Source organism: Macrotis lagotis, chromosome 1 (genome assembly GCF_037893015.1).
Source record: "Macrotis lagotis isolate mMagLag1 chromosome 1, bilby.v1.9.chrom.fasta, whole genome shotgun sequence".
Lineage (NCBI taxonomy): Eukaryota > Metazoa > Chordata > Mammalia > Peramelemorphia > Peramelidae > Macrotis > Macrotis lagotis.
In genome coordinates, this window is record NC_133658.1 from 246827581 (window position 1) to 246899047 (window position 71467).

Below are 71467 nucleotides of genomic sequence, written 5' to 3' on the forward strand. Positions count from 1 at the left end.
AATCTTTGAAGAAGTTTTTGCAGAATTTTTGTGTCTCGACTGCACTGTGAAATTACCCACCTGCCAAGGTGGCCAGGCTTGGGTAAGCAGATGATTTTTAGGGCACCTTTTCTAGCCCCTTCCTTGCATCAGGAGGTGAGCAGTGCAATCCTTAAAAAGGCTGCTCATTCACCAGGGGCTGGTGAATCCCTCTGCTCTTTTCAATGGAGAAATGACCCTATGGCCCTGGGCTACTTGTGTTCAGTGTAGTGACTAAAGCTTCCAGTGTATCCACCTGCTGCTTCATCACTTGCCTGTCCTCACAGGGCTTTGAAGAATGATTATGAATGATGTCTTTTGGTAGAGCTACACAAAGTCAACCACCTCACTCTCTCTTCTAGTCATCAAGATCCAGCATAACAAGACAGACTCTAGATGGCAGTGGATGACCTTGGCATCAACAATGTCTAATCAAGCTCTAAGTGTTCTATAGCATCTGCTTCAGCTGGCTTTATAGACATTGGAATGGATTGTTCTCCTCTGCCCATTCCACCAGTAGAAGACTTCACATGCTTGGGGTAGACACCCCCCCAACTACTCACTGATGAGTTTGATTCCCTCAGTTACTCTCAACCTGGTTTAGCCTGACTACCTAAATGGTTTACTAGGGTGTAGCTGCTATGCATGCTATAACATCTTAGAGCCACAGATGAGAGTTAAGTGGCTCAGGTAGACATCAAAGATGGAAAACAGTCCTGAAGAGGGCTCTGGCAGCCCTCACACAAAGGTACAAGTCTTCCTTGAACACACCCTACATCTATGATTTTATTGATATTGGGAATACCCTTTACCAATACAGGTTGAAGTCTCTCTGCAACTTAAGGTCTTAGAGAGTTTTTTAGAGTGCAGAATTAAAAGAATTTTAGGATCATAGTATAAGTTAGATATGGGATTTGAACCTTAGTATTTGCAGATTATTTTATTTGTCATCTTATTTGAACCTCAACAATTTTGGTTTCTCATTATTCCTTTTCATAAACAAAAAGACTAAGGTACAGAGAAGGGTGGTGATTTGGCTGAGTGACCATCAGGGCTAAAATTTAATTTTCCTGACTCACAGTCAGTGACCATAACCAATCAATGCATCTGCCTCTGATTCTTCATGCCTCTACTTCATTAGACACCCTCACTTCCCAATCAAAGCTACCCAGATGACCTCCAGTAATGCCTTCCATCCATCAGATTTCAGGAAGTTCAGAGATGTCAGTTTACAGCAGATAATCTGATTCTTACTCTAGAGGCATTTGACTAATCTACCCAGCTCTTCCAGGCTATCTGGGCCAAAGGCTTGCCAGTTACCCCCAAGGGTAGAGGTTAAGCTGTTCTTGCCAAAAAAATTTTGCTTGGGGGGAGGAGGTGGGGAACATTTCCTCCTCTTAGTCATATGATAGGCATGCACAATCCCCCCACCACCACCACCAACCTTGCCCCAGGTTATATTCCCCTACCTCTCCTGCCTTAGGCTGAGAGTATAAAACTAACCCCAGGGTTCAAATCCACTAATCAAACATTATCCACCAGTGGCACCATGAAATTCACCCTTGTTACCCTCTGCTTTACCCTCAGCCTGGCTGGCATGACCAGTTCAGAAAAACTTTTGGGTAAGTAGCACTCCCCTTCCTAAAAGAGCAAAGCATGGCAGCAGCTGGGGCTATTAAGATCCTACTCTTACATATAAAGCTGATATTATTTAAGAGGAAATTAGTATAGAACAGTTCCATATGAACTCCTAAGAGCCAGGAGAATTGGGTTCTAGTCTGACTTAATGGATTCATGAGTTCATAGATTTGGGACTGGGAGGGACCTTAGAATTCATCTGAACCAACATTTGGTCATGTTCTTTCTAAATTTCCATTTTTTCCTTTATAAAGTAAGGAAATTTGGCCAAATGAACACTTAGATATTTTCTAACTTAGATATTCTATTTTCTAAGATCTCTCCCAGATGTAATGAATTATCAGATTATCAGGAAGCTTGTTGGGGCCATTTGCAGAAATCAAACCAGGATCCAGTAACTATGGTCTTTGGGAATTATATGAGGATTGATGAGTTTATTTTGCCTGTCTAAAACCATATCCCCTACTTTCTGTCCCCATAGTTAGAATGCTGAGAAGGGGATTGGAGATGATAGAATTGAAGATTCAGAGCAGGAAGGGACCTTAGAGGTCACCTAGTCCAAAGCCATCTTACAAATGATAAAATTTAGACCAGCCCAGACTTTGTGCTCTTCAAAAGTCACCATGACACCATAGAATCACAGAATGTTAAGATCTCTCCCAACTCTTTAAATTTTTAATCATAGAGTTGGCAAGGTCCTTAAGATAGAAAACATTTACTAGGCAGGAGAAGATCTTAAGTCATAAAGTACAGAATGTCAATCAGTCGATAGAAATGTCAACTCTGGAAGGTATCAGAAGCATCATGGAAACAGAAGACCACATTGGGAGTTAGAGACCTCAGTTTCTTCTCTCTCTTCCTGACTTTGGGCTCCATAACTATACCTCTCTAAATTTCTATTCCTTCATGAAGAGAGTTATATTAGATAGTTTTTACAGCCTTTTCCAGCTTTAAAATTATGATCCTTCTACACAGGATATCAGAGTTGGAAGGATCTTAAAACATAGAACAAAGAATATCTAGGATGGGTTTCAAAACAGAATGTCAGATCTGGTAGGGACCTTGTTGGTGATCTGATTCAAGCCCCTTATTCTAGAAATAAAGAAACTAAGCAGAAGACAAGGGGAATTACTTAGAGAAGGTCACATTAGGAGTTAGTATAAGAGTTAGTACTCAAATTCAAGGATCTTGACTCTCAAAATAGTTGTTTCCTATAGTTGTTAACTATAAACTACATATCAAATCAATAGTTATTGAGCATCTTTTTGAGTCATGAAGTCTTTCGTGGTAGCTGAGAACATAGTCCCTTTTTGGGTGGGCAAAAGAAAAGAAGGTGGTGAAGAAGTGATGAGGAGCTGTAATAGACTAAGATGCTCCATAGGGATGACAGTGACCAGGAAGAGTACAGGACAGGAATACAACAGGTGGAAGTGAGAGGAAGATAGTGACAAAAGTTATAGATAATATAATTTTGCCCAGTCTGATCCTTATTTAAGGAGAGGAAATCTTTTTGTGCAGAGAACAGTCCAGGGATAGATACCAAGCAGGAGTCTTTCCTCTCACCAAGAATCCCTAATAAGGTTTCCTTAGATCCTTGAGAAATCAATCACTGGCCAAGTCAGAGCTAGGAGGGTCCTTTGGATATAGAATGTGATATCCAGAGATCCTACAAATAATAAACCTATTCTCAATTTAAGAGAACTTTGAGATTGTCTAATCCAACCCCCTCATTTTATAGAGGAAAGAAACTGAGACTTAGAATCATAAATTGCCTTTTTTTTGCTCCCAAATCTATATGTACTGCATATTTGTGTGTATAAGTCCATTGGTAGAGGAGATCCCTAATGGGGAAAGAAGGGACCTCCTCATGAGGAAAGTCCCACTCCTAAAGCTGGTTGTCATTTATTCTGCAACTGAATTCTAAAGAATTGCCTGGGATATTTACACTTCTCTCTCTCTCTCTCTCTCTCTCTCTCTCTCTCTCTCTTAAATATATATATATATATATATATGTATGTATATGTCTATCTGTCCATCATCTATCATCTACCTGTTCATCTATTCTTCCATTTATCCATCCATCTATATTACATAAGTATGTTTATTAATGTAGAATATATGTGTGTGCTATGTCTGTATTTGTGTCTATGTATGAAGACTTTATATATAGGTAGGTGGAAACCATTATTTTGATTTATGAAAATGTCTCAAATGAATACAATTGTCTATTTGTTTTCTCAATCTCTGGTTTTATTGGTTAAGGGAACTTTCATTTCAGAGACTCTATCAATGCAATTCAACAACTGTTCTGTAACACATCATAGAGAGCTGCCTGGGAAATTGATGGGGTAATACTTTGTCCAAGATCACTGAGTCGGAAGCAGCACCTGAATTCATATCTCATATCTTCCTGATTAGAAGACTGACTGACAAGTCCACACAGCTTCTTAAACTTAAGTAAATGATTAAGCTGAGAATAGAAATTTAAAAAATTTTCTTATTCACGAATTGTTAGTGGACATTGGCATTTGTTTTAAAAGCATTATAAAGTTAGCATGACACAGTGACTTGAATCTGAACTCAGAGTTTGGAGTATGAGTTCAAGTCCCAATATGACACATACTGGCTTTAGAGGTAAGACTCTTAACTGCTTAGTATCCCGAAATAACTCTCTGAGACTATAAGTTTTGGAGAAATTTGTTGTTGAATCATTTCATTCAAATATGACTTTTCCTGACCCCATTGGAGGTTTTCTTGACAAAGATACTGAAGAAATTTGCCTTTTCTTTTTCTGACTCATTTTATAAATGGGGAAACTGAGGCAAAAAAGGTTAAGACTGTGTCATGGTATCATCCCTGGCCAAGAAACAATGCAAGAGCAGCCCTGGCTTGTTTATAACTGGTTCTGCTTAGCCCAAATTTGAGCGGTTCTTTGAAAACCAAGCCACAGAACAGTCTTTGAGGGATGGGATGCAAAGTGGGTGGGGGGGGTGTCGATTGCTGAACTCATGGCTATTGGTAGAAAGCAGCCCCTTATAGGTAGGAAGTGCAACCTTCTTGCTTCTCTCACCGATCAATGCTCTCAGGCCGGTATTGTCTGACAGCTTGTGTATTCGGATGGTGAGATAGATCCGCCTCCAACACCTTGTTTTGCAGAGACAAACGGTGAGCAATTATGGGCAAAGCACTGACTTACTTGGGCAGCCCAGCCTCCAGGTGTGATCAAGGACGTATTCCGTGGCGGTGGCCCCCGAGTTTCGAAGGAGACTAAGCTCTCTAAGGGGCGGAGAGGGAGTTAAGTACAGGACTGCGAAAAGGCAGAGGTTAGAGAGATGAAAGGCCCCGGAAAAAAAGCCCTTTTGGCCGCAGTTTAGAATGCATTAGTAATGTGGCAGAACTGGAAATTCAGGTTGTGAAATCTTTGGTTGAAGGGCTTTCAAAGTAGTTTAAAAAAAAAAAAGGAACCGAGTCCTGCCTTCCAGAAAATTGTATTCTAAAGGGGAAGCTTGATTATGTGGGGAAAGGAACAGTCTTTTGCTTCCTTTTGTATTTCTAGAGTGCTTATTGAATTGAAAATGAAGGGGTGGGTTGTCTTGGGGAAAAGGAAATAAATCTCTTGGAATGCTCTGCAAAAAAAAAAAAAAAAAAAGGTTAAGAGACTTGCCCAGAGTCACATAGCTAGTAAGGGTCTTGAGAATGGATTTGAACTCAGGTTTCCCTAACATTAGGCCTGAAGCTCCAAACACTGTGCCACCTAGATACCCCTTCAGAGAAGGTGCTGACCTGTATTGGTAGAGGAAGTTTCTTTCTGAGAACTCCAAAAAAATTGATGAAATACAAGCTCATTCCTATCCTTATCCTACTGGCATTAGACAATTATTTAAATGAACCTTAATCAACTTTTGTTTTTTTGTTTTTTGTAAGGCAATGGGATAAGTGCCTTGCCCAAGGAAGGTCACACAGCTAGGCAACCCTTAATCATCTATTGATGTACATTATAACACCTGTTCACACACCTATAGACAGAATTAAAAAGAATGCTTAAAATCATCCAATCCAATAATGAGACAAATCATGAATCCCATCTGCAATGTCTTCAACAGATGGTCATTTAAGCCTCCACTTGGTAATCTCCAGTGAACAGGGACTTATCTACCAATGGACATTAGTTGATTGTTTATAGACTCAATCTATCACCTTCCTTCCCCACCTCCACAGACCGAATCCCAGTGAACTCCCTGGAGAACCTATCTGAACTGCTGCCATCTTTATGCCTGCTCCCACCTGAGAGTGGCAATTGCCATCTTAAGATTCTTCGCTACTTTTACAACACAACCTCTCGCACCTGCCAGTCTTTCAAGTACAGTGGTTGTAATGGCAATGGGAACAATTTTGACTCACTAAAATGCTGCTTGAAGACCTGTAGTCTTCCTCGTAAGTGACCCTCACCTATCTTCCTCGATGTCAACCTGGCATAGGAATAAAAATAGAAAAGATAATGTTGTTGTTAAGGGTGATGGTATGAGGGCTGATGGTGATAATAATGATAGTGAAGGTGAGTTTATGATAATTATGATAATGGTGGTCATAGTGATAAGCATGATGACAGGGACTATAATGGTGAAGGTGGTGGTAAATAGAAGCAACTGTGATAGTAGATGATTGAAGGAGTTAAAAATGGGTGTTTAGCTATTGGCTAATAGGGCCAGTGGGATGACTGACTGTGACTTCCATTACAGAGATCAGAAATGATAACTGAAGCTGGTGTTGACCATTCTGGGAGCAGTGAGACTGCCACATCACTTCCTTGACCAGTCCTACTGCCATCCAGACCCTTATGATCCTGCCCTGCATCTCTCCCTCTATGATTCCCTTTTCTGATACAATAAAGCATTAATAGCACTTTGGAGTCTGTCTTCATCCTTCATTCCTATTTCAAAGTTCCTGAATGATGATGAGCTGCTGGAAGTACCTCCAGAAAATCTGTCCCTTCTTTAGCTCCGTAACTCAGGCTTTATGCTATTTAGTCTGGAAAAGATTTGTGTGAGGGGAATGTGATAGAAGTCTTCAGGTATATGAGATACTGTCATGTAGAAAAGAGATTAGCCATTCTATTTGGACCAAGTTGGCAAGATCAACTTTGGTTACAAAAGCTAATTTATCCTTGATGTCAGGAAAGAGTTCTTGACAAATAAAGTTGGTCACAGCAGAATGGGCAACCTCCTAGTCTCTACTACCAACTCCAAGGTGAAAATAAAATAAAGAGAAACCCTGTCTGTTCTTCCTGGCTGATATCCACCTGGAAGACACAAACCAGAAGCACTGGATAGTAGTTACAAAAGTAACTTAGACTTTTCCTCTTCCTCCAACTCCAAGGACAGACCCAACTTGCCCAGTGCCTCCAGAGGAATGCAACTGGGTAAATATGATAGTGGAAGACAGAGAATCAGGAATCCTATGGCTAGCCAAGGGTAGGACTGTCCCAAGGGGATCCAAGGAAGAAAGCTATTAGAATCCTATATAATTTTCTTTTTCAGATTCTAGAAAGTTAGAGTGAAAAGAGACTTTAGAGGTTCTCTAATCCAACTTCCCCATTTTACAGCCAGGAACCTAAGATCCAGGGAATTCATCATCATCATCATCATACATTTATGTTAAATTTGTATTAAATATATTAAACAATAATCTCTATATTTATATAGTACTTTTAAAACACTTTTATATAAGCAACAGATCACATAGAATTGAGTGTAGGAAGACACCTGAGTAATCATCCAGCCCAACCTATTTACCTGAGTAATCATCTAGCCCAACCTATTTACCAAAGGAATCTCCAACAGAAGTGGTCCTTCAGTTAAGGCTTGAAGATCTCCAAGAAGGTTGCCCATTCTGCTTTGACCAATTCTTTATTTGTCAGAAACTCTTTGCTGACATCAAGGCCTTTGTAACCAAAGTTGATCTTGCCAACTTGGTCCAAATAGAATAGTTAAACTCTTTTCTATATGACAGTATCTCATATACCTGAAGACTCTATCACATCTTCCTCACACAAGTCTTTTACAGACTGTAAAGCATAGACTAAAGGCTCCTCACCAGCCCGGTTGCCTTTTCCTGAATAATCTTTTGCTTATCAATGTCCTACTTAAACTGTGGTTCTTAGAATCAAACATGTAATGCAAGTGAAGCCTCATGCAGGCAGACATATACAGTGGGACCATCACTTTCCTAATCTCTCCTAATGTGATCCAAGTTCTCATCAGCTTTCTTGGTTACCTCTTCTTGTTGTGGTACTTAAACTTTTTGCCTAGATCTTTTTCAGAATAGGTATCATCTATCCATTCCCCCTGCATCTCACACCTCTGAAACTGATTATTTTGTAACCAAGCATAAAACTTTACATTTATGTCAACTGGAGTTCATCAATGACTATTACCCAGTGTATTCATTTATTCCTTCCAACTCTCAGTTGAAGATTTGATGAGCCCACCATCTACAACTTAATGCATTATTTTATGTCATTTGAGCCTTGCCAATTTGAATAGAGAATTAAAGGAATAATTATTTTGCTTTAAGAGAAGCAATTTAGTGATAGAGAAAAGGAACTGTGGAGTTTAAAGGAAGACCAAAGACTATATCTTCAATTTTTAAAAAGTTGTCATATACATTACATAATTTTACTATTCCAATATTTTCTTTCTTCCTTATGGATATGGTTTTTCTCTCAACACATTCAATTTTGATCTATGCATAACATGGAAACAAACATAAAAACTATATCAGATTGCCTTCTATTGGGGGAAGGGGAGGGAAGGGATGGAGGGGAGGAATTTTAAAATTCAAAACCTTGCAAAAAAAGATTGGTAGAAGCTACTATTGTATATAATTGAAAAACAAATAAAATATTTATATAATTTTTTAAAAAGAGAAAAGCAATTCAAAAGGAAAAATGATTTTCTAGAATATTATTCTAAGGGCTCTTAAATTAGAGAATTCAGAGTTGGAACAAATCTCATAACACAGAATTGAGAACTAGAAGGGACCCTAGAACAGAGGATTTGAAACTAAAGAATTCTCAGAGATAATTAATCTAACCTCTTCACTTGACCAGCACATGAATTGGATTTGAATGAGAGGATGCTATGCTAAGTCACCAGCCTCACTTTCTCCTCCAGAGCTATCTGGGTCCAGTGGCCAGGTATGAATCTGGAGAACTGGAGATGGCCCTGGAGGCAATAAGGGTTAAGTGATTTGCCCAAGGTCACAGAGCTATTAAGAGTCAAGTGTGGGGTGGCTAGGTGGCATAGTGGATAATGCACCAGCCTTGGAGTCCGGAGTACCTGGGTTCAAATCCAGTCCCAAACACTTAATAATTACCTAGCTGTGTGACCTTGGGCAAGCCACTTAACCCCATTTGCCTTGCAAAAAAAACTAAAAAAGAAAAAAAAAGTCAAGTGTCAGATCTGAGCCAAATCCCCATCCTTCTGACTCTAAGGTTTATCCCCCAGGCCACCAAGCTTTCCCCTTCTTCACTTTAGAGATAAAGTGATAGAGGCCCTGAGAGAAGTGACTAATCTAATGCTTAACAATTTGGTCTGATATCCTAATTTCCAAAGTTCCTTTAGTCTTGGCTCCTAAGAGTTGGATGAACCTAGATAACTAGGTAACTTTCATCTTTAATGGGAAGTTATCTGTCCCAAAGTCCCTCCTCCACCCCAGTTTGGGTCTGCATTCTACTATGAAGGACACATAAATATGAAAAGATAAATAATAATAGAAAATTCAAACAGTTTGAATCCCAGGCTTGTTGTGAGAAGAAAATGAGAAAATCATCATATAATACAGTACAGAGTAAGCATCATATAATTGTTGACTGTTGCAGCAGGCTTAAGTGGCATGGTGTTATGGTAGTAGTAATAATAGCAGCAGCAGCAGCAGTAGCAGTAGCAGTAGCTATAGCAGTTAGTAGTAGTAAATTACAGAACTACTGTCCTCTGATTTCAAAAGCAATACTCTTTTTGTTTGTTTGTTTTTGCAAGTCAATGGGGTTAAGTGATTTGCCCTAGGTCATACAGCTAGGCAATTATCAAGTGTCTGAAGTCAAATTTCAACTCAGGCCCTCCTGACTCCAGGGCTGGTGCTCTATCCACTGTACCACCTAGCTATTCTAAAACCAATACTCTTTCTATGGAACCTTACTACTCTAGCAGTTTGGAATCTTGGTCTATTGGATAAACTGAATCTTAACAGCCTCTTAGAAACCCCCTCCCCAAAGGTTAACTCAGAAGTTGAGGATAGAAGAGACCATTTTTACAGATGAGAAAATAGAGGTCTAAATGGGGAGGGGGGCGTGACTTGATCTAGATCATTCAGTTGGTGCAGTTCATCCTTTGTTCTCACTGAGGACCAATGATGTCAGGAGAGTGTGATGTTTTAACTTGCAAGTGATTTGAATTGAAGTGAGTCAGCTGTGCAAAGTCATCAGTCTCCTTCTTTCTTCCAAAGTCATTAGAGTTCAGTTGCAAGACATTGGTCAGGATGACTAATGATGACCCTGGATGCAATAGAAAACCTTGACCTTTAGAAGCTAAAGTTTATCCCAAGTCTCAGTTTGTCTGATGCAGTGCTCATTCAGTGATAAAAGTACAAGATGGTCTGGTTTGCCTTCATAAAAGAATCAGTCTGGGAGAGGATGGCCCTTAGAGTTTCTGGCCAGAGTAAAATCAATTGCTAATTATACTCACTCATAGCCATCAGAACCCAAACAATGAGCAAGTGAGACTTGGGCTGGGACATATTACTGGACAATCAGTGAGAGTCAGAGTGGTTCATGTTTAAAGACATAATCAAATAGCTTCATTTGAATCTTATTGGGCTCTCTCAAACCCTGGTTTTCAAGATCGATATTTCAAGAAATAAATGAAGACAAAATGGTTAATTGTCCTAGTTTGGGAGGGGGAATGAAAGAATAAATAAGTAGGGAAGAAAAAAACTACCCTCCAAACCCCAACATATCTTGCAAAGTATCAGTAATCAAAAAAAATTTTTTGGATATAATCACAAGTTAAAATATGACTCCCCATGTGGATAGAGGAAGGGGAAAGGAAAAAAGGAAAGAATGAAGGAAGGGAAGGAAAGGAGAGGGGAGAGAGAGAGGAGAAGGGAGGGGAGGGGAGGGGAAGAGAAAAAGGAAACAAAAAAGGAAAATAGGAAAAAGGGGAAAGGAAAGGGGAAAGGGAAAGAGGAAAGGAAAGGGGAAAGGAAAAGGAAGGAAGGAAGGAGCATTGTCCAACTGGAACTGATCTTTTGGGTCCACAGTGGAGCAGCTACTACTACTCACAGATTGTTGTTCATTCTTCATTCTCAGAAAGGCCCAATGGCATTGGAAGGGTGATGTCCTGTCTTGCAAGTGAATTGAAGTGAGACAGGACTGTGCAAAATCACCAACCTCATTCCTCCAAAGTCATCAAATCACATAGTGAGACTTAGGTAGAGTTACAGTTCAAATCTAATGCTCTTTTCTCTGCATTACAATGTCCGATAATTAGAAGCAATCTAAATTCATTGCTCAATGAGGAGTAGACCAGAGGTATTTAGAGGACAAAGAGAAATCCCTGAGGACTATGTTCAATCAATCAATAAACATTTATATCAAGTACTTACTATTTGCTAGGCACTGTGCTAAGTACTGAAGATACAAAAAGATGTAAAAGTCAGTCCCTATCCTCAAGGAATTTAAAATCTATGATGGTCAAAGAAGGTTTCCTAGAGAAGGGAACAACCTAAGTTTAAATGGAAATATGATACATAGGAAAGAGCACTGGATTCAGAGTCAGAAAATCTGGGTATATCATAGATCTGTCCCATGGATCTATGTGACCTTGAAGAGGTTATTTCACTTCTCTGGACCTTTGAAATTAGAGAGCAGCTTGGTGGCTCAAGGGTAGCTAGATAACGATACTATAATACACAAAGTGTTGGATCTAAAGTCACGAAGGTTCATCTTCCTGAGTTGAAATGTGACCTCAGACACTTACTAGTGTGACTTGGGGAAATCACTTAACCCTGTTAATCTCAGTTTTTTTTTTTTATCTCTAAAATAAAATGGAGAAGAAATGGCAAATCACTCCATTATCTTTGTCAAAAAAAAAATCCCAGTGGAGTCCCAAGGAGTCAGACATGAGTTAAAATGACTGAACAAAAAAATAAAATTAAAGGGACAACGATAACAAAAGTTCTATGAGACTAGGAATTTACTTCACCTCTCTGATACTCATTCAGTTCCCTCCTCTGAAGATTAGGGGTAATAATCCTTGAACAATCTACCTCCCTGAGTTGCTGGGAAAGAAGCACTTTGCAGACAGAAATCAATTAAGAAATGAGAACTATTTTGTTGAAGTTCTAAACTGTATTTCTGGTGATAACAGCTGATTTCTTTTGACAGTAGTCAGCCTTTATGTCTCAGTCACCTTTACCAATAGGTGAGAAGTCAAGATACCTGTGGGTATCTCCCCACTTTGTTAATTATAAATTCAAAGACATTGATTAGGATGCTGGAAAACTTATTCTGCCCTCAGTATGCTTAAAGTCTAAAAAGAGATAACAATTCATCAGATAAAATTGTAATAAGGATGATAGTCTCTGAGGAGCAACTGGGCAACTTGTTATTAAGCAACCTTCAGACTGGCCACCAAGGAAGTTAAAGATTTCCTCTATCCTTTGTTTTTGGATAAATATTCCCCTCTCTCTCAGTTCTTGGACAGATGGCATGCATCTATAGATCAAAGATAAATCACAGAGAATAAAACTTCATGTCATTTTATTTTATTTTATTTTAACTATTTTATTTTATTTAACTATATATTTATTTATTTAATTAATTAACTATATTTAACTATATTTTTTATTTTATTTTAGTTTACAATTTTAGGGTTCACTTCTCTAAGTTCATCTAAATCCTATGACCTACTATTGTTGATCTGGACCCTGAAGAATGAAGAATGAGAAGAAAAAAGAAAAAGAAAGAAAGAAAGAAGGAAGGAAGGAAGGAAGGAGGAGGAGGAGGAAAGAAAAAAGGAAGGAAGGAAGGAGAGAGAGAGAAAGAGAGAGAGAGAGAGAGAGAGGAATAAGGAACAGAAGAACGAGAAAAAGAAACTGCTAGGTGGTGGGCTGGGCAGAACACTGGTCCCAGAATTCGGAGGACCTTAATTCAAATCCAGATACTTGATACTTACTAGTTATGTGACCCTGGGTAAATCGCTTAACCCCAATCACCTCACTAAAAAAAGAAGCATAAATTGTTTAGCACTGGAAAGACAAAAAGGGAGCAATCTCTTCCTCCAAGAAATTTGTATTTTATTTGAGAAACAGTATGTTATAGCACCACCTTTGTGGCCCCTCCTCCAAGTCAAAAAGACTCTAGTTGGTCTCCAGAGGGCAATGGTTACTACTCCTCCCCTAGGTTCTAATTTCAGAATCCTTGGGGCTTGGTGTTTCTAGCACTTTCTTTTTTTAAGGGTTTTTTTTTTTCCAAGGCAAATGGGGTTAAGTGGCTTGCCCCAAGGCCACACAGCTAGGTAATTATTAAATGCCTGAGACTGATTTCAACCCAGGTACTCCTGACTCTAGGGTCTGTGCTTTATCCACTGCGCCACCTAGCCGCCCTGTTTCTAGCACTTTCACTTAATTTCACATCCCTGGTTTGCTTCTCATTAGCATTAGGGAAGAAAGTAGGGGAGGGAATACTAGATATATAGCTCCTGCAATGTGACTAGGCATTATGTTAAGCACTTTACAATTATAAATATTGTGATTACTATAGTATTCATTTACAGTTTATCATGGTGGAGTGGATAGAGCACTGACTTTGGAGTCAGGAAGACTAGAATTCAAATCCAGCCTCAGACACTTGGTACTCACTAGCTGTGTGACCTTGGGCAAGTCACTTAACTCTGGTTGCCTCACATCCAGAGCCATCTCCAGTCATCCTGATTCCTATCTGGCCACTGGATCCAGATGGTTCCATGGGAGAAAATGAGGCTGGTGAACCTCCCTCACTCAAATCCAATTCACATGCTTGTCATGGTATCACCTCCCTGATGTCATGGTCTTCTTCAAGAATGAAGGATAAATATCATCATCATCATTTATCAATTGAGAAATGATTTGTATTCTTACAGATTTAACTCTAAAAATTTGAGAAATGAGACCTTTGTCAGAGAAGCAAGTCCCTTCTTTTCTCTGAGATTTTTTTTTCTCAAATTGTAAAATTGAAGAGCTTAATCTCCATTTTACACTTAAGGAATCTGACTCAAGCAAATGTCAAGTGACTTACCTAGGGTGTTATAACATTAGATCAGATGGTCTTGAGACCACCATGACCGTCTGTAGCTTATAACAAGTCTGTGACTTATAGAATCTATGTATATAAAGCACTGTTATAAGATTAGGCCTGATGGTCTTTTATAAAAATATTTTATTTATTTTTCCAACTACATGCAATGGTAGTTTTCAACAATCATTTTTTGCAAGGTTTTGAGTTTCACATTTTTCTCCCTCCCTTTTCCCCTTGACAGAAAGCAATCTAATATTGGTTATTAATGTACAATCAATGTTAAATATGAATTCATAGTAATCATGAAAGAAGAATCAAATCAAGATGGGTAAAGGAAACATTAGAGAGGCCCAAAAAAATACATAAAACAACTTTTTAAATTGAAGATAGTAGGGGCAGCTAGGTGGCATAGTGGATAAAGCACCGGCCTTGGAGTCACGAGTACCTGGGTTCAAATCTGGTCTCAGACATTTAATAATTACCTAGCTGTGTGGCCTTGGGCAAGCCACTTAACACCATTTGCCTTGAAAAAAAAACCTAAAAAAAATTGAAGATAGTAAGCTTTGTTCTGTATTTAAACTCCATAGTTTCTTCGCTGGATATGGATGGTATTTTCCATCACAAGTCTTTTAGAATTGTCTTTGATTTAGAATTGTACTGCTAAAATGGACCAGTCTATCATAGTTGACCATCACCCAGCATTGCTGTTAGTATATACATTGTTCTTCTAGTTATGCTCATTTTTTTCAGCATCAATTCATGCAATTTTTCTTAGGTTATTCTGAGGTCCCCTCCCTCATGATTTCTTATAGAACAATAGTGTTATATCACATTCATATAACATAATTTTTTCAGTCATTCCTCAATTGATAGGCATCCCCTCTATTTCCAATTCTTTGCCACCACAAAGAGTTGCTTTAAATATTTTGTATATATACATATATATGTATATATATACATATATATATATGTTGGTTTAAATAGGTTTTCCTTTTTTCCTTAGCTCTTTAAAATACATACCAAAATGGTATTGCTGGATCCAAAGGAATGCACAATTTCATCACCATTTGCATATAGTTCCAAATTTCTCTCCAGAATGGTTGCATCATTCCAGAATAATTTGTCCCAATTTTTCCACATTCCCTCCTTTTCAATTGTATTAACCAATCTGATGTATACATATCTCTAATCAAAAGTGATTTACAAGCATTTTTTCATATGCCTATAGAAAGCTTTGATATATTTATCTAAAAGTTGCCTGTTCGTATCCTCTGGATATTTAACAATTGGGGAATGACTCTTTTTTTTTTAGATTTAACTCAATTCTCCATATATTTGAGAAATGAAGTCTTTATCAAAGGAAACAAGTAATTTCTTTTCTTTTCTCTAAGATTGTTTCCCTGTCTGTAAAATTAAAGGGCTATAATGTATAGTTTTACATTCTAAGGTCTCTTTTGACTTTGGAAGTCTATGCCCTAAGTCCCCTTCCAAGCTCTTCCATTCTAATATTCTTTTACCAAATTTCATTCATTCTCCTAGTAGCACCTTCCCCAAGCCTTAAAAATATGGGTAGCATTTATGGTCAAGAGTGCAAAAGGACTTTAATGAGTTAGAAAAAATTGTAAATAAATTCATATGGAGAAATAAGTCAAGAATTTCCAGGAGCTTAATGAAAAAAAGTGCAAAAGAAGGTGGCTTAGCCCTAACTGATCTAAAATTAAATTATAAAGCATCAGTCATCAAAACTGTTTGGTATTGGCTAAGAAATAGAGTGGTGGACCAGTGGAATAGACTAGGTGCAAAAGCAGGAGATGATTATAGTAATCTGCTGTTTGATAAATCCAAAGAATCCAGCTATTGGGATAAAAACTCCCTCTTTGATAAAAACTGCTGGGATAATCGGAAGTTAGTATGGAAGAAACTTAGATTAGACCAACACCTCACACCCTGTACCAAGATAAGATCCAAATAGTTACAGTACTTAGACATAAAAAACAATACTATAAGCAAATTAGAAGATCAAGGGCTAGTTTACCTGTCAGATCTATGGAAAGGGGAGCAGTTTATGACTAAGGAAGAGTTGGAGAACATCACCAAAAATCAACTAGATGATTTTGATTACATTAAATTAAAAAGCTTTTGCACAGATAAAACCACTGTAACCAAGATCAAAAGAAATGTAGTAAATTGGGAAACAATCTTTACAACTAATGATTCTGACAAAGGACTCGTTTCTAAAATATACAAAGAACTGAGTCATATTTTTAAAACAAAAAGCCATTCCTCAGTTGAAAAATGGTCAAAGGATATGCAAAGGCAATTTACAGATGAGGAGATCAAAGCAATCCATAGCCATATGAAAAATTGCTCTAAATCATTAATTATTAGAGAAATGCAAATTAAAGCTTTTTAGAGGTACCACCTCACACCTCTCAGATTGGCCAATATGACCAGAAAGGATAATGATCACTGTTGGAAGGGTTGTGGGAAATCTGGGACACTATTACACTGTTGGTGGAGCTGTGGACTCATCCAACCTTTCTGGAGAGCTATTTGGAACTACGCCCAAAAATGTGCATACCCTTTGACCCAGCAATACCACTACTGGGTCTATACCCTGAAGAGATGATGAAAAAGGGTAAAAATATCACTTGTACAAAAATATTTATAGCAGCCCTGTTTGTGGTGGCAAAGAATTGGAAATCAAGTAAATGTCCTTCAATTGGAGAATGGCTTAGCAAACTGTGGTATATGTATGTCATGGAACACTATTGTTCTATTAGAAATCATGAGGGATGGGAATTCAGGGAAACCTTGGAGGGTTTTGCATGAACTGATGCTGAGTGAGACGAGCAGAACCAGAAAAACATTGTATACTCTAACAGTAACATGGGGGTGATAATCAACCTTGATGGACTCGCTCATTCCATCAGTACAAGAATCGGTAACAATTTTGGGATGTCTGCAAAGGAGAGTACCATCTGTATCCAGATAAAGAGCCATGGAGTTTGAACAAAGTTCAAGGACTATTCCCTTTAATTTAGGAAAAAAACAGATATCTTATTGTCTGATCTTGTTACCTCTTAGACTTCTTGTCTCTTCCTTAAGGATATCATTTCTCTCTCATCACACTCAATTTGGATCAATGTACAACATGGAAACAAAGTAAAGACTGACAGATTGCTTTGCGTGGGGGGGGGGAAGTAAGATGGGGGAAAATTGTAAAACTCAAATATCTTTAATAAAAAATTAATTTAAAATTTAATTAAATAAATATTTAATCTCTGTGGGATCATGGACAAATCACTTAACTTTTGGGATCCTTTTTCCTCATCTGTAAATTAAAATAATAGCACCTACTTCAAAGGATTATTATGAGAAACACTATCCTGCTCTTGTTCTTTAATATTTAATTCTGTGCAGAGTTGCACAGGAAGATAAAATAAGTGCTTTTTCTAGTTGCATAAAAGATTTAAGATAAAAAAAAAAAGTGCAAAAGGAACACAAGTGACTACTGAATCACCCATGAAAAAGACTTTAGCCCCAGGGAGAGTTTTTAGATAGTCCGAAAGCCAAAGGTAGCTGATGTAGGGGATCTTCAGAGTTTCCTGGACATGGAACCCACACACATTCACAGCAGTGACAAAAAACTGGAGGCAAGGAACTAGAATGCTCCGAGTCCTGGTCCTGGCCCAATCATACACTTTCTCTCTCTTTTTTAATTAATTAATTAATTTATTTATTTATTTTCATCCATTTGTACTTGCATATTTCCAAGTTACAAAATTTCCCTCCACCCTCTCTTCCCACCCCCTCCGCTCAGCAGGGAACAGTCAAGTTAGCATTTTACATACATGTTTTGTTAAACATATTTACAAATTAGGAATTTTTGGCATGAGGATTAGGACTAAGGGAAAGAGATACATAGGAGATAATTTTTATAAAGTGTTCATCAGATTTGGAAGGGTATTTTTTTGTGTGTGTTTCATTTTTTTTTGTTTTTATTCCTCTGGTTGGGGATAATATAGTCCATAACCAGTCAAATACAGTCATCCTAGCTCTCTGGACTGTCAAGAGGAGTTGCTTCCATCAAGATTGTTCATTTCATAATGTTGTCAGTGTGTTGTCTTGACTCTATTACTTTTGCTCAGCATCAGATCCCATAAGTCATTCCATGCATCTCTAGAGTCCAACCATTTATGGTTTCTTATAGAAAAAAATATTCCATAGTATTCATGTACCATAACTTGTTTAGCCATTCCCCAATTGATGGGCATCCCCTACAAAAAGAGCTGCTATGAATATTTTGGAACATGTAGGACTTTTTCCATTTTTTATAATTTCTTCTGGATATAGACCTAGAATTGGAATTGCTGGATCAAAAGGTATGAACAGTTATATTGCTCTTTGGGCATAGTTCCATATTGCTCTCCAGAAAGGTTGGATCCATTCACAACTCCATCAGCAATGCATCAATATCCCAATCTTCCCACAATATCTCCAACATTGGGACAGCTAGGTGGCGTAGTGGATAAAGCACCAGCCCTGGAAGTCAGGAGTACCTGGGTTCAAATCCGGTCTCAGACACTTAATAATTACCTAGCTGTGTGGCCTTGGGCAAGCCACTTCTCATCTTGACCTATCTGATAGGTGTGAGGTGAGACCTCATTGTTGTTTTAATTTGCATTTCTCTAATCAATAGTAATTTTGGAGCATTTTTCCTATGATTATATATAGCCTTAATTTCTTCATTTGAAAACCATCTGTTCATAAACTGATAAACCATTTATCAATTGAGGAATGATTTGTGATCTTATAAATTTGCAGTTCTCTCTATATTTTAGAAATGAGACCTTTAGCAGAACTCCTGGTTGTAAAGATTGTTTTCCAGCTTTCTGCTTTTCTTCTAATTTTGGCAGCATTGATTTTATTAGAGCAAAACCTTTTTAATATAGTCAAAATCATTCATTTTGCAGTTTATAATGTACTCTAATTCTTGTCTGGTCATAAATTTATCCCTTTTCCATAGATCAGATAGATAGAGCATTTTTTGGTCTGTAAATTTATCTATAGTATAGCTCTTTATGTCTAAATCCTGTACCCATTTTGACCTTATTTTGAAATAGGGTGTGAGATGTGAATCTATGCCTAGTTTTTGCCATATTATTTTCCAGTTCTCCCAACAATTTTTGTCAAATAGTGAGTTCTTATCCCAGAAGTTGATGTCTTTGGGTTTGTCAAATAGTAAACTGCTGTAGTCATTTACTGTGACTTCTTTAGAACCTATCCTAATCCACTGATCCATTATATTTCTTAACCAGTACCAGGTAGTTTTGATGACTGCTGCTTTATATAGTATAGTTTTAGATCTGCTAAAGCTAGGGTAGCTTCCTTTACATTTTTTTTCATTTTCATTTTCTTACCCTTTTGTTGATCCAGATGAATTTTGTTACTATTTTTTCTAGTTTAATAAAGTAGTTTTTTGGTAGTTTGATTGGTATGACACTGAATAGGTGATTTAATTTGGGTAGAATTGTCATTTTTATTATATTAGCTCTATCTATCCATGAGCATTTGACATTTTCCAATTTTTTAGATCTGACTAGGAGAGCTATTTAATTGTGTTCATACAATTTCTGGATTTGTCTTGGGAGGTAAGATTCCCAAGTATTTAATGTTGTCTACAGTTACTTTAAATGGAATTTCTCTTTCTATCTCTTGTTTTTGGGTTTTGTTGTTCATATATAGAAATGCTGATGATTTATGCAGGTTTATTTTATATCCTGCTACTCTGCTAAATTTGTTAATTGTTTCAAGGAGTTTTTAAGATGATTTTCTTGGGTGTTCTAGGCATACCATCATATAATCTGCAAAGAGTGAAAGTTTTGCCTCCTCATTGCCAATTCTCATTCCTTCAATTTCTTTTTCTTCTTATTGCTACTGCTAGCATTTCCAATACTATATTGAATAGTAATGGTGATAATAGGCATCCTTGTTTCACCCCTGAATCTACTGCAAATGCTCTGAGTTTATTCCCATTAAATATAATATTTGTTGATGGTTTTAGATAGATACTATTTATTAAGGAAAACTCCATTTATCCTAGACTTTCTAGTGTTTTTAATAGGAATGGATGTTGTATTTTATCAAAGGCTTTTTCAGCATCTATTGAGATAATCATGATTTCTGTTGGTTTTACTATTGATATATTTAACTATGTTGAGTGTTTTCCTAATGTTGAACTATCCCTACCTAGCTAATATAAATCCAACCTGATCATGGTGTATTATCCTGGTAATAACTTGCTGTAGTTTCATTGCTAAAATTTCATTTAATATTTTTGCATCAATATTCATTAGGGAGATTGGTCTATAATTTTTTTTGTCTGTTCTGGCTCTTCCTGGTTTAGGTATAAGCACCATGTTGGTGTAATAAAGGAGTTTGGCAGAACTCCTTCCTCTCCTATTTTTTTAAATAATTTATGTAGAATAGGAATCAATTGTTCCTTAAATGTTTGGTAGAATTCATTTGTAAATCCATCTGAACCTGGAGACTTTTTCTTAGGGAGTTTCAAGCATACACTTTCTCTTCCTGCTCATAAGAAGGCTCCAGCAGAGGGGTGGTATGAGTGAAGAAGGTATAGGGGAAATGGTTCCCTCCCCCCCAGTATAAATTATGCTCAACTCTGTCCAAAGTACCATGAAGCTTATCAGTCTCCTCTTATTCGTCATGCTTGATGACCTCCACTTGGTTCTAACAGGTCAATAGGGAAATGTGACAAGGGCAGGCTGGAAATAGCTTAAGTAACAATCCCCTTTTTGAAGTCCAAACAGCTAAGATCCCTTTTTGTGTGTTTCCCCTTATACTATTACCTGATGGCACAGTTGCTTGTCTAACCTTGGAGAGTGGGGAGGGCATGGACTAGAAAAATAAGAATAAGATAATTAATTAGTGATAAAGATGGAATAAGATAATAAAATGCTAGGATTCCTGGGGTTTGAAATGTTTGAACTAGAAGGCACTATAGAACAAAAACTTCAGAACTGGAAATGACATTGGAAGTCATCTATCAAAATTCTCATTTCACAGATTATTAAAAAATCTGGCAAAAGTGCAAGTCATTTTCCATGATTCACTTAGGAAGTCATTATTGGAGTTTATACTAGAGACTGGATCTCCTGATTCTAGCCCAGTATTCTTCACTCTACACAAAGCTGCCACCCCTATGCAGGAGTCCCCCATCTGAAGAGCTGTTTTCTTCACTCCAAGTGTAGAAAAGCTCCTCAACTCAAAAGGGACCAATGTGAGCCTAAAATCTGAACATTTTAGTACCCTGATGCTACTACCAAATTGTTGGCCCAAGTTAACATCTCTTCCTGAGTCATAGTCCTCATTGGTAAAATGGGAATAACATTTATATATCCCTTTGAAATAGTTGTTAATGCAGCACCAGCAGTAACTCCTCTCTCACAAATGGGACCCCCAGAATAGTTACCAATTTTCAGGGTTCTAAGTGTCTTCATCTAGTTTTTTAAATAGCTCATCCCCACCAATGTGCTTACCTTTTTCTCTAGTCAGCAAAGGATTTGACAAACAAAAGAATTTAATGAAATAACAGAGGAAAAGACTGAGATTTATCCAACACTGCACATTTTAATAGGAAGCAAGCCCGAATTTAATTCTCAGGTTCCACGGATGATTATTCAACATTTGTCCTACTTTCCCTCCAAAGACTAGTCCTGTTCCAGGTTTTGGTCAAGTTGCTGAGGATAGGGGAAGCTAAGTGGTGCAGTGAATAGAGCACTGGCCCTGGAGTCAGGAGGACCTGAGTTCAAACTTGGCCTGAGACACTTAATGATTGCCTAGCTGTGTGACTAGTAAGTGATTGTAAGTCACTTAACCCTATTGCCTTAAATAAATATAATTTTTTAAAACGTTCTTGTGGATATCTTTACACAGGTTCAATTAATCTCCTAAATGGGGATTCAATAAATAATCCTTTACTGTGTCCCTATGTACCTACTGTGGAAGATGAATGATAAAATGACTGAGGAAACAAAACATATCAGTATCAATCTATTGCCCAACAAACCATGACTAGACTTCTTGAGCTTAGGTCTGAACCCTAAATACAGGGGGAGTCAGACTTTTGTATATTAAAAACAATTAATCAAATAAAATCAATTAATTAAAAGGAAATGTTAAAACATTAGGTCATCTGATTTTTAGTTTGATGAAGATTAAAGACTTTCCAAGTTGGGAGGAGAATGAACAGGTACAATACCTTAAAATCAGAAAGCCTTCCCATTGTCTGTAGTCAATTAAAGGAACATAGAAACAATAACCAATCAGTACAGTACAGGGCTAGTTTTTGAATAAGTCAAATGAGTAACTTGAGATATTAGAAAACTTGCATCAATCTTTGGATCAAACCAAGCTTCTGGTCAGCTTAACCTAGGTTCTTAGTTAATGGTCTTTACAGCAGCAGGTGGGGGTTGTCCAGTTTCCCAGCCAAGCAGAACTAGGTTCAAATACAATAAGGTTTTTTCCCAATTCCCACAATTATAAAGTTTTTTCACAAGAAAGAATTTGGACTAGGCCCATAATTGAATAGAAAGGGAACTGAGTTAGTTTCAGAACTGAGACATAAGATGGATTGATTCCATGTGGTTCACACAATTCTCACACTTGCTATCCTAATGCCTCAATTTTCTCACTACTCTATGGTTGTACTTGCTAAGCCTGAGGAGTACAAATGGGTATAAATGGACAAGTCTATTGGAAAACAGGAGCAAAGTATGGCCAGTTCCCAGAGTGGAGGAACTAATCCTGGATTGAGAATTGAACAACCCTAGGAATCATTTCTCTGCCACCAATTTGTTGTCCTCTTCTAGCTCTACAATTGTTTAAAATGTGGATACATCCTTCTTCCCTGGAGCCCTCAAAAAAGTCCAAAGGGGGATTCATTCTCATGCAATGGGGAGGAAACTTGGAGAAAGCTTTTCAGGCTGAGAGCCCAAGGAGTCCCACCCCCAATATAAACAACCTTCTCCAAGCCACATCCCCACAAAGCACTTTTGTTTCTGTTATTGTGGAAGGCTCAACCTCCCAATCCCTCTTACCATCCAGGAGTCTATCTATCTTCAGATATATCTAGCCCCCATATCCAAGCTGCTGCCGAGGCCTATTGATTTCACCTTTGAATCATCTTCCATATACTTCCATTTCTCTCCTTTGACCCTATCACTACTCTGCTGCAAGATCTCATCACCTCAATTCTAGATGATTACAATAACCTTCCTGGTGGGTCAGCCTGCCTCCCAAGTCTCCAAACTCCAGTCCACCCTCCATTTGGCTTCCAAATTGATTATCCTAAAACATAGCTCTGACATTATCATCCCCATAGTTATACCCTGGAATTATTGGCTATTACTCCAGGATCAAAACAAAACAAAATCCTGCTTGTCAAAGTCTCTCATAACCAAGACCTTTGATCCCCCCCCCACTCCATCTTATTCACTCATCTTTCCAGTGTAGTTATGCATTGCAACCTTCCAGGTACTATTGGAGTATCTTCTCCATAAACAAGATCTTCCATTCCTCAGCTTGACATTTTTCTTCTGTTCCCTATGCCAGGAATGCTCCTCCTCAACTTTCCTGGCTTCCTTAGTTTCTTCTTTTAAGTCCCAACTTCAAGTCTCCCTCAACAAGAAATCTTTCCAAATTTCTGTAATTTTTATTTCCTATTTATCTTGCATCCAGCTCTACATACATATTATTTACTTATTGTCTCCCCATTTAATTGAGTTCAGTGAGGGTAGGCAGGCACTGCTTTTGCCCTTCTTTGTATCTCTAGCTCTTAATACAGGGCCTGCCCCAAAGGTATTGAATAAATGCTTGTTGCCTGACACCTAAGCTAAGTGAGGATCTTCTTCCCTCTTCAATTCCACCCTTCTCCTCAGGTGCCCTGGACTGTTGCCAACTAGTCCCTCTAACAGGTCCCTGCAAAGTTAAGCTGTTGTGTTACCATGACTACGGATCGGGCCACTGTGAAACTTATCTATGGTGGCAGGAAAGGCAACAGAAACAAAGCTTGAGATGTCCTGCTTGAAGAACTGAAAAAAACATTGCAAGTGCAGATGGTGCAGAGAAGAATGATGAATGTTGGTGCTGGTGATGAACAGGATAGCAGAAACAGAAGACACTTGTAGGAAACAGCCTTGCAAATGCTTTATCTATAATTCCAGCTCCATCACTAGCCAATAGGGACTTAAGATATCTTAGATATAATGCAAGTATCACCATCATGCAGAAACAAATAGGATTTATTTTCTACTTCATTAGGAGTAGGGTTATCTCACATCTATCAGATTGGCTAAAATGACAAAAAAGGGAAAATGATCAGTATTGGAGAGATTGTGGAGAGATTAAGACATTAATGCCCTGTTGGTGGAATTTGTGAACTTATTCAACCATGCTGAAGAACAATGCCCAAAGAACAATAAAACTGATAATACCTTTTGATGCAACAATACCAATACTAGGCTTATACCCAGAAAAAAGCATAAAAAATGGGAAAAGTTCCACGTTTAAAATATTCATAGCAGTTCTTTTAGAAGTGGCAAAGAATTGGAAATTGAGGGGCTGCCCATCAATTGGGGAACAGCTGAAGAAGTTATGATATATGAATGCTACAGTTTTATTGTTCTGTAAGAAACCATGAATGGTCAGACTCTAAAGAAGGAAAGAATTACAGGAAATGATGCTAAGGGTGCAGCTGGGTAGCACGGTAGATAAAGCACTGGCCTGAAGTTAGAAGGATCTGAGTTCAAATCCAGACTCAAACACTTAATAATTACCTAGCTGTGTGACTTTGGGCAAGTCACTTAACCCCACTGACTTGCAAAAACCAAAAAGAAAAAAAGAAATTGATGCTGAATGAAGGGAACAGAATGAATGAAGGGAACATTGTACGCATTAACAATAACATTGAGAGGCAGTTAACTAGAGCCACTAGATGTGGCTCCTCTCAGCAGTTAGGACAACCCTGGGAGACCTGCTATGGACAATGCTATTCACATCAAAAAAATAAGACAACACACTAGAGAAACTGAATGAACACTATGTTCATTTTTTTTTTTAAGAATTTCTCATGTTTTTCCTTCCAATTCCATGATTTTCTTTCTTTTCCCTTAGTCCTAATTTCTCATAGAGAAAATAATATGTAAACATATTAAACATAAATGTATATGTACAATTGTTCACCAGACTATTTGCCCCTGAGGGGAGGGGGGTTGAGAAGGGAGAGTAGAAGGAAATTATATAATTTACAAATATGCATGTGGATGAATGTTGAAAAATAATGAAATATATATATATATAATATATAAAATAAAAATAATGAAACAGCAATTAGGAAAAAATAAAGTATCAGAATACAGAAAAAAAATTGGGTTGAGATGTACCAGCTAAAGGACTGATTAACTAGGGAAATTTAGCAGTCCCCTCTTCCCATTCTAGCAGTGTCAGGACACTCAGGAGATTCCAAGGTTACCTTCAATCTTGGGCCACTAAGGGCAAGACGAGCAACTAATGATCATTCCATTGCAAAGACCAAGGTAAAAATATAAAAAACAGGGAGCAGCCACTAGATTAGACTAGAACAGTAGGAGATTTGAGTCACAGTTCTGACTCTCCCAAGCCTCCAGGGAGGGTCCCACCAATAATAAAGCATTTCAAGCCATTTCAGTAGTAAAGGTGAACTTATTCACTTGCAATCTCTTCCTCCAGGGAGTCTGGTTGCCCTCTGAAGACAGTAAAACTGTCTCCCTCTGCAGGAGAGTTCAGAAACAGGTAGCATGCCACAGGGGGAAAAATTCTAGTCTTTGCTTTATCATTAACATGTTCTAGGCCCTTGGACCAAGTCCTTAATCAGTCTGCTGAACTTCTCCTCTGTAAAATGAGTGACTAGAGGCTTTCAAGTATTTCTTAAAGCCTTAAAATTATATGATCCATGATTGCTAATTCTTTATTCAAATCTAAGTGAAGAAAATGACACTGACTCTGTGGCCTTTTCAGTTACTGCCAATTCAGCAGGGGGCTCCAACTACAGTTTAAGCAAAACCCCTGCCCCTCCCCCCAAAATCTGGAACTTTAAAGCTGGAAGGGACCTTAGGGATCACCTAGTCCAACCCCCTTCCCCTCCTGGAACTGAGACCTAGATAGAGAAAATGATGTGTCCAAAGACATGTGGGCAAACAGGGTCCCTCTTAAGGCTCCCTGAGCCCCAGAAACAAGACCACGCTGGGCTAGGGTGGCAGCCACACTTTATTCTATTTATCAGCTGCTCAGCAGCAAACAGGCCCCACCCCCTTAGGATGTTATTAGGAAAGCCCAGTCCTGCTCCTCCCAAATCCTGGGGATTTGGGCCTTTGTCTAACTCTGAATCTGAGCAGGTTAGGCAAGTGATGGAGAGTCAGAGGCCACCAGATCAAGAACGAGCTGGAGCAGTCTCTGATCTATGGAAGAGGGCAACATCCTGTCTCAGCAAGAAGGGCAGGAGGGTCACACAGGGGGAACGCCTCTGATTCGTCGGATAATATTGGCCAACCACCTGACAAGCCTACTCCGTTTGGGCTCCTCCAGGTGGAAGGTCCGGGTAAGGAGGTTGTAAAAGGAGCCGTAGCAGACGGCCACAACGGTGCAGGTGAGGCAGATGACGTTGTACGGCATGCTGAAGTCTGGCGTAGGCAGGTTCACCAGTAGTGGCTCAGTGTAGAGTCGCACAAAATAACTGGAACTGTCAGAGATGGGAAACCTGCCAAGGAGAAAGACCAAGATATGGGTATCTCTAGAGAGCTCAGAACTTATGGCCTCAGTCCCTTCTTCAGCTCAATCTAGGAAGCTTTCAGACAGCTTTGCTCACAACACCCCCACCTCCCCAACCACAATGGGCCACTATCCTCCTACTGGAAGCCAAAGCAGAGCTGGGAATCCAGGTCTCCTGATTCTTGCAGGCAGGGGCTCTCTTCTTTCCTTCATCCTACACACCTACTATCACTCAAAGCCATTAGCCAGAAGAATTGACTTTGGTCAATGATGAACTACTTGAGAAAAACATGACTTTAAAGAGCCCCAAATGTTTTTCTACTGAGCTGACCACATCAACAACAAACTCCTGGCTTCCAAGGAGTGAGCAGAGAGGTCCACGGGAGGCACTACCCTTAGGGACGCCCTGCAGACATGACATGGTGCCATACTAAGTACTCTGGCCTGAGTCTCCAGGTCTAAGGTGCAAGATCAGCTTTTCCATGACCCTGAATTGGCCATTTCCCTTTTCTAGGCCTTAAGTTTCCTCAGCTGTTTAAAAAAAAAAAAGGAGCTTAGACAACATGGTCATTCGGGTTCCAACAAGCTCCCAAATGCCATGCTCTTAAGTCCCTTACAGCAACAACATTCAATGTATTTCAATTCAATCTACTTTATTTTCTCAAGGCAATCAGGATTAAGTGACTTGCCCAAGGTCACACAGCTACTAAGTGTTACGTGTCTGAAGTTAAATTTGAACTCAGGTCCTCTTGATTCCAGGGTCAGTGATCTACCCAATATACCACCTTGCTACAGTACACTTGTATTAATAAACACCTGGGATGGATGCTGGACATTCTTCCAATCTAGGTTCTCTTCCAGCTCTGCTATTCTCTGAGTTTTTGATAATAAATTGAGAAAATTTATAATAATTTCCACTGTACTGTAGGTATATAGCTTATCTGATCCAATGAGATTAGACTAGACAACATCTACGGTCCTTTCTACCTCTGATTCTATGATCCAATGTCCCTTAAAACTTCCCTATCAGGGAAGAAGTTCAAGTAGAATCTTTGCCATTTTAGAGATGAGTTAAGGGTGGTTTAGGTCTTGCAGGCTAAGAAAGTCACACACTTGCCTAGGTTGTGACTTGCCCCTGGACAGTGGCCTGTAGATGGCAGGGCCACACCTGAACCAGGGCTTTTGACTCTAAATTCAAAAAATGCTGTTCTGGTCTCATTTTGGCAGTTCTGCTTTGGATCTGCTGTGGTTGGGGTTCAGTATCCTACCCAAGTCCCTTCCCAACAGCACCCCAAATCACCCCAATCAAAAACTGATCTTATCCCATAGTTGAAATATAGGAAGTTATTCAAGGTATACATCTGTAAAGGATGCTGGGTAAAGGGAAAAAGAGCCCTTTCCCCAAAAGAGATCTCAAATATAGGCCCAGGTTGTTTGGACACCATGTTCTCTAAAAGCAGAAGAAGACTAAGGGAGGGGCTTAGGAGTGGGCTACTCCCCACCCCCAGCCAGGTGATAAAATTTTGATACTCACATTGAGCTGAAGAGTGGGCTTTCTTCCCAGTTTGGTGGTTTAGCTCCTACCAGGTTGGGCACCAGGGCACTCAGGACAGATGGGCTGCACACAAACAACCAAAATGTGTTTCTGACCTATTATTATCTTTTGGGGTAAGCGTCAAAGAAGCTGGTTCTGGGAAAAGGACAAAAGGCAAGGTCAGAAAACAGGAGGCTTCCCAACATACCTGACATAGAAACCATGATTTGGGTCGGGTGTGTATTCAGTCCACTTGAGCAAAGCACGTTCAAACTGGATGGAGACCTTAGTAACAGAATTGGCTGGCAGCTGAATAAGCATCTCCAAGAGGTGGGGGCGCAACCGGTCCTGTGCAGGCTGGTAATGAATATAACCTGGAGCAAAAGAGATTCATCAACTTCCCTCACCTAGTCCTGGGGGCTCACCCCGCCCCCTTGAAGCAGTGTCATCCTCAACTTGACTCAGGGCCATGTTCTTAGGGAGTAGGGTTGGGGATGAAGGCAGGCTGAGTAGATAGAACAATGTTTTCAGAGATGAGAAAGGTCTAAGACAGTCTATGGAGTTAAAACTTTCCAGGAATGGAAAGGGCTACTACCTAACATCATAAGTTCTTCACCTCTGGAAGCATTCCAGCAAAAGCTGGATTCTTCTCAGGGACACCATAAAGAGTCTCGCCTGGGAGGGAGGTTAAACTAACTGAAGGCCCTCAAAGATTTGAGGCTTCATAGAAGGGTCAAAAAAAAGAGAGGGTTGCCAGGAGCCCCAAGGATGGCAGCCAGGGTTAGCCAGGGTCCTCACTTGGTTTGTTTTCCTTGCCCTTGGTGGTGATGGCCAGGGTGTGAACGTAGAGCCGTAAGTACCAGGGCACAGTCTCCAGCAGCAGAACAGGAAAGGCTCGGTATGGGTGGGTGTTGTGCAGCACTGTGCTCAGCTCCCCCTTCTGCAGCCCATAGCCACTCACATACCGCTGGGCATGCAGAAATGGCACTAGCTGAGACCCTGGGAGAAGGATGAGGAAGCAAAGGAGTCATCAGATGAGGCCTGAGCAAGGAGAGGAAAGTGAGGGCTTCTCATTCTTCACAAAGGAAGATGCAGTGCAAAGACAGAGCTTGTGCTCTTGAGCCCTGGTTCTGGACCCAGCTCCATTGTAAACTCGCTCTATTCTCTCCTCTGGGCTGCAGTTTCTTCATCAGTAAAATGAGGGAGTTGGAGGGAATAGTCTGGCCTTTTCCAGCTATTAAATGTTATGACCATACCCCAATTTATCCTAGTTTCTCAAAGCCTCAGAGTATATTAGAAAAGCCTTGGGATTAGATTTAGGGCTGTGAGGTTTAGAATTCTAGCCTTGGTCCCATCCTCTATTAATTAGCTCAGGGAGGTCACTTAACCTCTTAGGGGACCTAGAAATGGGGATAATAATCCAATCCCAGCCAACCCCACAAAGCTTTCCTGGTCCAGGAGAGGAAATAAGATAATAGATATAAAAAGAAAGCAGATATGTATATTTGTTTATGACTATTGAGATAACAGACAAAAATAAAATCAAACAAACAAAAAGGAGCCATTGTAAAGTAAGACAAAGAACACTACTTGAATCTAAGATGAAGAAATGGGTTGAAATATCGGCTCTCACCCTTAACCACTTAACCTCTTGAGCTTCAGTAAGAGGCAATAGCTATTTATAGTGCCTACCTGATCAGGCTATTGTGCTTTTCTTTTTAATTTATTTTTATTAAAGATATTATTTGAGGGGCGGCTAGATGGCGCAGTGGACAAAGCACTTGCCCTGGAGCCAGGAGCACCTGGGTTCAAATCCAGTCCCAGACACTAAAACAATTACCTAGCTGTGTGGCCCTGGGCAAGCCACCTAACCCCATTTGCCCTGCAAAAACCTTCTATTTTGGTGTTCGACTGAGAACTTTTCATTGCTTTTTTTTTTCCCAGGAGCTTTGTAGTTCTAGGGCCTCTCAATTCTTTGATCTGGGTCAGAGCTAGAAGGTTCACCTGTGGAATGCTCTGCCTGCTTGGGTCATTAGGTGGCAGCAGTGGATGGAGAAAGAGGGACCTCGATTCCAGACCACTCAGACTCATCATGCTGAGTTCCAATTTGACCTCAGATCTTTACTTAGCTCAGTGACCCATGGCAAGTTTTTAAAACCCTCATGGACCCACTTTCCTTATCATACACAGGAATATATGATAAAGATGGTGAACTCTGTCCAAATTTAAAAGGACTGCCTCTCCCTGAGACATACAAAAGGCTTCAACATTATGAAACAGCAACTTTGTATGCTGCCTCAATGTAGAAAACAAGATTCTGTATGAAGGCCACCTCATCGAGGGTAAAAATAACATGTAAGCCTGTTCTAATTCATATGCCTTTGCCTTATCTTCATCCCGATCTGCGTTCTTCTGATATGCCATTCCCAGGCCCCACACTGCCAGGATACTCTAGATGTCGTCTATAACCCAAGCATCTTTTTGTTCATGGCTGGCTGAAAGTAGTCCTGTTACTGGACTCTTCATTTCCGTATGTATAAAAAGGGACCAGACCACTGTTCCGATTCCTTTGAGTTTCAAGTGTACAATCCTGTGATCATGTGATCTAAAAAAATTTTAATTGACCTGATAACACAGAATGGTCTGTTGGACCAGCCGGGCGTATCCCTCCAGACGGACTCCTTGCTCCTGCTCCTCATTTCTGGGGTCTTCCCCCACCCCCACCCCCAGGCCTCAGGCTGCAAGCACTGGTGGGAGAGAGGCCAGAAGGGCCCCAGGGCCACAGCAGGCTATTGTGTTTTAAATCTTAAAGTGTTATATAAATGTGAGTTCTTATAATTTCTTCCTATCAACTTAAGAAGTCTCTATGTCTTTCCCAAATTCCCATAAGAAGAGTCTCCAGGCCCCTCACCAACATCTTGGAGCTGTTTCCACCTGAGCTGAAGGTTAAGACTGCGGGAGCCACTGAAGGTGGATGGGTTAAGCAGGTCATAGACAGCATAGGTCTTCCGGTCTCCCAGGACAACTGCCTGGTAAGTGGAGGTTGGGGGTGGGCTCACCTCAAGGGTCTCATTCTCCTAGGGACAGAAGAATAAAGGTAAATCCCTCCAGCCCTGAGGAAGGAAGACTATAGAAAGGGGATCTACTGCATACTACACGTATCAGTTTCTTTCTCTGTAAAATAGGGAGAAAAACACTCATTCCCTATTTCAAAGGATTGTTATGAGGAAAATATTTTCCTCAACCTTAAAGTGTTATGAAAACACGAGCTTGAACAATTACCTGACTGTTTCTGGAGATATCAACATAAACATGACTCTGTGAGGCCAAAGGACAGGCCTCAGTGATGGTTCGAGAAAACATCCGAAAGAGAGACCAGTCTGCAGAGACAAGTAGGAGTAGAGTTAAGAAAGGACTTGGATAGGTCCATATATTTAAGGAGATAGGGTTGAAGTCAAGGTTTATTACCTTTTTTCCCCTGGCCTGTGGTAAAGGCATCAAATACAACTGTGAGGGTCTGCCTCAGCTCCCAGGAGACACTGACACAGTGGACATCCTAAAAAAAAAAAAATCACAGAATGTAAGAGTCAAGAGGAACTACGGGCAGATATAAGACTGGCAGCAGTGAGAGAATTATCCATCCTCACCCAATCTATCTCTAGGTCCTTGCCAAATTATAAGATCATAGATTTAGAGCTAGGAAGGGATCTTGATGATGCTCAAAGCCAACCCCTTTATTTTACAGAAACTGAGGCCCAGAGATGTTAAGTGACTTATGCAGGATCAAAGTATCTGAAGCAGGATTTGAATCTAGGTCTTCCTTACTCTAAGTCCAGCATTTTAACCTCTCGACCTTTCTGGCTCAGGACTGGCAGGTGAGACTTTTCCCCTTCATATTGCCTCATATTACAGGTCCTGGAGTGCTCACTCCACCTTCAGTGACTCACCCGGCACACAGGACGGATGTGCACGGCCTGGGAGTGATAGCTGGTATGGAACAAACGTTCAGCCTTGAGAAGCACAGAGAGGCCTGCCTGTGAAACAAAAGAGGAGAGACAGTTTAATACTCACAGAGGGCAATGTGGAAGCTGCATCTCCAGACACACTCACGGCTATGCCAAGAGGAGGCCATGCTGCCCAGGTCCTTGGTAATGATGAGACTTGGAGAGTGAAATTGAATAGTTCCAAATTGCTCCTCTCACCTTGGAACTACAAGGCAAGAGCTTCTTCCATGGAGTGAGGTTCTCAGTGCACACCACCTCGCGGGGAAGGACAGCATAGCGCAGGAAGTGATGATTGGTACCTACACAAGGACAGGCCAGAGTTTAGGGTCAGACTGGTCTCTTGTCATTTATCCAAACCTATTCTAGTCAAACTTTAGATTGATAGTGGCTACTGCTCTCTTCCTATGTCCTCCCTCCATCCCACTCCCAGGCACTGATTTTGCTTCTGTTCATCATCTCAAATAATTACATTTGGCAAAAGGCAAAAAATCTGCCTACTATGTGCAGAACATTATACTCAGCACTGGGTCTCATAGAGTCTGGCTTCCAGGACTCTGAACTGCTATTCTGTCCCTTCCATGGGATCAATAATAACAACTGATATTAGATATGTAAAGTACTTTACATACATTATCTTATCTAATTGTCACAACAATTCTGAGAGTTGGTACTATAGCTATGAATCATCATTTTAATAAATGAGGAAACTGAAGGTAAATTCACTCAGTAGGCACGATTCAGGTCTCCAAGGACCTAACTCTAGCACTATTTCCAATCCACCTTAAGAAAGTTCTGTCATTTAATTACTGATTACTAGCCAGCTACTGTCTCTCTCTGGGTCACAGTTTCAAGACAAGGAAATTGAATGAGTTGTTCCTTCCAACTCCAAAATCTTAGGATCCTTCAGGGAAGGTTGGAAGTGGATTGAGTAATAGAATCATAAGATTTAGGGCTGGAAAGGACCCTTAAAATTAGGATCTAGTGCAGGAAATCTTTTTTAAAAAACAAGATAATAGGTTTAAGTGACTTGCCCAAGGTCACACAGCTAGGTAAGTATTAAGTGTCTGAGACCACATTTGTACTCAGATTCTCCTGACTCCAGGGCCAGTGCTCTATTCATTGCACCACCTAGTTGCCCCTAGGGCAGATTCTTTTCTTTTTGTCATTCAATTAAGATTTTATTTATTTTGAGTTCTAATGAAGATTCTTAACCTTTTTGAATCATGGACCCCCTTGGACAATCTGGGGAAGTCTATCATCTCCTTAGAATAACATTTTAAAATGTACAAAATAAAATAAAAAGGATTACACTAAAACCACTTACACTGAAATATAGCTATCAAAATATGACTGAATTTTTAAAACTGTATCCTGGACCCCACGTTAAAAACTCTAGATCTAGTCATAAGATCACAGATTTGGAGTTGGAATGGGCTTTATAAGGTCATCCAGTGTGACACTCTTTTCTTGGAGATGAGGAAAACTATGGTCTAGAGAGAATTAGTGACTTGCCCAAAAACTTAAGAGATGAAAATAGTAGAGTTAGGTTTGAAACTACATCCTCTGATTCCAAATCTGGTGTTCATTCTACAAAAATCACATCCAGGTTGTCTGGGACTATCTCACCATTGGCCAGCCCCAGGGGTTTGAAGGAAGCAGTAGGAGTGACAGTATTGGTGGAGTCAATGAAGTTGAGAGAAGCGCAGAAGATTCCTGAGAGGATGTTACTGAGCTCCTTCCAGGATTTATCAACACTAGATAGAAAAGAAGGGGAAAATATCCTAATTCAGTCTAGGGATTGCTTCTGTGTGTCTTACACACAGATAAGACTTCCAGAGTGAAATTAGGGAAAAGTATAACCAAAAAAAAAAAAAAATCCCAAAATAAAAAGGCTTAGGATCAAGACAAAAAAAAGAGAAAATACTTCATATCCCGATCTCTCAATTCTGCCCACTTCCCCTTTGACAACTTTTCACTTGCACTCCTTTTCAAGAGGCTCCCTCCCCTCCAGGTGGGTCAATCTTTTCATCCTTTCAAACATAGGGGTCTCATGGTCATCATCCTTATTATTATCAAGAATAACAAACTTAAATGGTTCCCCCACACACACTTTATAAAGGACTTTCTTCACAAAGACTCTGTGAAAAGAACTGGAATTTGAGTGAATGTCCATCAACTGGGGAATGACTGAACAAATTGTGATAAATGTATGTTACGGAACACTATTGCTCTATTAGAAACCAGGAGGGATGGAAATTCAGGGAAGCCTGGAAAGACTTGCATGAACTGATGATGAGCGAGATGAGAAGAACCAAAAGAACACTGTATGCCCTAGTAACATGGGGGTGATGATCAATCTTAACGGACTTGTTTATTTCATTATCAGGGACAATTTTAGGATCTGCAATGGAGAATACTATCTATATCCAAAGGAAAAAACTGTGGAGTTTAAACAAAGACCAAAGATTATTACCTTCAATTAAAAAAAAAAGTTATCTTATATACTACATAATTTTGCTATCTCTAATATTTTATTTTTTCCTCAAGGATATGACTTTTCTCTCAACACATTCAATCTTGATCAATGCATAGCATGGAAACAATATAAAGATTATTAGACTGCCTTCTGTGGGGGGTAAGGGGGATAGAAGGGAGGGTGGGGAAAATGTACAAAATTCAAAACCTTAGCAAAAAATGATAGGAAAAAACTACTATTGTATATAATTGAAAACAAACAAAATATATTAAAAAAAGATTCTGTGAGATAGGGGTTGCAAGTATGATATCTTCACTTTACAGAGGAAGAATTTAACTCTCCTGAAGTCTAAGTGATTCAGGATCCCAGGATCTAGAGCTGGAAGGGATCTAGAAGAGCATCTATCTAGTCTATCCCTTGCATTTTACAAATGAGGGCTATAGCAGAGAAAGGAGATAATCAAGGAAAGCTGGTTAAGCATATGAAGCAAAGAGTGAAAAGAAAATTACAGAGAGAGGAAACTGAAAGTGAGAAATTGGATGAAAAAGTTAGCCAAAGAACAAGTTTGATGTTTTGAGGTTAAGAATTACACGTTAGGGCTTTCTATTCACATACTTTAGGGTTTTCCCCATCTTTTAGCTACCACCCTAATTAATGTTTGGATGCTCACAGCTCTTCACTTATCCCTATTTCATAAATCTTAGTGCAGTGATATCCTCCAACTCAAATTAAAAGGGACTTAGAAAACCTCAAATTAATGTTTATATATATATATATATATATATATATATATAAAATATATATATATATGTCTCATCTTTTTATATTATTAAACATTTCCTAATTACATTTTAGGGGGGATTTTTAGTTGTTTTTTTTTTTTTGCAAGGCAATGGGTTTAAGTGGCTTGCCCAAGGCCACACAATTAGGTGTCTGAGGCTGGATTTGAATTCAGGTACTCCTGACTCCAGGAATGGTGCTGTATCCACTTTGCTACCTAGCTGCCCCACCTAATTACATTTTAATCTGGTTCAGGGTACTAACAAGATATTAGAACTACTTGGGCCCAGTTTGACACTTCTGTTTTAAAGGATAAATACAATCATTCTTTAGAGTATGACAATGAAGATTAATTATCCCCAACATAGTAATGTTCCTGATAACTGATAATGTTATTCCAGAACCTTCCCAGAGGTATCCCAAGTCTCCATAGGGAATAAAACTGAAGAAAGATTGATTTTCATTGACTAAGATCTTAATCTGAGGTCACTGGATTCTGAGGCTCATCTTCCAACACTGCATCCCTGCCTTGGCAGCTGGGCCGGTCGGCCTGACCTATCTCCGCTGGCCCCCATGGGCACCAGACACAATTCCTCAAAAAGCAGGGTGAAGGCACCTCCCAGAATCCTGCCCTGTGCCCCTTCCTTCACACCTAATAGCAGGCAGAGGCAGGTACTCACTCCACAACTGAATCTTGGAACCAGACCCAAAGCTCAGCCCCTGTGGGGGCCTGCAGGAAGGGCTGGCCCCAGAAACGAGTCCTCCAGAAGCCCTGTGTGAGTGACAGATGGAGCTCCTGCACAGAGTACTTGGAGATCAGCTGCCCCAAAACCTTGGGGAAAAGCCTGTAATGAGAAACTGAGAGGGAAGGAGATGAGTGGGGAGGCCCTTGTGGTGGAAGGGAGGCCTGCTCAGCCCCAAGACCCTCCTCACAAAGAAGGGAGGAGAGGGAGCTCCAGTGCATGCCCCCTTCCTTCTCGCCCCCAGCCTCCCTTGGTGGCTCTGGGGCCACATACCATCCTCATAGCTTGAGATAAAAACTGATCTATATTTCAGTTCTTGGTCAAAACCCACCTGTAGAAGAACCTTCCTAGGGGCTCCTAGTGACCCCCCCGAGATGCCTCCTGGTCTCCCCATTCTCCATCCTGACACGACACTTCCTCGAACACCATCAAGAGATGCTGTCTCCCCTCACTGGCCCCCAATCTCCTACCCTTCCTGGGAAAGAGATTCCCATGGCCCAAAGAACCACCCGAGGCCCCGCCCCCGGCACGAGGCCCCGCCCCGGCCCCACCTCCCATCAGCCCCGCCCCCGGCACGAGGCCCCGCCCCTCTTCCGCAATCCAGAATCAAGGCCGCCTTAAGGAATGGCGGGAGCCGGCTCTTACCTCCCTCGAGCTGCAGCTCCGAATCCCATCGTGTGCGGAACTGAAAGGTAGCCGACACGTCCCCGGAGGGGAGCGGAGTGAGGACCAGCTCCTCCCGCAGGCTATCCCGCTCTGGCTCCGCCCTGCTGTGGCCGCCCAAACCCAAAAGCAGCGCCAACAGCAGGTGCAGCCGGAGCGGCGCCGCCATGGCCGCGGCCGCCTCCGCCGTGGCCGCCCCGCAGAACCGCCCTCCCAGGGCCACACGTCCAATAGCGAGAAGGAACAGAGGCCGCTTCCGGGAGAGACGCCGGGCACCCGGATTGGGTTACCAGGGCGACGCCCGGCAGAAGGCGGGGCCTTCCTTACGCCGCGGAGCCTGCCGGGAGCATGAAAATGGGCAGGAGCGGAGGCCTCCTTGTTTCCCTGCGCGGAGCGCCCCGTTGTCTCCAGCCCCCCGCTTACCTTCCTTTGAGACGAGGCACAAGCTTTTTTTTTTTTTTTTTTAAATAATGAAGGCCAACCTCTTTTTGATAAAACTTGCCCCCCCCCGAGGGTTCTGCAGCCGTTTGCTATGGTGAATCTACATCCATGCGCTCCTACAAACCCTCCACGGCTAGGCTCCTGGCCTCAGCGCCCACCCAGCAACCCCAGGATGGATGCTGGTAACAAGGGCAAAAAGTGAAAAAAAAAAAGACCCGAAGGGCTGGCATTCTCACAAGAAAGCCCTGTGCGTGCGCGCCAGTCCTCCGCAGTGTAAGTATGGCACGGGCAGAAATGTAGACAGATAGGGAGACAGAACTAGCCGCTTGAGAATCAGGAGCGGCCTAATGCACAAAGCTGAGCTCAGATGATGGTAAAATCATGAAAGAAAACAGCTATCTACAAATTATACACACACACACACACACATATATATATATATATATATATATATATTTCCCCCAATTCTGGTGTATGTGCAGACCTCATTCATTTGCTAAGATGTTGTCTCCAAATGGAGGACACTAGGGAGCAGCTTCTGGCTCATGAATACTAAGGTGGGAGGTGTCCTGGACAGAGTTGAAGATGCATGAACATTCTGAAATTGGTTCTAGATGGCCTACCATGTGGTTTGGAGTAAATTTTTTCCTATTGGCCGTATAGCTGGAATTGTCAGCTTCTTAAAATTCCAGCTCTAACTGCCTTTTTGGTTACAGTTGAATCTTAAGGAGGTATCTTCACTCAGCATCTAGTGACACCATATATACTAAGAAGGAAAAACCTTAGGACCTCCTCCCTCAGGCTGTATGACCCTTCCAAATGAGACTTTCTTGACATTTCCATGCATCTTTTCCATTCTAGGTACAGGAAATGACATCTACAACCTTGGAAGTTTCAGACTCCAGGAGAGCAAGCCACAGGGAATTCAAGAGTGGGAATCCAAGCCAAGTTTTCCAACCAGTACAGCATCAGTACTCCAACAAGCAAGGGGTTACCTTTAGGACTCCATCCTTTACTCATCCAAGCAGTGATGCCCACTTTGGATATGAATTTGGTGGAATTAATATTATGTAGGGACAGAGCTCAGTTTTGAACTATTTTCCATTTGTTTTCTTTGCCTGACCCCTCCACTGAAATGGGATGGTGAGGGAAATGTTCTTACATTTGTTCTTGTTATATCTTTGAGGTACATGTAATTTCTAAGAGTTACTTAGTGCTAAGGGGTTCAGTGATGGTCACTGCCCTCATAAATGGGGAAAATAGCTGGTGGGACCTTGAGCCAATAGCAAAAGAAAGAGACATCCTTCAGGGTACCCTAGAATAGTGACGAAAAAACATAACCTCACCCTGGGTGGAGCCAGAGCCTTACTCTGAACTTGACAGACTAAAAACATTTTTATATGAAAATATAACATTGTACATGTACAGACTCTCTGCATAGTTTGGGTTCACTACATGAGAACTTTGGAGCAGTTTCTGGGCATAGAATCAAATGCTGAAAGAACTTGATGTATTCATATGATCTACCCCCACCCCCACAACTTTGGGGGTGAGTTCTGCATCTATTAGAAGAGTTTTCAGCTGCTGATTTTCTGGCCTGTAGCTCTCTAGCTGATAAAACAAGATTTCAGTGAGGGCCTTCCTCTACCTTGGTATTAGGGTAATTTCACCTACATGGCACTTGATGCCACGTACCACAGCTAGGCAAATTTGCTCTAGGAACCTAGTTGCCATTGCTTCTTTGATGTTTGTCTCCTGATTTTGAACACCCTGAAATAAATGAGATGGATTCGTCCTGAAGACCTTGAAAATTTGAAAATTCTACTAGTCTATGAGTTGGCAGCATCATTGTCCTCCCCAGACCCATCGCCCAGTGATGCTATCCAAAGACAGAGGAAAATTTCTACATTGGGGAAGGCTGCTACCCACAGGTCCAAACTGAGGTGAATGGAAATACAGCTAAATCATGAATAATGCACATTGTAAAATGGTACCAGGCCTCATTTAATGCCAACCAAAATTCAATTAATATGACAAGTGTGAACTAGTCAGTTTGGCACTTTTTTTGTCATTGGGTATGGATATAATGTACAGATACACACTATATTGCCAACGGTTGTGTTTTTTAAACTCCCTTAACAAAAAAGGACAAAAGGAAGAATATTTCAGATGGAAACAACGCTAGCACAAAAAGGAAGAGACTTGCTAATACATGAAAAGGAAGAGACTTGCTAATACATGAGAACAAAATTTTTGATGTAACTGAACAACATGAACATGGTCATAGTAACTTGAAAATAAGACAAGATGTTTGGATGTCTGAATCTGTAGTACAAAATATTATAAAACACACAGGCAAAATAAAAGAAAAAAGGAAAATCTGTAACTGCTTTTTGTAGTTTGCAAACAGCCATGAGGAATAGAAGTGTTAGGACAAATGGAGTAGGTATTGAAGATTGCAATCAAAAATACATTCCTCTTAGCAGAGCAGCCATTCAGACAAAAGCTTCAAATTGGGACAGCTAGGTGGCACACTGGCCCTGGAGTCAGGAGGACCTGAGTTCAAATGCGGCCTCAGAGACTTAATAGTTGCCTAGCTGTGTGACCTTGGGCAATTCATTTAACCCCATTGCCTTAAAAATAAAAAATTTTAAATTTAAATAAAATTTAAATAAAAGCTTCAAATTTATTTAAGACAGTGAAGTGAATAATGAACTTAGTACAAGCATGGTTGGTTTGACTGCTTTAAAAATTGATTTCATTTGCATAAGATTAAAACTAGTATAGAAGTGGCCACTACAGATTAGGATATGGAAGTTAAATATGTTAATATTTTAAAATTTAAAGAACTAAATGATTTTTTCTAATATATTTTTAAAGGCAAATAAACTGATAAAATTTTAATATGGATAAAAAACACTTGTTCAGGAATAGGATGCCTTCCAGATATATTTCAGACTTTCATCAGAGAAATTTGCTCTGAAGATTTTTTTACTATTTAATCATTTCCTTTCTACTTAAAATTGCATTAATATTGGTTGTGCAAAACCACCTCAATTTTATATTATCAAAATTATATATTTTATTACCTGTCTCTTTATCCCTGTTTTGGTCAAGAACTCTTTCTTTAGACTTATAATAGAAAATACTATCCCCATTCTGAGAATTAAGTTTGCAGACCAAAGCATAATATTTTCGATTTTTAAAATTTGGGGTTTTTTCCTCTCTCATGATTTTTCCTTTTTGTTCTGATTTTTTTCTTTCATGACATGAGTAATAGGGAAATATATTGAATACAATTATACATGTATAGCCTATATCATTTATTGGCAGGGGCAGGAAGGGAGAGAAGAAAGGGAGGAAAGAAAATGTGGAATTCAAAATATTACAAAAAAACGAATGTTGAAAACCATCTTTGCATGTAGATGGAAAGTTAAAATTTTTGAAATTTAAAATAAAATTTAAAACTCTTGATCATAGTTGTGAAATGTATCTCCATTATATGAATTTAAGATATCTCAAGTATGGTTCAGTGCCAATAGTTTTGATTACTGCTTTATAGTGCAGTTCCTAAAATCGCATTCTTCTGAGCCTCTTCTTTCCCTTTTTTCATTATTTCCCTTTCGATTCTTGATCTTTCATTTCTCCAGATACATTTTTTTCCCAGTTCTACAAATCCTTTAGAAATTTGGTATGGGGTGGCTAGGTGGCACAGTGGATAAAGCACTGGCCCTGGAATCAGGAGTACCTGGGTTCAAATCTGGTCTCAGACACTTAATAATTACCTAGCTGTGTGGCCTTGGGCAAGCCACTTAACCCCATTTGCCTTGAAAAAACCTAAAAAAAAATTGGTATGGCTTTGATAGCTGAAAATTTCACAAGACTTTTGGAACACCTTGTAATATCTGTGTGATGATAAATATAGTCTTTGCCAGGAAGCACTGTACTCATGATTTTGTGATACCACAGTTAAAGACTGCAGGAATACCCTCTTCTCAGGCTACATTGCCACATTTGTGCTAACTTCATCAGGCATCCTATAATAAAATCTAAGAATCATTTGGAGAGAACAGCAAATGTCTCTCGAAAGGCAGTTGTATCATTAGCCAAAGTTCATGGGACTATCATTAAATCAGAAACTTTTAAAAAGTTTCATTTACTTGTAACAGATTTTGTTTTTAAAGCTAGCCAGCAGGTTGCTTTCTTTATTCCTAGAGTTTCTATTGTTGATGGATTCTTGATTTGTTCAAGTCTTAGACTTAGAACAGAGTATTTTGAATTGGTGGCAAAATATTACAACAATTCTCTCTGGGTTCAAATAAAATACATTATTGATTCTGAAGTGGCCCTACAATTGGCAGAAAATTCTTCTTTGCCCCAATTTATAAATGCTCAGAGGATATGAACAGGAGTTTTAAAATGTGGAAATTAAAGCTATCTACAGTCATATGAAAAAATTATATAAATCATTAAAGAAATGAAGAAACGAATTACCACCTCACTTCCATCAGATTGATCAATATGACAAAAAAGGAAAATGATCAATGTTGGAGGGCACGTAAGAAAATTGGGACATTAAAGCACTGGTAATGGAGTTGTAAACTGATACAACTTTTCTGAAGAGTAATTTGGAGCTACTCCTAAAGAACGATAAAACTGCATACCTTTTATTCCCCCAATACTACTGCTAGATCTATATCCCAAAGAAATCATTAAAAAAAATTGTCACAAGTTCAAAAATACAGCAGCTCTTTTTGTAGTGGCAAAGAATTGGAAATTGAGGAAATACCCATCAATTGAGGAATGCTTGAACAAGTTAAGAGTATATGAATGTTATGGAGTATTATCCTATAAGAATGATCAAATTTTAGAGAAGCATGGAAAAACTTGCATGAATTGATACTGAGTGAAATAGGCAGAACCAAGAGAACATTGTCCACATAAACAACCACACTGTGAGATGATCAACTGTGGTAGATGTAGCTCCTCTCAACAGTTCAGAGATCAAAGACAATCCTGAAAGACTTGTTAAGGAAAATGTCATCCACATTCAGAGTAAAAACTATGGATTCTAAATACAAAGTAAAACATACTGTGTTCACTTTTAAAAAACTTGTTTTTCCTTTCTCATAGTTTCATTCCCTCTTAGTTCTAATTCCTCCTTCATAACATGACTAATATGGAATTATGGTAAACACAATTGCACATGTACAACTTTTACCATATTGTTTGCTGCCATGGAGAGGGGGAAGAGAAAGTGGTAGAAAAATGTGTAACTTGTGAGCTTGCAAATGGATGAATGCTGAAAACTACTTTTGCATATAATTGGAAAATAAAATTAAAAAAGAAAAATCATGAATGGGAGCACTTCAGAAAAGCATGAAAAGACTTACATGAAGTGATGCTGAGTGAGCAGAACCAGGAGAACATTGTATACATTGTGTGATGATCAGCTGTGATGGACTTAGCTCTTCTCAGCAGTGCAACAGTCAAAAGACAATTCTAAAGGATTAGTGATGGAAGATGCCAACCTTCCAGAAGTATGGAGTCTGAATGCAGACCAAAGCATATTATTTTCCATTTTTAAATTTTTTATATTGTTTTTATTTTGAGGTTGGGTTTTTTTGGCTTTCTTATGGTTCTTTTGTTCCCTTTTCTAATTCTTTTATAGTGACTAATGCAGAACTACATTTATCATAGTTTTAAGTGTATAGCCTATATCAAATTGCTCGATGTCAGGGGTAGGGGTGAGGAAAGAGGAGGGAAAGAAATGTAGAATTCAAAATCTTAGTAAAAATTAATGTTGAAAACTATGCATATAATTTGAAATAATTGTTAAAAAATAAAAAGAAATCTCGAGGTTTTTTTTTTCAATAAACCTAGTATTAGGGAAAGGAAGGAATGCAGGATTAACCCTCCCAATTCCATATTAACAGTTGATAGATAACCAGAAAAGCAAAGTTAGTGATCATGACACTGGAAAAGGAAAATTATACTAGAATTTTGAAAATATCAGTGAATTGTTATTTAGGAAAAACATCTTCAATTTAACAAATTTCTTAGGGAAATTGTGTGTAGTTTTCACAATATACAAGAGGTCAAAATATTCAATGAAGAACCCCTGCTATGTATTTCTGGGGGGAAGAATATCTGAAAGGAATACAGAAGATATTCCAAAGCACACCTTGTTTTACATCTGTGGGCCACCTCCAATAATAAAACATTTTCCCCAAAATTTTTTAAACACAAAATTTTCCAAGACCACATTTTGTTTTGGAAAATGGCAGTATCAGTGGTAGCATGACAGAATTGAAAAAGAGCTAATGTCAAGTCGAGATAATAACAGACAACTTAGTTGGTTCTTGTCCTTCTTTATTGAAAAAGACCAAAGTGACATCACTTTCTTTGAGACAGATTAGAGAGTGTCTGACTGTGGCCAAACAGACCAATATGAGCTCAAAATGCTCCAACATAGATCTGCACAAAGAGTCCATGAGAACACCTGGGGTAGGTACTCTAAACTTACATATATCACAATTCTGCCTTCCTCATGGAAATGCAGCATCCTCTCTGATGAGGGTATGGCCATGCTGGGCAGTCTTGTGGCAGTGTCTCCCATGCTGTATAACCAGTTCTAAAGTTTTTCAATGAGACTTTCAGGATGTCTCACTATCACTTCTGACCCTCTTGTAAGCATTTGCCTTCTGTGAGTTCTCCATAAAATAGTTTTTTAGGTCAATATACCTCTGGCATTCTAACAATGTGTCCAGTCCATCGTAGTTGCACTCTCTGTGGTTGGAGTGCTAGGCAGTTTAGCTTGAGAAAGGGCCTCAAGTGTCTGGTATCTTCTTCCAGGTGATCTTCAGAATCTTCCTAAAACAATTTAAATGAAAGTGATTCAGTTTTCTGATGTGATATAGGTAGACCTAATAGCAATGGGGTGAGCTCAAAGCCTCTCTAGAACTTCAGTTGGGTAGTCAGTCTAATACTTCTTTCCCACACTTTCTTTAGGAGCCTCCCAAATACTGAGCTGGCTCTGGCAATGCAATTATCAACCTCTTTGTCAATGTGTCCCTCCTTGGAAAGGACATTGCCAATGTAAGTGAATTTGTCCACAGTATTCAAAACTTCTTCATTTGTGGTAATCTATGCTTCCACATATGGATGGTGTGGTGCCTAGCTGATGAAGCACCTGTGTTTTCTTGGTGCTAATTGTTAGTATAAGTCGTATAAGCAGCAGAGAATTGATCCATATTTTGTTGTATCTCAGCTTCAGAAGCTGTATTGAGTGCACAATCATCTGCAGACACTCTCCACTTTGGTCTTGACTTGTAGCCTTTTGGAGTTGAAGAATTTACCATCAGTATGGTAGCTGAGCTTAACTATGTTCATCCTCAATGAAGGCATTTGATAACATGACTGAAAATATCATGCCAAAAAGTATGGGAATAAGGATACATCCTTGTTTCACTCCATTGGTGACTGGGAAATCTTGAGAGCATTTTCCACTATCTAGAACTCAGGTATGCATGCCACCATGAAGTTGACATACAATACTGATGAACTTCTCTAGGCAAGCAAATTTTGACATTTTCCATAGACCCTCATGACTGATGGTATCGAAGGCTTTAGTCAGATCTGCAAATGTTGTATACAGACCTCTGTTCTGTTCCTGCATTTTTCCTGGAGTTATTTGGCAGCAAACACCATATCGACTGTTCCTCTACCATTCTGAAGCCACACTGGCTCTCAGAGAAGTAACCATCTTCCGGGAGAAGGATCAGCCTATTGAGAAGGACTCTGGCAAGAATCTTACCAGCAGGGTAGCTAGGTGGATAAGAGCACTGGCCCTGGAGTCAGAAGTACCTGAATTCAAATCCGGTCTCAGACACTTAATAATTAACTGTATGGCTTTGGGCAACCCACTTAACCCCATTGCCTTGAAAAAAAAAAAGCATCTTACCAGAAATAACTAAAAGAGAAATCTATTCCCTTTACCTTTATAGAGATGGACAATGGAGGCATTGTTGAATTCTTGGGGGATAACATTTCTTTATGCCATAATCTGAAAGATTTCCATCAGTTTTTTTATGAGCAGTGGACCCTCCACGTTATAGATCTCAGCTGGAATAGAATCAGCACCAAGTGCTTTGCCACTTCAAAGGAGCCTAATGGCATTCAAAACCTCTTCTTCAGTTGGAACTTCAGCTAGGGACTGATTGACTTCAACTTGAGGTAAATGGTCAAAGGTTTCTGCATTGATTGATAAGGATCTGTTAATATTATGAAAGTGTTTAGCCCATCTCTCTAGGATCATGTCCCTATTGTTAATTAATGTGGATCCATCAGCACTGACTAGTAGAGATGAATCATATGTCTGGCCCATAAATAACCTTCAGGGCATCATAAAAGCATTTTGATTTGTTACTGTCTACATAAAATTGAATTTCATCGCCTTCTTAAGAGTCCGGAATCTCTCTAAGCTTTGCTTGGATTTTTGATGAAATTAAATGCTGCCTTCTTAGAAATGGATGAATTATCCTGCTGGTAAACACTGCAGAATTCTCATTTTTCATTTAGCAGCTTCTGTATGTCCCCATCACTTTTATCAGACCAGCCTTGGTTTTTGAAGTGTTCTGGATGAGTAAATACAGTGCTGTGAACCAGATCTCTGAAAGCTGCCCACTCCTTTTCTGCTCCACTGTTGCCAATTGTGTTTTGACTCAATTTCCCCTCCAAGTCAGCAACAAACTGTTCCCACTCAGAGAGACACTCTAATCTCTTGTTATTAATTCTTCTAGTATTCATTTTGCTTGGGGCTGCTGCTTTGGTTGAATGCGAATACTTAGCTTCCAGCACTCTGTACTACACAATGTCTTTGTCACTCTCACATCCTTTCTGACTCTTCTCCTTACAATCACATAGTCTACTAGATGCCAATGTCTGCCACAAAGGCGCATCCAGGAAGTTTTATTGCATTTAGGTTAAAGGAAGACAGTGTTTGTAACAAGAAGGTCATGAGATACACAAGTCTTCAGTAATAGGTGACCATTGCTGTTGCTTTTTCCAACTACATTCCTCCCAAGGATTCCCTGCCATTTCTGGCACTCTAGCATTAAAGTCATTCAGAATTATAAGCTTGTCCTCTTTGCTACACTGATGAGAAAGGTCTCCAGGTCTTCTTAAAATTATTCTTTACTTCATCACTGTTTGCCAGAATTTTTCTTTAATTTCATCAGTTCACCACTGATGATGGTGGCATGGCATGGAAGTGGTAATTTCATTGTCATGAGCCTGATATTCACTCCTTTTGGTAGACATTCAAGAATTCTGACTAGATTATCTTTGATTGCAAAACCTACCCCAGCTTCACACCATTCCCCTTCACTTCTGCCATTCCAGAAAAACTTGGATTTAGTTCTGACTTCAGTAAAGTGGCCACTAGTTGCCAACCTTGTTTCTCTCAGGGCTGCTATTTCAATAAGATACCTGCTGAGTTCTCTCACAACAAGAGCTATTCGTCTTTTAGGTCTATTGGAACTTGTGTTGTCTATGAGTATGTGCATGTTCCATGCACCCATGGTAAGTGGAATCTTCTTTGAAGAAGTTTTTGTAGATTTTTTTGTGTCTAGACTTGATTGTGGGATCTCTGCCTTGGTAATCAGACCAGGGTTAGGTAAGCAAACAATTTTTAGGGCACCTTTTCTAGCCCCTTCCTCATGTCAGAAGGTGAGCAGTGAATCTCCCTGCTGCTTTCAATAGGGAAATGACCCTATGACCTGGGGTCACCTGTTTTGGGGCTTGTGACTATTAGCTCCCAGTGTATTCACACCTGCTGCTTCACCACAGGACTGTGAGGAATGGTTATGAGTGATGTCTTTTGTTGTGGAATTTAAGAGGTAGAGCTGCACAAAGTCATTCACCTCACTCTCTCTTCCAAAGTCATCATGATCCAGCATAACAAAACAGAGTCAAGACAACTGATAATGGCTCTAGATGCAGTGGATGACCTTGGAATCTTTAATATCTAACCAAGCTCTAAGCATTCCACAGCATCTGCTTCAGTTGGCTTCATGACTGTTGGAAGGAATTGTTCTCTTCCACCCATTCCACCAGTGGAAGACTCACATGCTTAGGGTGACACCCCCCACTACTCACCAATGAGTTTGAGACTCCCTTGGTTACCTTCAACCTGGTTTAGCCTACCTGGCAATATGGTATGCTAGAGTGTGGTTGCTGTGCATGCAACAGCTTCTTAGAATCACAGGTGAGAGTTTGGTAGCACAGATCTGGACATCAGTGGTGAAAGCAGCCCTGAAAAAGCTCAGCAGCCCTCACACCAAAGGTACTAGTCTTTCTTGAACACAAGTAAGAAGACTATAGTACTACCTGCATATTTTAAAAGCCATAACTTAAGTATTAAAGTGAATGGTGATGAAGAAAAAATATGTATTTGGTGGGAAAAGAAGATAAAAATCTTAGCTAAAAGTTTATATATATATATTATATACACATATACACACACATATAGTATTCAGTATTCAAGAATCTTCAGGAGGACTAGCATATCTGGTATAAGGGCTTGCTGTGCCCTTTTTAGTGTTATGCATTCATATTTAGTGTTCACTTGCCAGCCAACTCTCACTTGTGGCTCTAAATTGTGTAGAATGCACAGCAGCCACACTCTTGTAAAACCTTTTTGGCAAATGAGCTAAACCAGGTTGAGGGTAACCAATAGACCTTAAATTCTTCACTGAGTCAGGGGAATATCTATCCAAGAATATGAAGACTTCCCTTGGTGGAATGGGAATATGAGAAAAATTTGTTCCAATGGCCATGAATAAAGCAGGTGATCCAGAGTGCTTAGAACTTGGCTAGACAACAAAGATGCCAAGATTATCCACTGCATCCCTGGCAGTTGCCTATCATCATGACATTTTGTCTTGCCACTTGATTCTAATGCCTGGAAGAGAGAGTGAGGCTTATAACTTTGTGCAACTCTGTCTCACTTAAATCCAATTCACCTAGCAGTCAAGGCATCATTCCATTATGACTTTGGACTTTTCTTAGAAAACAAAGAACAAAGAACAAATAACATTATTTATAAACAATATGTTGTGGTCAGCAAGACTACATTTCATATTTCTGCTTTTCTGCACTTGCATTTGTCCTAAGATATGGTCAATTTTTGCAAGGGTACCCATCATATCCAAAAATTTTGTATATTTATCTTAATTTCCATTCTGTAATTTCCAGCAAGCTCTCATTTCTAACTTTCACAAATTCTATTTTGATGATTAATTTCTTCCTTGTTTATCTTTTGGTTAGATTTTTCTAGTTCTGAAAGGGACATATCAAGATCTCCAACTATTACAGTTTTACTATTGTAATTTGATTAGTTTTTCCTTTAAATATTTGGGGCGCCTAGGTGGCACAGTGGATAGAGCACTGACCTTGGAGTCAGAAGTACCTGAGTTCAAATCCGAACTCAGACACTTAATACTTACCTAGCTGTGTGGCCTTGGGCAAGCCATTTGACCCCATTTGCCTTGAAAAATCTAAAATAAATACATAAATACATAAATACATACTTAGATGCTAAGTTTGATCTACATATATTAAGTACTGATATATATTCATAGTTTATTGTTCTTTAAACAAAAACATAGCTTCCCTATTTTATTCAAATCTATCTTTTGCTATTTCCTTGCCTGAAATCATGAATGTTACACCTGTTTTTTTCTTATTGAAGCATTATATATTTTGCTCTAAGTCCCTCAGTTTAATTCTTTGTAAATCTTTGTTTCAAGTGTTCCTTTAAATAATTTTTTGTGGAAATCTGCTTTCTAATGCAATGTTATGCTCCAATTTTATAATTGATTTCATCCATGTCATTCATAGCAATAAATGTAAGTTATGTATATGTACATGTATATATATATGCATATCCCTATCTCTTAAAGTTCTCTTCTCTTTGCAAAAGAAAGACTCGGAGAAAGAGAAGAAATCTAATTAACATTTGCAATTTTTTTTCTCTTAATTTTTATTTAAGGCAATGGGATTAGGTGACCACCTAGCTCAACATTTATCATTTCTAATGCATGTGGTTACCTCTTATTTCTGTCTTCATCCCACCCAGCCTCTGATCTTGGATGGTATCCTTTCCCTCTTTTAAATTCCCCTTTATGATCAATCCTTGAAGAAGACATTAATTTTACTTATAACTATTATTTTCCCAGTATTACCCTCCCTTTTACCCCCTACTTGCTTTCCTCTTCTGTTTTTCTTATCCAGTTTAATGTCCTTTGACATCAAACTCATTTACATTTTCTAAAGGTGCGTTTTCTCCTCCTTTGTCCAATTCACATGAGTGATGTTCATAAGGTTCCCACTCCTCCCAAGCTCCTCTTCTTATCTGCCATAAATAGGGACAATAACAAGTTACTCCACTTTTCCCCTCACTTCTTAGATTATATTTTTTCTTCTTTTTCCTGTCTCTAGACCACTCTAAGAACACAAAACCACCAGGTGGCACTCAAAACTCAAATTGCTCCAGCTTCCTTCTGTGCAGGTTCAGACCAGGCCCTCACAGTTCTAAATCCCAAATCTCACAATTCCTCAATTCCTGCATGGATAAGACCAGTCTTTTCTCTCTCAGTGCTTCTGATTTGGTCTACTATTTAGTCTAATGTTATTTAAGGTATTTCCACCAACAATTCACTATTTATTTGGCATATATTTGTCTCTGTTCCAATAAGAATCTAATCTTCTATTTAGCTGCATGTGATCCAAAAAAAAAATTACTTGTTCATATAAATTAAAGCACTTTTACTCAATGAAAGCAAAATTAAATCTCCTGAGTGACTGGATGGTTGCCATTCCTAGTATCTTTTATTTCCCCTTCTGTGGCTGCTTTTCACATGTACATCCTGAATGAAAAAAATTCATGGGAAGAGAAAACTATATAAATATCATGCTTCTTTTGACCAACATGCTGGTAAAAGTTGTCTTCTACCACTCATAATAATTACTCTTAATTCCTTACTGAGAAGCATTCGGAGGTATCATGATGGATAGAGTGTTTAGCTTTGAAGTCAGGAGGCCCTCAGTTCACATACTGACTCAGACACCTAATAGTTATATGACCCTGAACAAGCCATTTAATCTCCTTGAGTTCTCAGTTTCATCATCTGTAAAATGGGGATAATAAAATTCCTCATAATATTGCCAAATGAGGTAATACATTTCCTTTATTTCCTTTTTCTTAGACAAATCTAATTCCTTCTCTGCATGACAGCCTACAAATACTTGAAGACAACTCTCATGTCCTACTTGGATCTCCTCCAGGCTAAAAATGTCTAATTTCTGGAACTAATGTTTAAATGACATAGACTCAAAACCCTTCATCCTTTTTACCCCAATCTGGACTTTCTCCAGCTTATTAGTATCTTTCTAAATTCATAATATCCAGAACCCTGACCAGGGTAGTATTCCTTTTCCTAGAAGCTCTCTATTTTAATGAAGCCCAAGATCCCTGTAGCTTTTGTGACTCCTACATCACACTGGTTATTGATATTTGGTTTCCTGTCCACTAAAACCCCCAAATATTTTTTCTTAGAACAAATGTTGTCTAACTATGCTTTCCTAATCTTATATTGCTAAATTGATTTTTTTTTGTAACCATCTCTATTGAATTTTTCATCTTATAATCAGATCTACCTTGTCAAGAACCTTTAGAGTTTTGACTCTGGTATATAGTATGTTAACTAACTCTCCTGTGTCATCTTCCTATTTGATGAGCATGCCATCTTTTACTTTAACTAAGTCACTGATAAAAATATTAACTAGCATAGGGCCATGGATCTGTCCAATAGGACACTAGATATAATAAGACCCTTAGTTCATGCTTTGGCTACTGGGATTATGTGAGTTTGGAAGAAATTGAGTCAACTTTTCTGGGGGATTGAAATAGAGCCTAGCTTTTAGAGGCATCATCTAAACACATTGGAGATCTATGGGAGCAAATGTAAGATAGCCCCCAGTTGTATTTGCTAAGGCATATAGCTAAAGAAATCAGTGACAGACTCATCCAGAAATCATTCTCAAGGATGTATGAGATATTGTTTTTATTGTCTCAGTGTTAACCTTCTTTCTACTAACACCTTACTCTTTCAATGTCACTCCTAGGTTGAATCAATTAGCATGACAAGCAACTAAATAAATTAAGTCTGAATTAACTTCAGAATTTTTCAGTTTCTCAGATGGATTTGGGGCAAGTTTACTCAGATAAGTAAATTACCATTTCAAGTACCCAATACCTACAGATACTACAGCAGGAGCATGGATTAGACTAGATCATCTCTATGTCTGACCTAAAACAGATATTCTAGGTCTTTGTAAATTTATGTCACACACTTGTAGAATCCAAGAATTTTTGAACCAGAAGGAACTTTGCTGACTTACAATCAGTGCCAACCCCATGCTCTCAGATGGCTACTTAGAAAAGTTCAGGTGCAGACATTCACATTAGACTATTAATGGTTGACTGCATCTTATTGTGTAATATTTGCATCTTAAAAGGGTCTTTGAAAAGAAAGACAGGTCAGCTAATATGGGTGACAGAGCTGAAAGTCTCTTCCTCTTCCCCTCTTTTCCTCTCCAAACAAAGGAAGTACTTGTTGATTGGAAGTGGGGGGAGGAAAGGGAGCCTAACTACTGGTGCTATAGGAATGTAAAAAATGGCAACTATGAAGAATTTGGAGAAACTTGGCAAGATCTATATGAGTTGATCCAATGGAATGAAGGGTTTCATGACCATATCATAATGATATCTATGATATCAAAGAAAATAGTACTAAAAAAGACATCAAGTTGCAGATCAATGCAATCTTGATTTCAGAGGACTGATGATGAAATTCCTCTGAGCAGAGAAATAGGGATGATAAGAATTAGACATAATGCCTTAGTGGATCAAAGTTATTTGCTTTCCTGTGCTACTTTATTATAAGGGGAAAACTATAGTAGGCAGATAATGGGAAGTAACTGCAATATATTTTTAAATTATCAATAAAATATTTATTTTTAAAAGTAGTTTTCCAATCACCAATTGTGATTCCAGTAAACCAATAATGATGGGTGCTACCCATCCTCTGACAGAAAGGTGATGAATATAATATGTGAGATTTATTTTGTTTGGCTATTTTTTTTACTCTTTCTCTCTCTCTCTCCCCCCCCCCCTCTATCCCTCTCTCTCTCCCTTCACATATTACAGGCAAGAAATATAGACATTACATAGACAAAGAGTTATCCTCTTTAAAAAAAATGAGAGTCTTCAGTGGATAGAGCACCAAGTTGAGAGTGAAAAAGATCTGAGCTTAAATCTGACCTCATCATCTACTTGCTGTGTGACCCTGGGCAAGTCACTTTACCTTTTTTTAGGTCACAGGTAATTCATCTGTAAAATGGGGACACACTGCAAAAGGAAATAGCCAACTACTCTAATATCTTTGCCAAGAAAACCCCATGGACAAAAATCCCTGAGATCATGTAAAATTGGATATGACTCAACAACAACAGGAAACAACAATTAGGTCAGTGTTGGTTAATCATAGAGAGAAGAGTAAAGCATAAAAAGTCTGAAAAGGGTAGGAAGGAACCAGATTGAAAAGAGCATCAAGTAGCAGGGGATCTTAAATTTGATACTTGAAATAATAGGAGGCCATTGGAAATTATCAAGTAGGAGGATGCTGTAGCTAAATTGGTTCTTTAGGAAAATCAATTTGATAGTTGAGTTTAAGAAAGATTGGAATGGGGAAGGATTTGGAATGGGAAAGGGTTTGGAATGGGGCAACCAATTAGAAGATTCCTGTAGTTGTCCATCATTCTTGAAGACTTCATGAGGGTGAAGTTTTGCCTTTGTGTGTGAATTAGATTGAAGTGAAGCAGAACTGCACAAGTGTCCTCAACTTAATTCTCTCCTCCAGGATCTTAGGAGTCCAGTGACAAGACAAGAGTCAAAATGATTTGGTGATGGGCCTGGATGCAATGGTTGACCTTGGACTTTTTAAACTAAGGGCTTTCCCAGGCCTATTTGTCTAAAGCAATGCCCATTCAGTGAATTAGAAGACTTCCACAAATTTTAAAAGAATTCCTATCTATAACTTTATGTCCCCAAAGTTAAATTTTTGTCTCTTGGTTCCCTTAGGAATTTGGTCAAGTAGTTTTACCTGAGATTAAATAGTTTTTTCAAAATTCATACCTGGAGTTGAAAACAAACAAAAATGAAGAGAGAATTTCTATAAATATTGGATCTCTTGAAATGTTGTATTTCCTTGGGCTTCTCTAGCTTCATAAGAGGCTTGCATATGTGAAATATAAATTCAAAATTTTTTTTTACACTAGAGAGTCTCTCAACTTAGGCACATTTAAATGTAGTGTGATGCTCCATTACAGCTATGTTAAACATGGTCATTTAAAAACCTTCAGAATCACAAGGGATTTTCTTGGAGGGGAGGGAAGGGGGAAGGAGAGAAGGTAGAATTTCATTACTTTGGGGGGTTCTTTATTTAATAATTCAGTAAATCCAACTGAGAAGTGTTAAAGGCCTGATCTAGGGTTGCTTCTTTTAAGTAGATAATGTGAGAAGAGACGTGACAAGAGACATTATGAAGGGAGACATGACAAGATTTGGCAACTGAATGGATCAGAGGTGTAAAAGAAGTATGAAGGAGGTAATGATGACTCCCAGGTTTCCAACCTGAGTGACCTATACGATGCTACCCTTTTCTGTAAGAGGGAAGTTAGGAAGAAGGGCAGTCCTGCAGGGAAAGATCATGAGCTTATGTTAAGCCCTTATCAGTGATAGGGAATGGAAAGTGTTAGGGATGCTATATATTAGAGATACAAAGAAACTTTATAATCTAGTGGGAAAGACAACAAGCAAACAACAAAGCTAAAATAAAAGGTATATTCAAGATTAATGAGAAATAATCACATAGGGAAGACACTAGGACTAAAGGGAATCAGTAACACATTTCAGTTGGGTGAGATTTCAGTTGAAACCTGAAGGAATCCAGGGAAGCCAAGGATTCATTACCTACCAGGTATGGGGAAAGTCGAGTGACAATAAAGTATATTGTGGGAAAAACAACAAGAAAGATAGTCTTAGATTGTGGTTGTTCTTTAGAGTAAGGGAGGGGCCAAAATAAAGGACTTTGAAAGTCAAATATTGGATTTTATATCTGGCCTCAGACACTTACTAGCTGTGTGTCTCTGGGCAAGTTTCTTTCCACATCTGCAAAAAGAACTGGAGAAGGAAATGACAAACTGAAAAAGGAAAAAGTTTTGAGAGTGTACTAGTTTTGGGTTTGAGAATGTTTGTGAAGGAGTTTACAAAAGACTCTTGACAAGTATATAGGAACAAAAAAAGTTTATTCTTCAAATTGCTTCTGGCTTTTTCTTTAGGAAAGTAAGCAAAGGCTTTAGAGGGAAACTGATTTTTAAGGAGTAATATAGTGTGTATTGTTTATTCTGAGGGGGATTTGGGAGAAGTCAGAATGGTCACTCAAAGGGAGGCTCCCAATTCCCCCTTTTTGGAAAGATAACTTTTAATTTTGGGTAAGATAACCCTGAACAATGGGATAAAGGCATGGGGAACCTTTGGGTAATTTCAACTAGTTTTGTATAACTCCAAACAATGGGATAGGAGTAGGTGGGTATGGGTGGGTCTCAAATAGCTCAGACTATGGGGGTGGGGGCCAGTATTAACATGAGGCCAGTGTGGAAAGTGGTTATTTAATATGGTCTACACAGAACACATTTGAGAGGAATAAGTAAACCATAACACTTTTCCTTTGGCTGATATTTCCTCTGCTACAAAATCATAAATGGGGTCACTAAGAGGCAGACACAACTGAACAACTGGAAGTGATAGAGCTGTCCATCAGCTGAAGGCTGATAAGGTTTCTGCACTGAAGTTTGGTGTATCAGGCCCTTCATCATCTGGGGTGAGGTAAAGGTACCTCCATGATTTGTATACACACTACTGCAGGACTCAGGACAACTTTACCTTTGCCTAGAATAACCATCACCTCCCCAGACTGAGACCTGGGAAGTTTCACTGAGCAATTAGAGTTTGATGGGGGGAAAAAAGAGGATTTAGAAAAGCCTGAAGTTAGGAGGTGAGGCCTGGGTCCAGCTCTCCAATGGAGTCTATGGGCAGCCACAAGCAGCCTCCAATCTGAGCCTGGAGAAGAGTACAGAAAGGGAAAAAAAGATAATAAAGACAATCTTTAGCTACTTCAAATCCAAAAGTATTTCTTGATGCCTACCGCTGTCCTGGTTTTCCCCCAGGCTGACCTTGATGAAGTTGGAAATGTGGTTCCTCTACTGGTCAATGAGTTGTGGCTACTACAGGCTTGGCTCTGCATGTCCAAGGTTGTGAGTATCCTCTGCCCTTCTGCTCAGTAATGTTTGCAGAGAATGTGTCTGGGAAAGAACTGTGGAGTCTGAACAAAGACAAAAGACTATTACCTTTAGTTTTTAAAAAGCCTATTATCTATTATGTAATTTTGCTATCTCTTATACTTTATTTTTTTTCCTTAAGGATATGATTTCTCTCTCATCACATTCAACTTAGATCAATATATATCATGTCAACAATGTAAAGACTAACAGAATGCCTTCTGTGGGGGGTGGGGGAAGGAAAGTGAGATTGGGGGGAAAAATTGTAGAATTCAACATAAATTAATTAAAAAAACAAAACAAAAAAACCCAAACAAAAAAAAAAAAGAAAATGTGTCTGGCCAAATGTTTCAGGGGTTTGAGCAAACATGAAAGATTCACTTAAAAGATGGATTCAGGGCAGCTAGGTGGGGTCAAGAGGATCTGAGTTCAAATTTGACCTCAGACACTTAATGATTACCTAGCTGTGTGACTTAGGGCAAATCACTTAACTTCATTGCCTTGTAACGCCCCCCTTCCCCCCCCCACCAAATCAACTGGACCTAGAAGAATTTAGGGACAAAAAAAAAGTTCATCTAGATATTGTTGTGGTTAGCAGAAGCTAAGGGAAAGTTTAGCATCAACAGCAGTTGCCAGAAGGGAATAAGTAGAAAGGAAGAGGTTATTTGAGGGATCATGGCTCCCCAAAAGGGGGCTGGCCTCCCAAAGGAAGACAGCCACCGGGGATAAGCATTAAGGAAGGGTATGGAGTTAGGAGAGTTTAACTTGGGGGGATGATGCTCACCAAGAGCAGCTTGCTTCCCAAAGGAAGACAACAACTCACCTTTCAAAGAGGTAGGTAATTTGGTATACATTAGACAGTAACTCAGAGAGCACATATGTAGATGAGGGGTGGTGGTAGCTCAAAAGACTTAATCTTTTGAGGCAAGGCCAGGGATGCAGAAGTTCATTGGCCTCTTCAGCAATTCTCTAATTTGGGGCCTTTATAGAAGGTGGAATTCTAGCCCTAGGCTTCCTTATTATCATATAGAGGCATCTAGGTATCTCAGGAGTGTGTTGGATCTGGAGTCAGAAAGATTCCAGTCAAAATCCAGCCTTGGACATTTATTAGGTGATACTGAGCAAGTCGCTTCAGTTTCCATATCTGTAAAATAGGGATAAATAATAGCACCTACCCCTTAGGGTTGTTTGAGAATAAAATGAGATAATGGTAGCTTTTATTATTGCTGTCATTAATCTCACCTCTCTGATGCATGAGAGGGAAAATCTGGAGCTCTGACTGGGTCCCCAGAGACCATAAGAATGATAGCAGTTTCAAATGGTCTTTCCCAGGATTTCTTCATCTAATAGTGGTCCTATCTATTCTGCTGAGACCTAAACAGAAACCCCAGGAAGGACCCTGAAGAACCTACAGAATCCTAGTATTTGACTTATTTCCTCAAGTTCTTACCTCTTTAAGTAAAGAGAGTAGTATCCTGGGCAAAGTAGGTGGTAATGGGAGGTAGGGATATGACCCTACATGCCAGTTTCTGGGTCCTCATACCTCTATTGTCTGGTAGTCCTTGTTTCCCCACATTTCCACCCCCCAGTTGTTTTTTTTCCTCTTTTTTATCTCTTCCCATGGGCTATTAGTCCCCTGAATGGCACCTGAGACTATTAACCTGTTCCTATAGGAACCTGAAATAAAGTACACATTTCCTGATAAAACCATGTTTCCTGTCCATTTACAATTAATAGTTCTTGTTCCACACTCAGTCTAAACTAGACAAGAGAAAGAGGCTAGATCAAAAATACAGTATTTTCTGTAACCTTACCTCCATTTCTGAGCATGCCTGAACTCTCACTTGAAATAGAGACTATCACACCTCTGCCCCTTCTAGGATCAATCCAGAGCAAAATTGGGAATATTCTCCCCCCCTCCCCCCACCCACTTCCAGTACCTCCAGGAGAAGGAACAAATTTGTGGCCAAGACCCAGAGGAAGGGCAAGAATGAATGAATGAATGAATAAATGAAAAAATAAAGTTTGTATTAAGTACTAACCATATGCAAAGAATTGTCCTAAGTGCTGGAAATACAAATAGAAAAATCAAGATGGATCCCATTCTCAAGTTTTTTCTCTAACTGGGGGAGCCAATACATGAAAGAAAATTCAGTTGCTGGGCTGACAAAGTATCCCAGAAGACCTAAGAATTCAGCAGAGGAGAGGGTAGCAAGGTCGTCTAGTCCTTAGGTTATATTAGTAGGGAAAGTGATGGAACTGGAGGGCCACAGAGCATAGAGTCGATGGAATATGCTATTATTGTTCAGTTGTTTGGGCTGTGTTTGGATGATTTGCTTTTTCCTTCACCAGTTCATTTTATAGCTGAGGAAACTAAGACAAATGGAGTTAAGTGACTTGCCCAGGGTCACGCAGCTAGTAAATGTGACTGAGGTCCCATTTGAACTCAAGGAGATGAAAAGTTCTGAATCCAAGTCTAGTACTTTGTGCATTATGGTGCCACCTGTGGCCTCTAGAGCATTGTAATCAAACTCTTAGAAAGGATTCCCAGGGGGCAGCTAGTTGGCTCAGTGGATAGAGCTCTGGTCCTGAGTCAGGAGGACCTGAGTTCAAATTGGCTCTCAGACAAATTTACTTAGATGTGTAACCTTGGGCAAGTCACTTAACCCCATTTCCTTGCAAAAAGAAAAAAGAAAAGGATCCCGGGACCACATGACTTAAAAAGTCACAAATTAATTTTATGCTATGTTGTATTTTTATGTATATTAATAATATCGTTGTTGGGGCTACACTCAGGGAGTTTGGGGCTGTTTGACAGTCCCCAAACCATAAGTTTAACACTTCCAAACTAGATGATCTAGCCAGTGGTGGAATTCAGCCAGATCATACTGGTTCAGCAAAACGATACCTAATTTTTTGTTGAGTTCAACATTAAAATGGTAGTTGTAATCAGGCATCTCTCTAAGGTGGGCACCTGGGCAGCCATCCAATGTGAAAATCACAAATTAATATCTCTTACTATTTTTTTAATGTTCATCTGTACAACAGCTTTTTCTAAGCACCCATGTAATGTTCATTCTGTCCATAAGTGAAAAAAATTTGACAGAACTATGCTTGTAATATTTATTTAACCATTCCTTAAAACTCAGCATACTTTTGATGAAATATACATTTTAATTCCCTTCAATTATTACTTCATTAAACAAACATATAACATAAGCAGGAAAAAGTGCCAAACAACTAGGGGGTGACAAGCTGTCATTTGATTCTGCTTTGTTTTTCCATCCAAAATTCCCCTGAGATATTATGAATGCGATACTGTTCCTTGAACAGTGAAACCATTAGGAAACTGGGACACAATGAACCAATAGAAATATAGATTTCAAGGGTTGTCTTATCACCTATTTCAGAAACCATGGAAGTAGAAGGAAAAAAGTAAAAGAAAATAGGTTGAATGACTTTGGGTTCTGCATACCTTCCAACATTAGCCACTGTGGTCACATGGCTGCTTTTACTCCATAAGGATATGTTTCCTTACTATGAGTAATATAACATTATCTAGTTTTGTATACCTCTTTATTGTTATTTAAGTATTAAATGCATGAAATGTTAAACTACCTTTCGGTATATCTTTTTGTATACTTGAAACTGTTACTAGGGCAGAGAACTGGTTGTTAATTTATTTGAATCCCACTGGATCTAACACTAGGTCTTTCATTTCATCAGAAGAGGAAATCTGGTTATTCTGGTAGGGGTGGGGGTGGGGCTTCAGAAGGAATCATGGAACTTAATTTAAGTCTTGGCACAGATCTCAACAGATATCTGGTTTAATCCATAACCAAAATACCTACAACAATGTATACAATTGGGCTCCAGGCCTCTGCAGGAAGATTTCCAGGGAGGGAAAACACATCACACCTCTGGAGGCAGCCCATCCCACCTCTGAATAGTTGTAAATGTTGTGGAGAGGGGGACCACATGTGATGAGGGGCTGTGGTTGTCTGTGCTGCAAGAAAGATAGAAGAGACATCTTTAGCATCATCTTCCCCCACCCTTCTCCAAGAGAGACTTTTATTCCTGCTAAGTGCTTTTTCTTTGTTGTTTAGGTTTCTTGACTTAGGATGAATGTAAATCACAATCATTTTCTGTTCTGACCAGATACTTTGAGGGTTTTCCCTTCCCAGACTGATATTTTTCTGATGGTAAATTAGACTATCTTTTGTCTCGATTCTTACCTAGCCCTTAATCATTAAATGGTCATGGACTCATACAAACTGAGACCTGGGAAAGACCTTAATTTATAAAGGGAAGGTCACCTACAGCATCCCCTGCTATTGTCAGTCATCTTGGTTTTTGTCCTGCCACTTTGATGACTCTGGAGGAGAGAGTGAGGCTGATGATTTTGTGAAGCTCTGCCCCACTTCAATTCAATTCATGGGAAAGTCAAGACAGCACCCTCATTTGTTCTCTTCAAAAGTGAACAACAACAACAATGTATGGAAGCTTTTCCTGACATCAAACTTTAATTTGACTCTTGGAACCTGCCATCCATCACTCCTGTTCTTCCCCCGAGGTCAAACAGAGCAAGTCTAAACACCTATCCATATAACAGCCCTCAAAATACCTGAAGACAGATGTCACTGATTTTTCTCTTTTCCAACATAAACATCCCTCTCCAAAGACCCTTGAATGACGTGAATTCAAGACCTTTCACTGTTCCTTTGCTTCCTCTGGAAACTCTCAATTCTTCTTACTCTGTGGTTCTCAGTACTGAATACAATACCCCAAATATAGTATGAACAGGGCAAAGTCCAGTGGAACCAACACTTGTTTGTTCCTCCAAGCTACACTCCTCTTACTGCAGCCCAGCATTGCCAGGGTTCTTTTGGCTGACAAACCAGAAAGTTTAATTATATTGTGCTTGAAGTCCACTTAAAACCCTCAGGTCTTTTTCAGACAAGCTGCTGCTTAAGCCTCCACCACCCCGCCTTATCATGTACTTGTGAAGTTTATTTCTTTTGTATCCAAAAATAAAAATTTACACATCTGTTCTCATTTAGTTTCATCTTATTAGATTGCACCCAGTACTTTTGCCTGTCAGGATCTTTTGAGATTCTTATTCTGTCATTCAGTATGTTAATTTAGTGTTGTCTAAACATTTGATGAGCATACCATCTATATCTTTTTTTATATATCACTGATAAAAATGTCAAATAAGATAGGGCAAACCATAGATCCCTAGGACACTTCCTTGGACAACCTCCTGCCATATAGACATCAAACCATTCAAAGCTATGATTTAAAGTCTAGCTATTCAATCAGGTATGAATCCATCCAACTGTGTTTTCATTCAGTTCTTTTCTCTAACTTTTAAACAATAATGGTAGGATACAATATTTTAACCAAAGCCTTGATGATATCTAAGTAACCTACAATTACAGCCTTCAATTTATCTACCAGTTTAGTGATGATAATGATGTTTTCCTTCATTCTCAAAGAATCATTATCAGGGAAGTAATGTCATGACATACACATGAATTAGATTTAAGTCACCAGTTTCACTTTCTCCTCCGGGGACATCTGGGTTCAATGGCCAGATATAAATCAGGAGGACTGGAGATGCTCTGATGCCAGAAATCAGAGTTAAATAACTTGCCCAGGGTCACACAGCAAATGTCAAGTGTTTGAGACCACATTTCTGACTCCAGGACTGGTGCTCTATCCGCTGCAATACGTGGCTACCAGGTTAGTAACACTGTCAAAAAAGAAAATGCAATTGTGTGGGACAAAGACCACTTAAATAAATTCCAGAGATCTCTCAAGGTATGAAGAGGCTTTATTCGTTTATCGAGAAAATCACTTGGAGAGATTGAGGCAAAAGTGAAAGGTTCAAGAATCACATTTATCCTAACTGGATTCCCCCACCCACCCCCAACTGACCCACCCTCGTTAATGAGGAATGTGGTTTTACAGTCTAAACACAAAAACTACCCTAGGGAAAGGGGCATAGAATTCAAACAAAGCAAACTAATCTAGGGAAGAGAACATACAATTCAAACCAAAACTGGATTATCTCTTTAGTCCCAGGAATTGAATGATTCTCCAGACTTCAACAGATAAAATGAAATCAGTTGACTTCAACAATATCCCAGAAGTTTGCTTTGTCAAGGGAGGAGGGGCACATAGTTAACCAAATTAAATCTGTAATATTTTACTGAAGAAATCTCAACTTTATCCCACACACAATTAATCTGGCATGATAGCTTCTTCATGAAACCATTACTATTTCCATTTATTGCTGTTCATCAACCCACTCTTTGATTAATCAGTTCTAAAATGTTCTCAAGAATCAGGGTGGCTAGGTGGCGAAGTGGATAAAGCACTGGCCCTGGAGTTAGGAGTGCCTGGGTTCAAATCCGATCTCAGACACTTGATAATTACCTAGCTGTGTGGCCTTGGGCAAGCCACTTAACCCTATTTGCCTTGCACAAAAAAAAAAAAACAACCCTAAAATGTTCCCAGGAATCAAAGTCAAGTTCACAGACCTAAACTTTTAAAACTATTTTATTTTTTTTTAAAAATTGTATATTAAACACAAATGTAACATATACAACTTTTACCAAATTGTTCACCTCCATGGGAAGGGAGGGTAATAGTAGAAAAATATGTAACACTTAAATTTACAAATGAATGAATGTTGAAAAACTGACAAAGCATATAATTGGAAAAATTAAATTTCAATGAAAATTCGGGCATTTGCTCTCTTGTTTTCCAGGCTCTTTCAAAGGTCTTTAAGAATGGCTCAGCAATCATACTTGCCAGTTCTTTCAGTATCCAAATTCATCTGGATTACGTGACTTGAATTCATCAAAGCAATGTTCCCTTACTATCTCCTTATTTATCTAAGGTTCCAATGGACCATAAGTCATTTTTGTTATGTTATTCTAAGTACAAAAACTATTTTCCCTGGGAGGAGAAACAGAAAAATAATGAGAAAGAATTTTTCTCTGTTGTCTATTATTATTCTATTCCTCTCAAAGTTTCTATGACTTAATGATCTCTCATCTCTAAATATGAATAAATTTTTTACTTAAAATTTTTTTTAGCCTGAAAAATACTTCTTAGGAACTTTAGTGCCTTAGTGTACTTTATCAGACTCAGTTTATTTTGAACTTTAGTATTTCCAACAGTTTTTTTTTTTTGGAAGGTTCTGGAGTTAAGTGACTTGCATAAGGGCAAACAGCTAAGTGAGTATTACGTGTCTGAGACTAATTTGAACTCAGGTCCTCCTGATTCCAGGGCCTATGCTCTATCCACTGCACCACCTAGCTGCCCCAACACTAATATTTTTAACCATAAACTTTTCATTTCTATTTCATATAGGTATGTCTACAGATTAAGGTAACTGTCTTTTTTTTAAAGGTCTTAGAGGCTGGATATATTCCAGTTTTTCAAGATACCACCTAGTGAGGAGTCCCATGGGATGGAGGAGGACTGCCCCATTGGGCCATCAGCCCTTTGCTGTTGTGGGTCACCTTTCTGCTAAAAAAAATGATTTAGAAGATGGTTTCAACCTGCCTTTGTACTTCATAGAGTGAATCCTACAAATGATTGGGCAGAAAGGATGTAGGCAAACCTTCTCTAAAGTAGCATCCATAATATAAGAAAGATTTTTTGTAAATGTATACATTGGAACCGAAAGTACTTCATTTTTTTTTTTTTTGTGGAGTGCTTCCAGGGCACTGTGAATATGGGAGAAAATGGCATTGGGCTGTTGGTCCCTCTATCCAAACCTTTTTTTCTGAAGATCTGGCTTCTGTTTGACCTTCAGGAGTGGATTTGATCATTGAAGAATCATGATATGCTAAAACCCCCATCATTGTGTTTCAAAAGGGGGAGGTTCACCCTTAGTCTCAAGAAAACCTCCCTCCCCACCACCATCTTCTTCAAGGACAAATTTCTCACTGGAGAAATATCTTGAAGAATAGATGTCCGTTGAGCTTTGGGTCTCAATCTTTGGGTTATGCTCTTAGCAGTGACTGAATTAAACTTCTCAAGGAATCCAAAACCCTGTCCCTAGGTCAGCCCTTTTTTGTTTTCAATGAAGGTGCTCCTCTTTCTTTGATCTCTTTGTTGAAATCTTACTTTCCTCTTCATCCTTCCTTTGCTTTCTGGATAACAGAGACATCATAGACTTACCAAATGGGTTCTGCCTTGTTCTACTTGGTCAGCCTAAGATCCCTGCTGAGGCCCACAGCAACTTTCAGGTCTATCTTGAAGAGGTCTGTCTCCCAGATCCTCTGTACTACTCTGACTTTGACCTCCTAGAATTTTTAAAACTTTGTCTTTGGATCTTGAATATTTCTTTCTTCAATTTCTGATTTGACTAAGAATTTTTTGTGGAAGGAATTCTTCTTTCTGACATTGTCAAAACAGGCATCTGGTTTCTAGTTTGGGTGTTTTCTTCACATGAACCCAGATGGAGAGTCAGAATCCTTTACAACAGAGTTCATTGAAAGGTAGCCCAGAGATCTGCAAAGCATCATGAAAAGGGAATAGTATTCTAACATACAGCATACCATCATTTCCTATGCTTCTCAGAAACTCTACCAGAGGGTATTGTCCCTAATTGTTTCCACTATCACATTGGGGTGACACTTGTAGTTGTTTGACCTCTTTTCCTCTCACAGTCCTCCCCCCCCCCCACACACACACAAATCCTCTGGACATTTCTGGCAACCACCTCCTGCTGGAAGGTGAGAGGCCCGGGGCCAGAGGTCATCCCCAGGCACATACATCACCTAGAGGGACCCAAAGTGCCAGTGTCCTCCCGGGCTGGGCTCCGGCCCCTTCGAACATGCCAGTAGAGGCAGCTAGCATTGCTCAGAACACCAATCCTGAATGTTGGAGACCCGGGGCCACTGTGGGGAGTAGGAGGAATGGGGGTGGGGTAGGAAACCAAGAGACCTGAGGACAGGGGACGTCCCCCCCAGCTGCTCCTCAGCCCTCCAGCTGTTACTCCAGTCTCTGAGGCTATTTTTAAAGGATAATGTTATAATCAAACACTTTCTATTGTCTGGTTTTGCTTTCATCTTCTGTACATTTATTTAAAAACATCTAAATTGACATCTGTATCCAGAAAAAGAATTGTGGAGTTTGAACAAACACTATTACCTTTGATTTTTAAAAAAAGTTTTCTTATTATATAATTCTGCTATCTCATATTTTTTTCCTTAAGGATATGATTTCTCTCTCATCACTTTCAAATTAGATCAATGTAAACCATGGAAACAATGTAAAAACTAACAGACTGCCTTCTATGGAGGGGAGGAAAGTGAGATTAAGGGATCAGTTGGCAAGCTCCTTATGCATCAATAATGACCTTGTCAAACCAACCTCATTTTTATTCCTCACTAGGAGTTTTTTGCATGTCATTCTTGTGTATCTTCAACTGTCCAGTCTAGTTTCCTTGTAAATTTTTATCTTTCTTGTGAACAATTTAAATCTGCTTTCTCAAATTCTGCAGTACATGTAATTTTTCCTCTTTTTCTATTATTTCCATAAGGAGGGATTTGGAATAGGATTTCACCATTTTGGTTCACCCATCTCTTTTATGAAATTTTTACTTAGTTACTTTACTGCATAATTTAAGTCCAGCATCATGACCATAACATGCCTGTGTTAGGCGTTTGATCTGTTTCCCAAACTTTTCACCTATTTTCTCTTTATATTCAAGTGATCTTGAGTATTCCAGCATCAAAACTCCTTGTTTCTCCTTTAACTGATCTTCACCTGATGTTTCCCTTATGCTTCCCTGATCTGATTTCTGGATTTCTTGATTAGGATCCTTACCAGTCCCAGTTTGGTGTACTATTCTAGCCAGGAAATATATTTCAAGATGACCTTAGCGCTGCTTCCAGAACTTGTGTGATCCTGACTGTGGTTCTGTGTTTCTGGCTGTTTACCTAGAGGCTATGAATTCTGGATATGATATGGTTTAGATTATTATTTTGGAGTTTCTTTCAGAGGGTGATTAGGGAATTCTTTTTTCTTTGCCTTTTGCTCTAATAAATCATGGTAATTTTAATGCAAAATTTTTTGAAATGTAGTGTATAGACTTTTTTCCTTATGTCTTCAGGGAGTCTATTCTTAAAATATCTTTTCTTGACTTGTTTTCTTGGCCAATTAAAAAAAAACAGATTCTTGACATTTCCTTATATTTTTCAGTCTTTTGGTTTTCTTCTAATATTTGTTGTTCATGAAATTATTTTATTTGGTCCAATCTAATTTTTTTTAGGTTTTTGCAAGGCAGATGGGGTTAAGTGGCTTGCCCAAGGCCACACAGTTAGGTAATTATTAAGTGTCAGAGACCGGATTTGAACCCAGGTCCTCCTTACTCCAGGACCGATGCTTTATGCACTGTACCACCTAGCTGCCCCTCATGGTCCAATCTAATTTTTAGGAAGTTCAACACTTGGGGTAGATTTCCTAACTTCTATTCTAAGCTAGTTATATTATCCTTTCAAATTCTTTCTTTCACAATTCACATTTCCTTTAAAATTTTTATTTTAATTGAAACTAATTTATATGGATTTAGCCATTTCCTCAAATGTAAATATCAAAATATACAACCCTAGCTCTTCCCCAAGCTCTAGTCCTGCATTACTGTCTAGTGGATTTCAAACTGGATGTCTCATTTATAGTTCAAAATCAATAGGGCTGGGGCGGCTAAGTGGTGTCATGGATAAAGCACCGGCCTTGGAGTCAGGAGTACCTGGGTTCATATCCGGTCTCAGACACTTAATAATTACCTAGCTGTGTGGCCTTGGGCAAGCCACTTAACCCCGTTTGCCTTGCAAAAAAAAAAACCTAAAAAAAAATCCGTAGGGCTAAAACAGAACTCATTATCTTTCCCATCAAACACTCTGTTTTGATCTTCCCTGTTTCTAACAAGGACAACACAAATCTTCCACTCACATGAGGTTTTGCAGCCTAATCATCATTGTTGAGAATGTGGTGTCATACCTCATATATCCAAGCAGTTGCCAAATGTGACCATTTTAACCTCCACAATATTTCTATCATTTGTCTTTTCACAATTCAAACAGTAACCACCATAGTTCAGATCTTCATCTTCATCTTTTTTTTTTTTTTAGGTTTTTTGCAAGGCAAACGGGGTTAAGTGGCTTGCCCAAGGCCACACAGCTAGGTAATTATTAAGTGTCTGAGACCGGATTTGAACCCAGGTACTCGTGACTCCAAGGCCGGTGCTTTATCCACGACGCCACCTAGCCGCCCCAAGATCTTCATCTTTCACTTGGACTGTCACAATGGCTTATTTTAATGGTGTTCCATGCCTCCAATCCAAATCTGTCTCATACACATTTCCAACTTTATTCTACATTACTCCTTTACCAGAACTCCATAGCTCAAACTGGTCTTGCTGTTATTCAGAATATTACATTTCTATGCTCTGTGGCTTCATACCAGTCATCCCATATGCCTCCTCATTGCATTACTTCCTCATTTTGTCTCTTAGAATCCCTTGTTAAGATGGAAATATGTTTTGCATGACTACACATGGATAACTCATATCAAATTGCTTGCTTTCTCAATTGGGAGGGTAGGGGTGAAGAGGGAGGGGGGAAGAGAATTTAGAACTCAAATTTTAAAAATGAGTGATAAAAATTGCTTTCACATGTTACTGGGAAAAATAAAATACCAAATAAATGATTTTTTAAAAAATAAGTTAAAATTTAAATTTTTAAAAAAGAACCCCTTAGTTACTTCAGGAATCAATTCAAGCATTACTTTCTATTTGAAGTTTTTCCAGATCATCCCCATCTTTCAGTACCCATCCTCCTCAAATCACTCCACATTTTTGTATATATTCTGTATATGTAGTTTATGTCTATTTTCTCCCTTTCACAAGATATTAGTTTTTTGAATTACAAAGACAGTTTCCTTTTTTGCCTTTGTACTCTCAGTGACCAACACACTGTCAGGAAAATAGTGGGCACTTAATAAATGCTTATTGGTCATTTGATTATACAATGACCAAAAAAGTACATAATGACAAAAGGCTACAAAATTCAGTAATGCCTCTAAAATAAATTTGTATTTTATTAGTCACAGTTGCATTGGCATACATTTGAAAAATAGTAATACATATATTGCTAGATGTTATTTGTTCAATCTACAGAAAGCATGTGTGCTTATTTAATTCACATGTGAATTCAAGCATGTTTAAGGGATGGGAAGCATATTCTAAGCTCTGTCTATGTTCTAAGACTCATTCCAGCCCTAATATTCTAAGCCTTAAGGTTCTTTCTGACTCTGGCCGTCAGTATTTTTAAGTTCCTTCATGCTTTGGAACTGCCTTGGACTCTGGCTCTGCTGTTTTATACTTCAAAATCTCTTCCATTTCTGTCATCCCATGGAATAAGGTTTTACTCTGATTTTGACTCCATTTTGAGATTCTTTTTTGACATTCTCTGTTCATATCTAAGGTATCCTCCAGCTCTCATAGTCAATGTTCTAGGGTCCCCTCTTTCTTTTTTTTTTAAGGCTTTTTTTGCAAGGCAAACGGGGTTAAGTGGCTTGCCCAAGGCCACACAGCTAGGTAATTATTAAGTGTCTGAGACTGGATTTGAACCCAGGTACTCCTGACTCCAAGGCCGGTGCTTTATCCACTATGCAACCTAGCCCCCCCCCCCCCCCTACTTTCTTTTAAGGTCCCTTCTGCCTCTGATATTCTAAGGCCCCAGAGTCTATGAAGCTTGCTTCAATGCTTCCTTGCTCTCCAGGACCTTGCTTACTTAAATCTCCCAATCAGCTCTATGTCCTATTACCTCTAAGACAATGGACTGCTGATTCCCTTTCTGTCAAGAAGTAGCTATCATCATACTCTAAGAATTTTCCTTGAGAGATCAGTGCATTCCGGCAGAACAAAATGAACACATTCCAGTCCCCTTGAATAGGAGCCAGAAGACTAGAGATCTGGAAATCCTCATTTTGTAGATTTGTGGCTTCCCTCATGAGAAAATGTTTAGAAAAATTCAAATTAAAACTACTCTTGAGACACCTCCTCACAACTATCAGAGTGACTAAGATGACAAAAAAGGAAAATGGTCAATGTTACGAAAATTGGGACATTAATGCATTGTTGATAGAGTTGTGAACTGATTCAGTCATTCTGCAAAGTAATCTGGAATTATTCCCAAAAGGCAATAAAACTGATCATACCCCTTGATCCAGCAATACCAATACCAGGTCTATATCCCAAATTAAAAAAAAAAACAGGAATAGTCTCACATGTCTAAAAATATTTATAGCATCTCTTTTTGTAATGGCAAAGAATGGAAATTGAGGGGTTGCTTATCAATTGGGGACTGCCTGAATAAGCTATGGAATAGGAATGTTATGGAATGTTATTGTTCTATAAAAAATCATGAGTGATTGACCTTTAGAGAAACATGGAAAGACTTATATGAACTGTTACTGAGTAAAAGGAGCAGAACACCAGAATACTGTTCACATTAAGAACTATATTGTGAAATAATCAACTATGTTTGTTTGTTTTAGGTTTTTGCAGGGCAAATGGGGTTAAGTGGCTTGCCCAAGGCCACACAGCTAGGTAATTATTAAGTGTCTGAGACCAGATTTGAACCCAGGTACTCCTGACTCCAAGGCTGGTGCTTTATCCACTACGCCACCTAGCTGCCCCTGAAATAATCAACTATGATAAATGCAGCTTCTCTCAGAAGTTCAGAGATCAAAGACAACTTGCTTTGGACAATGCTATCCAGAGGAAAAACAATGGATTCTGAACACAGAGCTATGTTCACTTTTTAAAAATTTCATGTTTTGCAAAACTCAAAATAAATAAAATCTTTAATAAAAAAAATTTCATTTTTTCTTTCACTCTTGTTTTTTTCATTTCCCCTTAGTTCTAATTCCTCTTTCACAACATGACTAATATGTAAATATGTTAAACAAGAATATACATATAAAACTTTTACCAGACTGTTTGCTGCCATGGGGAGGGGGAAGGGAGGGTGGAATTAAAATGTGCAACTCATAAATTTGCAGATGGATGAATGTTGGAAGAACTACCAATTGCATGAATTAGAAAAATGAAATCTAAATTAAAAAAGAGATAATAAATTAACTTCCTATGCCTTGGCTTCCTCACCTGCCCACAGACTTATCCCAGTATATGTCCTAACTACAGAAAACTTAAAATTGAATGGCATAATGGCATCAATGAAAGTGAAGCTGGATCTCTGAATTTCACTTATCTAGATTCATGCCCTCTAAACATAGGGGTCATGACACAGGGTTTTGTCCTGGGTTCTCCTCTCTCTATATACTATTATTATTATTTTGTTGTTGTTGAGGCAATTAGGATTAAGTGACTTGCCCAGTCACACAACTAGGGTCAAGTGTCTGAAACCAGGTTTGAACTCAGATCTTCCTGATTCCAGGGCTGATGGCATTTATTGTGCCACCTAGCTGCCCCCACTCCTACCCCAAATGCTACTTTTACTTGGTCATTTCATCAGCTTCCATGGAGCTAATTATCTCTATTCTGATGATTCTCAAATCTACCTACCCTGTCCCAAGCTCTCTACAGATTCCAATTTCATATCCAACTGCCTTTCAGACATCTCTGACTGGTTGTCTAGTAGGCATCTTAAACTCAACAAGCCCAAAACAGAACTCACTATCTTCCCCTAAACCCTCCAGTCATCACCTTCCCTATTGCTGTAAAGGGCAATACCATCCTCCCAGTTCTTCAAGCTTACAACCTAGAGGCCATCTTGGATTCCTCAGTTTCTCCCCCCCCCCCCCAATATCCAATCTGTTTACCAGGGCTCTTTGTACCATCTCTGGCACAGTCCCCTTCTCTCTTCTGGACACTATGGAAACTCAAGTGTAGGCTTGCAGTAGTCATCTGATGAGTGCATCTGCCTATCTCTCACCATTCCAATCATCCAGTCACCAAAGTGATTTTCCTAAAGCACAGGTTCAAACCATGTCACCCCCTCCCCTCAATAAACTCCTTGACGCTCCAGTATCAAATACCAAATATTCTATTTGTTGTTCAAATCCTTCCTAACCTAGCCCCCTCCCTTTCTGTTCTTACTCCCCTACAATGACATTGGCCTCATTGCTGTTTCATGGGTCTCAGCCATGTCTGGAAGACTCTTCCCTCCTCAGCTCACCTATTGATTTCTCTGACTTCCTATACACTAAGATCAAAGTTCTTGTTCATTCATTCAAAAATATGATCCTCACCTTTAGAGAAGAAACAAATATTAAAATCATTACAACCTTTACTTGGAATTCTGTGATTAGAGCTGGGGATACACTGTAAAATGAGACATACTGTCTCTGCCCTCTCAGAAGACTAAAAATAACACCATTATTCTTCTGGAAATGTTTGGTGGCTACGGATCATGGAAAACTGATGTATCAGAAAAGTTCAAAATTACAGGAGACTCAAGTGGAATGTAAAAATACAATGATGACCTAATGAACTAAGAA

General features: G+C 39.1%; 1 protein-coding gene and 1 long non-coding RNA gene across 2 annotated transcripts; both read right to left on the reverse strand.

The window, feature by feature from the left end:
* Window positions 1-26296: 26296 nt before the first annotated feature.
* PIGT (phosphatidylinositol glycan anchor biosynthesis class T) lies at window positions 26297-37247 on the reverse strand. Its single transcript, XM_074210106.1, has 12 exons — window positions 36998-37247; window positions 36290-36467; window positions 33980-34107; window positions 32552-32652; window positions 32297-32383; window positions 31818-31905; window positions 31632-31729; window positions 31261-31426; window positions 29148-29348; window positions 28558-28723; window positions 28350-28433; window positions 26297-26804 (listed from the first exon to the last, which is right to left on the reverse strand). Exons 1-12 carry the CDS (start codon window positions 37182-37184, stop codon window positions 26552-26554), a joined length of 1737 nt encoding a protein of 578 aa, XP_074066207.1. The 5' UTR covers window positions 37185-37247; the 3' UTR covers window positions 26297-26551.
* Window positions 37248-54913: 17666 nt separating this feature from the next.
* LOC141515622 (uncharacterized) lies at window positions 54914-59924 on the reverse strand. Its single transcript, XR_012476389.1, has 3 exons — window positions 59770-59924; window positions 55814-55962; window positions 54914-55700 (listed from the first exon to the last, which is right to left on the reverse strand). It is a non-coding gene; the product is annotated as an uncharacterized LOC141515622 (long non-coding RNA).
* Between the last annotated feature and the right edge of the window lie 11543 nt (window positions 59925-71467).

Bases quoted from the DNA above. Each gene is read 5' to 3' on its own strand.
- PIGT (XM_074210106.1), bottom strand. From the start codon at position 37,184: ATGGCGGCGCCGCTCCGGCTGCACCTGCTGTTGGCGCTGCTTTTGGGT. The intron at 29,349-31,260 runs GTGAGGGGCCTG...TCCTTCTCCCAG, and splicing joins GAAACAGCTCCAAGATGTTG to GGTCTCAGCTAGTGCCATTT. The intron at 26,805-28,349 runs GTGAGTATCAAA...TCTCCTTGGCAG, and splicing joins AGCCCACTCTTCAGCTCAAT to GTTTCCCATCTCTGACAGTT.